This window comes from Arvicanthis niloticus, chromosome X, assembly GCF_011762505.2.
Source record: "Arvicanthis niloticus isolate mArvNil1 chromosome X, mArvNil1.pat.X, whole genome shotgun sequence".
Lineage (NCBI taxonomy): Eukaryota > Metazoa > Chordata > Mammalia > Rodentia > Muridae > Arvicanthis > Arvicanthis niloticus.
Window position 1 is genome coordinate 73,615,774 of NC_047679.1, and position 72,089 is coordinate 73,687,862.

Below are 72,089 nucleotides of genomic sequence, written 5' to 3' on the forward strand. Positions count from 1 at the left end.
TTTTGCATTATGAAATGGCCATATGCTTAAATGTGCCAGGGGAAAATTTATTTAGGTTTCATAACAGGCATATAAGTCCTAGGTAGAAAATTTTGCAAAATTATTTGTTGTTAATCACATTTTAATGTTGCCCATGATTATATTGTGATTTTGTACATCTGTTGTTTTGGTTCTCTTGCATATTACTTAAGAAACTTTTTACTGAGAAACCTACTCTTCAAGGCTCAATGTTTAGTGCCATTCAGTGGGGGAAAATAAATCTGTCAAACTTATGCTTCAAAGCTGGAGCTATATATGCCTTGGCTCCCCTTCCATATGTCAACATTTTTTTTCTTTATGTAATTGGGGTATTCTTTCAATAGTTTTGTGTATTTTTGAAGTTCTTTCATACTTTTTAAGTGTAGTCAATTTATTTTCCCTTTTCTGATATCATTCAACTGGCAAAAGGAATGAAACTTCAATTCTGCAATCATTCTCAGAAATCGTAACACTTGATTCATGCAAAGTTTTATGGATGTCTTTTAGTTTTGAAGGTATGAAAAACACCCCACATTATCATTACTTATAATACCCTCTTCTGAGTTCCTAGCTAAGATATAGATTTGGAACATATTCAAAACTGGAAATATTCTGAATGTATTTCTCTCTCTCTCTCTTTCTCTCTCTCTCTCTCTCTCTCTCTCTCTCTCTCTCTCTCTCTCTCTTTCTTTCTTTACACTGTTGGGAATTTCATAAATGATCCCACTCTTCCAATCTTGAGATTCTCTCACTTCTCAGGTCTCTGGTATATTCTACAGTCTCTCACCACCTCTCAATGATTACTGCCAAAAATTGTCTGTTCTCATTCATTCTGCTGCCCATGGGGCTTCATCCCTGGCCCCCTCAATGCATAATAATGATCGCCCTTTTCCCCTGCCACTCTCCCTGCCCGCACTATCCAGTTCACTACATCCCTCTGCCTTCTGGTTTCTTCTCCATTCCTAGTTGTATTGAAGTCCTATGGATTCTTAACCTTTTAGATTTTGGTGAAATGTATCCTAGATATTCTGTGCTCTTGGGGCTAATATTCACTTATTAGTGAGTATATGCCATGCATGCCCTTTTGTGTCTGAGATACGTCACTTAGGATGATACTTTCTAGTTCCTTCTATTTGCCTGCAAAACTCATGATGTTCTTGTAGCTGAATAATATTCCTTTGTATACATGAACCACATTTTCTGTATCCATTCTTCCCTTGTGGAACATCTGGGTTGTTTCTAGCTTTTGGCTATCACAAATAAGATCTCTATGAACATAGTGGAAGATGTGCCAGAGTGGCATGATGGGGTATCTTTTGGGTATATGCTCAAGTGTGGCATAGATGGGTTTTCAAGGAGATATATTTTCAATTTTCTGAGGAACTTCCAGGATAATTTCCAGAGTGGTTGTACCAGTTTGCAATCCCACAAGCAATGGAGGAGTGTTCTTTTTTCTCCACATCCTTGACAATATGTGCTGTCACCTGAGTTTTTGATCTTAGCCATTCTGATTAGATTAGGCAGAATCTCATTATTGTTTTGGTTTTCATTTCCCTGATCACTAAGAACTTTGAACATTTTTAAAGCACTTCTTGGCCATTTAAGATTCTCCTGTTGTGAATCCTGTATAGATCTATACCCCTTTTATTGGTTAGGTAGGTTGGTTTTTTGGAGGTTAGATTCTTGAGTTCTTTATATATTTTGGATATTAGCCATCTATCAGATGTAGGGTTAAGTGAAGTTTATTTCCCAGTCTGTAGGTTGCTGATTTGTTGTATTGACTATATCCTTTACCCATACAGAAGCTTTCAGTTTCATGAGGTCCCATTTATCAATTCTTGATCTTAGAGCCTGAATCATTGAAGTTATGTTGAGGAAATTCCACCTGCCCACCCCTTCCTTAACATGATTTGTTCTTTTGATTGTGATGTGGATTTTCTGGATGTTTTCTGTTAGGAGGTTTTTTGGGTTTGAATTTTTATTGACCATTGTTTCTATATCTTCTAAGGAATCTTCTATGCCTGATATTATCTCTTCCATCTCTTGTATTTTATTGGGTATGCTTACATCTGTATTTCCTGACCTGTTTCATAGATTTTCCATTTCCAAGGTTATTTCCATTTGTGTTTTTCTTTTTGTTTCTACCTTCAATTTTAGGTCTTGGACTGCGTTGTTTAATTCTTTCACCTGTTTAGTTGTGTTTTCCTATATTTCTTTAAGGGATTTGTTTCCTCTTTAAGGGCTTCTATCTTTTTACTTGTGATTTAATGTATTTATCTTAGTGAGTTATTTATATCCTCCTTAAAAGACTTTATTATTCTCATGAGATAGGACTTTAGGTCAGCCTTCTGGTTTTCTGGTATTTTTGTGTATCCAGAGCTTGCTGTGTTTGGAAAGCTGGTGCCAGAATATTATTTCTTCTGTTGCTTATGGTCCGTGCTTGCCTCTTGCCATCTGGTTATCTCTGGAGTTAACTGGCCTGAGTGTCTATGTCTGGAGCCTTCCTCCTTTGTCCTTTGAGTTGCTTCAGGTCTCCTGGAAGGCCTGTAGCCCTGGCTGTAGCAGACCTCCTGGGATGCTTTGAGACTGAGGAATCTGTGACCCTGTTTGTCATTGACTTCTTTGGAGGCTTTCAGACTGTGAGGTCTTCAGAAGAGCAAACATGCTAATGTCCTGCCTAAGTGAAACAGAAAGTGGGTAGAGTTCATGCAGGGAGTGGGGATGGGTCCTAACTCCATTGGGTTCCTTGGGGCTCCCAGCTGCTATGATTATTAAGGGGGATAACTTATTTGTGGCCCTGGTTGTAGCAGACCTCCTGGGAGCCTTCAGACTGTGGGGTCTTCAAAGAAGCAGACAAGCTGATAATCTGCCCAGGCAAAAGGCACAGACCCTCCCTTTCCTTTTTTTCCCCCAACAAAATAATTTTTATTAATTATTTATAAATTGTATACAATATATTCCAACCACATTCACTTCCCATTTCTTCCGGTCAGCCCTCCCACCTTTGAGCCCCCTCCAAACAAATCCCACAAGTCCAGTTTAGGTTGCATGTATGCTCATTTGAGCATGGTCAAACTCCCAGTGGCCAGTTCCATAAAGAAAATTGAGTCTGCTGAAATGTTTGTAGGTCTTCAAAGTTGATGGAAAGTTAATTGTTAACCAACAAGCTGTGAAGTGTAAATATCTGGTTTCTTTTGAGACTCCGTTGTGTCATGTGATGTTTTTACTGAAACTGTCTTATGAGAGTTTTTTCTTTTTTCTTTTTTTTTTTTCTGAAGAAGACATATGGGAGAACATTTTGTTGAGAACAGACATGTGATGTTTTTCTGGAAGCAGCCTGGTAAAAGTACATGTGATATTTTGCTAGAACAGCCACTTGAGATGTTTGGAAAGGGAATAAATATAACCCAACAGTCAGTGGACATGGCTAGATGGTATTGTTTCACCTTGCCATTCTTTGCTGGTCTGTATTGGGGTTTACTGACACTGCTCTTGGCTGAGGATGCTTAATGGTATGAGTTCATTCTTTGCTGGTGATGGCTTGCCATGAGTTCAAAGAAAGAAATTCAACCAAAATCATATGGTGGTGTTCTGGCAGCTTTTTCTCACTTCTCCAGACTTAGACTAATTGGCAGAGGTGCTTCATTTTTTCTAGATTAAACTGACATGCTAATGTGTGAATGAATGGTGTTTGTGAGTAAATCAAGTTGAAGCTGCTGATTTCTGTGAACTGAACTGCTGGTAACCTGACAAAGCAGACTGCATATTCTCTAACGAACTGTTTCTAAATAGGTCCAAAGGCCTTTTACCTTATTAACCTTTCATTCCACTACTCTGGTGGGTGGTGGAGGAAGTTAAAGCCTTTAAGCATCTCTATTAAAAGTATTTTTTTGAAGAATCAAATCCTACAAAACTGTTCCTCTTCAAATGTGCAGCTTGGTATGTAGACAAGTGAGAATGCACTGCTCACTAATGTGGATATAATTACAGAAGAAAATGACTAAGGAGGAATGATGAACACAATTCAAGGATTCCCTTTAATTGCACAGCAATATAGGTGGTTTTTGATCTTTGAATTAACCCTTGCTGTCAGGAGGATCCACTTTTCCCTATCCTTCTGTTTTTATTTATTTTGAAAATATTAATATCAGTTGACTGGTGATATCTTCTTACCTTTAATCAATGCTTCTCTACTATGAAAATCTTCCCTTCCCCCTCTCATTGCTTTAGCTTCTAACAATTTAATCTCTAACATTTCTTATACTACCACTACTACTACTACTACTACTACTACTACTACTACTACATACACAGGACAAGATTCAAATATATAAAATGGTTCCTCGATCCAAAACTACTGTCCACACTAGTGCACAGATTATTTAGTGCCATAAATGTGTTTGAGATTATAATATTATCACACTACTTCCCACATCCTGTTTCTCTCTTCAAACGTTCTCATGTATCTACCTTTCAACCTTGTTCTCTTTCAAATTCTGGTCCCATTTCTCTTTATGTTTTGATGCAAATATGTGTGAATATATGAAAGAGACAGTGAAGGACAATGAAGGTAAAGTAAAGGACAATGAAGTCAGGATTAAGAGTCATGGTATACATGGCTTGAATATATAGGTTGTGCTGCATACTTGTGCATCATGGCATAAATATATATCATGTGTATGTTTATTAACATGTTCTCAACTTAGTCATTTAACGATAAAAATCTCTTTTGTTTGTGAATATAAATAATATATAAATGTAATATATAAACAGGTGTATATAAAACATATTAAAGCTCATAGCCCAAACAGTATTAGACAGATTTTGATCTGATGTAAAAGTCAAGAAATTTATGGTTTGGAAATCTATCCTTGTCATTTATCTCTAGACAAAACAAGAGAAGATAAACAAATAGACTAGTTATAATCCTGTAATTCATAGGAGACAGCAAAAAATTATGGATCATGTCAATATAGTAGTATAGTGTTTACAAAATTTAGAGAATGTTCATTAGCCGAAGATATAGTTCTCATATTCAAACACTTAGAAATTTAACTCAGAAAACATACTCTCTCATAATGCTACCTTCACTAAAACAAAATGATTGCTTCCAATTTACACGTTGATAAAAATAATTCTTAGAAAATATACATATGTACTGATGCTAAGGACCATGCAAGAGGAATAGCAAACAGGTTTAGAGGACAGTGATGCTGTACGTCTGCCTGCAAGCACAACAGAGTACTATTAATAATGTCTGGGATTGGTGCTTGCCAATGGGATGTGACTCAGATTACGATGGTTTGTGCTTGACAATTTCCTCTGCCTCTGCTCTATCTTGTTCATGCATTTTTTGTAGACAGGATAAAATTGGGATCAAAAGTTTTGTTGGGGGGAATGTTGTCCCTAATGCTCCATGGAGGTTCCTGCCTGGCTATAGGATGTACCCTCTTCAGGATCCATATCCAAAATGCTGTGAGTCACATCTAATGTCAATTCCATTGGTTCTTGGCTGTCTTGCTTATCCCAGATCTCTGTCACATTCTGATAATGCCAACCATCTCTGCACCAGATTTTGCTGATTTTCATTCATTTTTCTGGCCATCTGGCCACAATTTCCTTTGCCTCCCCACGCCTGATACTAAAACCCCAATTTCTCTCCTCATCCCATCTTCTATCCAGATCCCTTCCTCAATCTTCTATTTTATTCCTCCTTTTAGTAAGATTAAAGTATTCTCACTTATGAATTCCTTCCTGTTTAGCTATTTTAAGTCTATGGAATGTCCTTTAATTTATGGCTAATATTCACTTATAAATGAGTAAAGACCATGTGGTATGAGCATATACTTTTGGGACTTGGTTACCACAGTCAGGATGATATTTTCAAATTTCATTCATTTGCCTACAAAACTGATGGTGTATTTGTTTGCCAGGTAGGAACCCCAGTGGAGCATTAGGGACACCATCCCACCCACAAAAATTTGACCCAAAATTTATCCTGTCTTCAAGAAATACAGTAACAGGGGAAAGAGCAGAGATTGAAGGAATACGAAACCAACAACTGTCCCATTTGAGATCCATCCCATGGGCAAACAATGGGCTGAAGAACATTCCATTATGAAGATGTGCAATGTTTTCTGTATCCATTCTTCAGTTGACGGTCATTTAGGTTGTTTCCAGTTTCTGGGTATTACAAATACAATTGCTATGAACAGAGTTGAGCCCTTATCTTTATGTGATGGTAGAGTATATTTCAGGCATATACCCAGAAGAGGTATAGCCGTGTCTTGAGATAAACTATTCCCTGTTTTCTATTAAACCACCAAATTGATTTCAATAGTGGTTGTACAAGTTTTACACTCCCATCAGCAATGGGGAAATGTTCCCTGTGCTCCATGTCCTCACCACTATGTGCTAGCTCTTGAGTTTTTGATCTTAGCCTTTCTGATGAATGTACGATAGACCCTCAGAGTTGTTTTAATTTCTATTTCCCTTATGACTAAGGACTTTCATCATTTCAGTAAGTGTTTCTCAAGTAATAGAGATTCCTCTGTTGAGAATTTTTTGTTTACCTCTGTAATCCATTGTATAAATGGGCTACTGGGGTTATTAGTGTCTAACTTCTCTAAGTTCTTTGCAAATCTTGGATATAATCCTTCTGTCAGATGTAGGGTTGCTAAAGATATTTTCTCAATGTGTAGGCTGTATTTTTTCCTATTGACAGTGTCCTTTCCCTTACAGAGGTTTTTCACTTTCATGAGGTTCTATTTATCAATTATTGATGTTAGAGCCTGAGCCATCAGTGTTCTGTTCATGAAATTGTCTCCTGTGCTATCATCTACAAGGCTAATTCTCAGTTTCTCTTCTATGAGATTTAATGAATTCAGTTTGATGTTGAGACCCTTTATATACATGGTTTTGAGTATTCTTCAGGGTGATAAATATGGTTCTATTTCTGTTCTCCTACATATAGATATCCAGTAAAACCAGTACCATTTGTTCAAGCTGTTTCATTTTTTCCACTACATTGTTTTGGCTTCTTTATCAAAACTCAAGTTTCCATGTGTGTCAATTTTTGTTTAGATTCTACTGCTGTGACAAAATATCATGATCAAGGCATCTGATAAATGAAGAGTTTAATTTGGGCTATATAGCAGCAGAGAGTTAAAGCCCATGACCATCATGATGGGGAGCATGGCAATATTCAGGCAGCCACGGTTCCTAAGCAATAGCTGAGAAATCACATCCTTACCTGCATATATAAAGCAGAGACAGATAGTCCGACAGACAGATAAACACACACACTCACACATGCATACAGAGTGGGGGGGGGAGGGAAGAAGGAAGGGAAAGAGAAATAGAAGGAGAAAGAGAGACAGAGACAGAAACAGAGATACAGAGAGAGACAGAGAGATAACTATTAGAAATGGCATGATCTTTGAGACCTCAAAGCATACCCCAGAAAAACACCTCTCCAAACACACCACACCTCCCTATCTTTGCCAAACATTTCCACTAACAGCCTACATAGGTTATTCTTATTTAAATCATTACAGATTCTCAGAATCAAATTTATTACAAAATGTGAGGATTTAGTATATGAAAAAATTCAATGGAACTAGAGCTGAATTTTCCCTAGCAATTTTTAAGTGAGGTGAGATATAAAGGATATCTGTAGTATTGGAAATGTCTTTTACTTCACATGTTGAGTCCATAAGACTCCTTGCTACTAGGTATTTGAGATCATTCTCTGTAGCCTGAGGTAGGTTAGATACACTGGTTTGTGTCTTCAATACTTTCAGTTTTTTCCACTCTTTGAACTAATTCTTGTGCCTTTTTTGGCAGTATGTCCAAAAATACTCAGATGAAAATCCCTGTTACTAGCTAGCATCTGTGATGTTTTCTTCTTTCATGTTGTTGAAATGTGTTCTCCATCCTAAGATTTGCTAAAATAAAGGCCCAAGTTATTAGCTTAAGATTTTCAATGGAAAGACTTGCCTATATGGATTGTTCTGGATTTTGTTTCATATTTCCATAAAGATTAAATATGTACATGATTTTTTCCTTTAGTCCATATGCCAAAGAAAATGTCTTATTATTTAGAAGACTAAGTGCATATACTCAATGATGGAAAAGTTGAGCATAGATGTCAGGATCCAGCCTCCACATTGGATCATAGTTCTCAACTGGAAGCAGGAATATCTGGAAGGTGCATAATAAATATACACAGACTATTCTTTTGAGTACAAGCTGACAGGCAATTTTTCAAGGCTTAAAGTTTCTCTTTCTTCTCTCTCCCTCTCTGCTTTAGGATGCACACACTCTGCATTTTCTTGTACATTCTGCTTTTCTCCTGTGTGCTTTTCATTTCTTGAACTCCCACACTCTCTCACACCTGTGTGCATTCCCCCTTTCACTCTCACACACATCTTGCATTCTCTTCACTCACTTTTCACATGTTCTCATGATCACTACATTCATCTCACATTCTCTCACTCACTCTTCACATGCTCACCACATGCTCTCTCATTTGCTTTCTTACTCAGTCTCTCACCTTTTCCTTTCCACAGTCTTTTATTGATACCCCCAAAGCATGTAGAATAAAATACATTGTATAATCATTGCCAAATCAAATTTAAGATATAACCATATACCACAAATAACTAAAAATACAATTGTTCCCAAAATTTTCAAGCTTTCCCTATTCCCAAGCCTATAGCCAAATTAATAATAATTGCAACCTTATTATTATTTAAACTTTAACTTTTGACTTATTATACTTCAGATCTCAGAGCTTCGAGGTCAGCTACTTGCATTTTACTCTAAAGCTCTAATAATAAATGACATGGGCAAAGCTGCCAGGCAGACAACGGAAAGAATCACATTAACCCTTAATTCAATTGTTCCACTAGCTTTCTCTTTCTGTACATTCCACACAATGACTCTCCTAAGAGTCCCAGTGTTTTGACTTAGTTTTACTAATATGTTATGCATTCTATACTTGTTTATCTAGGAACCACTCTTAAATATTGTGCAAAACATCTTTCATAACTTCAATCAATTTTTTCCTTTCTCAAGGTCCCAATCTTGGCTCTATTTCATTTTTTAATAATTTCTTTAAACTTTCTTTACAAGTCAAGCACTAATCTAGAACTACCATTGTGCAGTTATTGCATTGTTTCCAAGACAGGAACACACAGCATGCACCTGGGCCATTAGGACTATAATGTGCTGTGTCCTATGCCACAATTTTTAGTTTTTTAAAGAATCATTACATCAAAGAACATTTAGTTTCACAGAATTCACCAGAGCAGAAGGAGAAAGAAGTAAGAAAGTCAGATATAATAGAACATTTATGCAAAGCAAGGCCAAAAGAGAAATGAGAACAACTGTTTTTTACAAAGAGCTGCCACAAACTACTGAGATATCTCCATCCCGGCCTACTTCAGGCAGTCCCTTATTTCACTGATGTGAATGCTAGAAAGTGCTTGATGACTGGAGCCTCATATTGCTGTCTCCTTAGAGGTCTGCCAGAGCCTGACATACACAGAGGCAGATGCTTACAGCTAACCATTGAACTGATCATGGAGTTTCTAATGGAGAAGTAAGAGAGAAGCCTGAAGGAACTGAAACAATTTGCAGTTCCATGGGGAAAGCAACAATACCAACCAACCAGAGATCCCAGAGTCTAAACTAGCAGCCTGGGAGCACATAGGAGGGACCCATGAATCCAGCTGTATATGTAGGGGAGGATGGCCTTGTTGAGCATAGGTGAGAGAGGAGATCCTTGGTCCCTCGAAAGATGGATGCCCCAGTGGGGGTGAATTTGAGGGTGGGGACATAGGAATGGGTGTGTGGGTGGAGGCACATTCTCATAGAAACAGGGGAATGGGGATAGGATAAAGGTTTCTGGGTGGGAGCAGAAATGGGGAAAGGGAATAACATCTGAAATGTAAATAAAATATTCAATAAAAAGCCATAAGTTAACAGACTTGATATGTAAACAGTACCCATCATTTTGCTGCATAAATACACACACACACACACACACACACACACACACACACACACACACACACATCAATAACAAAGACTGTTACTACCTCAAAGTAAAAGGCTAGAAAAAAGTCTTCCAAGCAAATGAGCCCAAGAAACAAGCTGTAGTTGCCATGCTAATATCCAAAAATTAGACTTTCAGCCAAAAGTTATAAACTTAGATGGGAAAGGACACTTCATATCCATCAAATGAAAAAATACACGAAGAGAAAGTATCAATTCATAACATCCATGCCCCAAATTCAAGGGCAACTACATTCATATATAAAACTTTACTAATAGTGAAAACACACATTGAATCCCACACAGAAAATGTGAGAGACTTCAACACACCACTCTTACTAATGGACAGGTCATTGAAACAAACTAAACTGAGACCAGTGAGACTAATATAGGTTATGAACCAAAAGGATTTAACAAATATAAACAGAATATTTTACCATAAACAAAAGAATATACCTTCTTCTCAACACCCCGTGGTACCTTTTCTAAAATTGATTGCATTATTGGTCACAAAACAAGACTTCATAGATACATGAAGATTGAAATAATCCCATGCATCCTATCAAATCACCATGGAATAAGGCTAATTTTTGATAACAACAATAAGAACAGAAATCCCACATACACATGGAATCTGAACAACTCTTTACTCAATGATAATTTAATCAGGGAAGAAATAAAGAAAGAAATTAAAGATTTCCTGGAAATCAGTGAAAACGATCAGATAGCATGCTCAAACCTATCGAACACGAAGAAAGTAGTGCTAAAAGAAAAATTCATAACAATAAGTGCCCTGTAAAGAAATTGGAGAGATCTTGCACTAACAACTTAACAGCACACCTGAAAGCCATAGAAGAAAAGGAAGCAGACATGCCTGAGAAGAGTAGAAGACAGAAAATAGTCAAACTCAGGGCAGAAATGAAAACAAAAAAACAAAAAAAAAAAAAAACAAAGGAAGATACAAAGAATCAAGAAAACTTGAAGCTGATTCCATGAAAAAATCAACAAGATAGATAAACCCCTAGCCAAAAATACTGAAGGGCACAGGATTAGTATACAAATTAACAAAATCAGAAATGAAAAGGCAGACATAGCAACAAAAACTCAGGCAATTCAAAAATCATCTGATCTTACTACAAAAGTCTATACTCAACAAAGCTGGAAAATCTAGTTGAAATGGATAATTTACTAGACAAATACAACCTAACTAAGTTAAACTGAAATCAGACAAACTATCTAAATATGCCTATATCCCTAAAGAAGTAGAAAAAGTAATTTAAAATTTTCCAAACAAACAAACAAAAAAAGTACCAGGACCAGACAACTGAGGTGCAGAAATCTCCTAGACCTTCAAAGAATGTCTAATACCAACACCCCTCAAACTATTCCATAAAATAGATCAGAAAGAAACTACCTAATTTATTTTATGAAGTCACAATTACTCTAATACCTACCTAAACAACAAAAGCATCCCCCCTAAAAAGAGAATTTTAGAACAATTTCACTTATGATTTCAATACAAAAATACTCAATAAAATTCTAGTAAACTTAATCCAAGTACACATCATACCAAGCATTCACCATGATAAAGTAGGCTTCATCCCAGGGATGCAAGGTTGGTTCAAAATAAAAGAAAAATTCATTAATCTGTTATATAAACAAATTCAAAAAATCACATGATCATCACCATAGATGCTGGAAAAGCATTTGACAATGTAAAATACCACTTCATATTAGATGTATTTGAAAATATCAGGAATTAAAGGCCCATTCCTAAACATAATGAAATCAATATACTGCAAACCAACAGCCAATATCAATTTAAATGGAGATATACTTGAAGTGATCCCACTAAAATCAGGGACAAGACAAGGATGCTCTGTCTCCTCATATCTATTCACTATAGTACTTGAAGTTCTAGCAGAGAAGGAAGACAAAAAGGAGATCAAGGATATACAACTTGGGAAAAAACAATTTGCAGTATTATTATTTGCAGATGATATGATAGTATACTGAAGCAATCCCCAAAAGTCTACCAGAGAATTTCTACATATGATAAACAACTTCAGCAAAGTGGCTAGATACAAAATTAACAAATCAGTGACCTTCCTTTATACAAATGATAAATGTACTGAGAAAGAAATTAGGAAACAGTACCCTTCACAATAGTCACAAATAATATAAAATATCTTGGGGTAACCCTAGCAATTGAAAAATCTGTATGACAAGAAATTCAAGTCTCTCAAGAAAGAAATCAAAGACCTGAGAAAATGGAGAGGTCTCCCATACTCATGTGTTTGTACAATTAACATAGTAAAAATGGCAGTCCTACAAAAAGAAGTCTAAAGATTCAATGTTATCCCTATCAACATTCCAACACAATTATTTAAAGACATGGAAAGAGTGATTCTCAATTTCATATGGAAAAACAAAGAACCAAGAATAGTAAAAAATCTTAGCAATTAAAGAACTTCTGGGAAAATCACTATCTCTGTCCTCAAGCTACACTACAGAGTAATAGTGCTAAAAAACTGCATGGTATTACTACAGAGACAGACAAGTTGATCAAAGGAATAGAATAGAAGACCCAGAAATAAAACAACATACTTGTGGACACTTGATCTTTGAGAAAGAAGCAAAAATATACAATAAAAAAAGGAAAGCATCTTTAATAAATGGTGTTGATAGTTGGTATGTAGGAAAATGAAAAGAGATCCATATTTGTCACATTACACAAAGCTCAAGTTACAGTGGATCAAGGACTTCTTCATAAAACTGTATGCATTGGATTTAATAGAAAACACAGTGGGAAAGAGCCTGGAACTCATTGGCATGGGGGTTTGGGGAGCTCCTGAAAACAGAACTCGAATAGCTCAGGCTCTAAGATCAAGAATTCTTAAATAGGATCTCATGACACTGAAAGTGTCTCTAAGGTAAGGGACATAGCCAACAGAAAAAATTGTCATCCTACAGATTCAGAAAAAATATTTACTAACCCCACATATGATAGAGGGCTAATATCCAAAATATATAAAGAACTCAAGATGTTAAACTAGGGAAAACATCAAAAAATTTAAAAAAAAAATGGGTTATAGGACTAAACTGAATTCACAACACAGGAATCTCAAACATCTGAGCACTTAAAGAAATGTACAAAGTACTTAGTGATTAGGAAAATGCCAATCAAAATGACCCTGAGATTCCAACTTACAACAGTCAGAATGGCTAAGATCAAAAACTCAGGTGACAGCACATGTGTCAAGGATGTGGAGCAATAGGAACACTCCTACATTACTGGTAGGATTGCAAACTGGTACAAAAAATCTGGAAACCAATCCAGAGTTTTCTTGGGTAATTGTAACTAGATATACCTGAATACCCACCTATACCACTCTTGAGCATATACCCAGAAGATGCCCCACCATGCCACAGGGGCAACATGCTGCACTATGTTCATGGAGGCCTTATTGGTGATAGACAGAAGCTGGAAACAACCCAGATGTCCCACAATGAAAGAATTTATACAGAAAATATATTTCATTTACACAATAGAATATTATTCAGCTATTAAGAATGAGGATATCATGAGTTTTGAAGGCAAATGTTTGGAATTGAAAATAAATATCATGGTGAGTGAGATAACTCATTCCCAAAAAGACACGCATGTTATATACTCACTAATAAATGGATATTAGCCTAAAATTACAGAATACACAAGATAAAATTCATAGAACTCAAGAAGCTTAACAAGCTGATGGGCCCAAGTGAGGATGCCTCTATATGACTTGGGAAGGAGAAGAAAGCAATCAGTGGGGCAGAGGGATGGTGGTACCTGGGTAAGAAAGAGGACACCTAGGGAAAAGGGGAACATGATCAGGTACTGATGGAGATAAAGAGTGAAGTCTGAAAGTCAGCAGAAAAAAAAATGGAAACAGGGAACCTAGGGGGAGGTACAAGGTTGGTGAAACCCTTTAGAATGTAACAGAAACCTGGGAGTCAAGAGATGCTTGAGACTCATAAGCACAGACCTTAGATGAAATGTTCAACAGTGGGGAGAGGAAACTTGTAGAGTCCACCTCCAGTAGAAAGACAGAGCATCAAATGGAAGGATAGAGTTGCCTTCCCACAGTCAAAAACAGTGAGTCAGAATTGTTTCTGAAAGAAGTCCAAGGACAAAAATGGAGAAAAGCCTGATGGAAAAGAGGTTCAGTGACAGGCCCAAATTGGGATCCAGCTCCAGGGGAGGCCCGAAGACCTGACGGTATTAGTGATGCTATGGTTTGCTTACAAATGGGCCTATCAGGACTTCCTACCAAAAAGCCAAACAAGCAGCTGAAATAATCAGATGCAGATATTGACACCCAACCAATGGACAGAAGCTGGTGACCACTGTGGTTGAATTAGAGAAGAGTTTGAGTAGGAGGGCAACCTTTTAAGAAGACCAACAATTTCAACTAACCTGAACCCCCAAGATCCCTCAGGTAATGAACCAGCAACCAGGTAGCATATGCCAGCTGATATGAGGCTCATGACTCATATACAGCAGAGAACTGCCAGGTCTGGACTCAGTCAGAGAAGACGCACTTAACCCTCAAGAATCTTGAGGTACCAGTAAGTGTGGAGGTCTTGTGGTTGTTTGGGAAGGGTTGGGGCATTCTCTTGGATAAGGGGGAGGAAGAACAGGGTGAGAAACAGTCAGAGGGCAGACAGGGAGGTAGATAAAGACTGGGTTGTAAAAAGTAGATTAAAAATAATAATTAAAAAAAGAAAAAGAAAAGATAAGAATGCAGAGACCATCAATGTAATATTTGAAAAACACAGGGAAGTATAGAATAAGGTTACCTTGGAATGCTGAGAAGTCTGAGAATAAGTATTTTTTTGTCTTGACCCAAACCTCATGAGTTAAAATACCATGCCTGAGCATTTGGCTTTTAAAAAGTGCTCAGCATGGACCCTTGATTATATCAGGCTTCACCATTGCTAATGTCTTGGCTTCTAAAATGTGCTCGGCATGTACATTCCCATCACATCAGCCTGCACCAATACTAATGTCTCACTCTAAAGCCTCTTTTTCCACTGAGATGGGACACAAGATTTTTAACCCTGTCTCTGCCAGGGGTTGCCTGTGAAAGACAAATAGCATCCATAGAATGTAACATATGAAATAACAAGAACTGGTACCTCTTTATAACAGTCTTCATGTAAAACCACATCAACAAAGCTAGGCCTAGCCTAGCACCAAAGGGTTTTGAACTTTAGTCTCTTACCATGGTTCAAGGAAGTCATAGTTACAAACAACTACCCCATTTCCATCTTTTTCAAAACAGTCATTGTTATACTAATGCCTCCTCTCAAAGTAAGTCTTAGGCAAAGTAAAATGGAAAAAAGAAAGAACGCAATGAGAAATGAAAACAGGCAAGAAAATGGCCTATAATACAGTATAGTATACTTATTTGTTGATGCTCAGTACCCAGGTTCTGAGTGTGCTATGGAACTGTGTCTGCCATGTAGACATCACTTCTATAATTGGCATGACAATGACTACCCTGATATTTATGCTGCCATCTTGCTAAACTAGCTGTTGCAAGTTTTGGTCAGTTAAGCTACTCTATGACTATAATAGAGAGACACTGCAATGTCCTAAAATATTTTCCCAGTCTGTTGTGATATGCAATTATACATATTTCCAAGTACATTTATCACTGAGAAATTCTGTGGTGCAACTCCATGATTTCTCACTTTGGCCTATATCCTATATCCTATAGCTCTACACAAGCTTTACATAACAGTTATATGCACAGAGTTTGGCCCAGTGATGAATCCAGTCATCATCTGACACAATGAGGCAAGGGTTTATATACACCTTTATTATATTCTACTCTCAGTAACTATTGTGTACTATGGCAAGCTACTCGACTATTCAGAACAGATGAAGGCTTTACTCTCATTTCTAAGCACTCCATGGAAAGTGAAGGAGGTAGTTGGGAAAAAGAAGAACTACTTTTTTCGGGTGAGGTGGATGCTTTGTAAATGCAGGAAACAAACTAAGTGTTTCTACAATGAGTACACAGCATTTAATAAATTAGAGACATGACTCTTACTTAATGATTGGTGGAAGAAAATATATGGAAAAGTTTTCAGTGACATAGCAACTGTTAATCAACTTTATCAAGTCTTAGAATTTTCATTGAATTCTCATGTTCAATGTCATAGTATTTGTTACTACAAATGATGACAACATACTACATAAATCACAAAAAAGTCATTACATATATATATATGTGTGTGTGTATGCATATATACAAGAGTATATATATATGAGTGAGTGTACACACACATATATGTGTGTATATAATAGTTACTAGTATATGAATATATTACATGGTATTGCATAAATATATTAATAATTTTCATGACTTTAAAAATAAATATCAGACACGAATAACTTAAAAAAGTTACTTTTCATCAGAGCAATGACATGGTAACTCAGATGTCAACCTATTCTTATACAAAACTAACTATTGGCATCACTTTATAAGAAACGTGAATGTATTGGAGACCTCAGAATGTTTTTTTTTTCCTTTGTAACTATTTTTTAATTTAAAAATCAGTGTTTCTAGATGTTCATACTTGAGCTGAAGCATATGCCCTTTAGGTAAGTGTTTTTTGAACAAATTGTACATAAAGGTACATATCTGTTACTATAGCAGTCCTGAGGCCAAATCAGGAGGATTATTAAATTTATGAAAAGCTTGAGCTTCCTATCATTTTCCAGTCAATATCAGTCTTCAGCAGAGACTTATTTTTGTAGAACCAAGACGGGGCAGATTCTATTAGACATAATAAATAATGTCTTTTTCTTTTTATGATCAACATTCTGTTTAAGGATCATCAGATTAGACTGTTTCTGTATATGAATTTGTTCCACCTTGCAGGGGGCTAACAGAATGTTCTATTAATTAGAAATTTTAAATGAGAAGATAATGAAACTACAATACATCAGCTCCATCAAAACAGTCATGCTCTGTTGTGTCAGAGTCTTCCTTGGTTTACTCGAAATATCCATTAATAAATGGTCAGATAGTGTTCTTTAAATTATAGTTTAGGCTAACTTTGTAGTCTATGTTACATTATTCTGTAGTCATGATGAGAGAAAAGTAGACTTTTGATTTTTAAGGACATAAGATATTAGAGCAGCAATTGGAATTATTTATAAGATAACATATTTGTTCATAAGATTATAAATGTATAGATATATAAATATTCTATATTCTGAAGAAGTGATACATATATTTTATAGATATTTACAAAAGTTAGTAAAATAGTAGAAGTCCACATTTTAAAGCTAGGGATCTTGAAATAGCTTGCAGATTCAATGAAACATTTTTTCAGTCAAATGTGTGAAAAAAACCCTCATGAAATAAGGTGCAGTATGAATTCAGTTACTTAAGTCCTGAGCAAAACACACATGCCTGTTGCACTTACTGGAGCCCTATGTTGGACGCCAAACTGTTGCAGCCCGTACTGCCCGTTCCGGTCCGAGGGTCAGGGTCTAGAGAGAGAGAGAGAGAGAGAGAGAGAGAGAGAGAGAGAGAGAGAGAGAGAGAGGGGATAAAGGGGAAGAGACGCGAAGAATGGAGACAAGACAGAGATTCTGATCAAGTCTCGTTTATTGAAGGGAATTCTGAGCTATTTATAGGCTTTTGCCACGTGCCTTGTAGGCGCGTGGATACCACGTGCCTTGCAGGTGTTGATATGACGTAAGCCTTACAGGCGTCTATAGCGTGGACAGCACGTGTACCGCAATGCCTTGCAGGCTTGGATAGCACGTGTGCCTTATAAGCATGTATGGCATAGATAGCACATGGACAGCACGTGAACTGCATGCCTTGCAGGCGTGGCCACCAAGTGCACCTTGCAGCTGGGGGCAGTAAACAGCAACACAAAATATGTGGGATATCAGAGTGTGCTTCAGCTGTTGTAGGCTATTGAAAACCAAATCTTTCTTCAGGGTATATGGTTCCAGATGGCTGCAAAGTTGATCTAGCCGCTTTCTGCTAAAGTTGGCTCCCAACAGGTTCCCCTTTTTAAATTTTTTTCAAAAGGGAAGGCTGGGAAAACTTACGGAAACAGTGCCTGTCCTAGGTTGGAACAAAGGACCCCAGCCTCCCTTTCCCGTCCTTGGATACTCAACAGCCATTGGTTGAGCTCCTGTCTTAGGATGGTGAGGCCTCTCTTCTTTTAGGGGCAAGGGTCTCGGTATGCTCTCTTACCCATCACTGACTATCTGGCTTAGCACGTAAGTTAGGGGTTAATCCTCATCAGTCTTGATGACAGAGGTTTCAGAGTCCCCTACTTCCAGCCTGTAATAGTGGACCTGTATGGGTTTCATTTGAATAGTATCTCGTCCAAAAGCCATCAGTTTGTTGAACCTTATTAACCCAAGAGACAAGAGACTTAGCAATGCCTGAACAGTCAGTATAAAAGCAACACTCTTTTTTAAGGGTAACACATAACTCCCTCTATCAGAGGAGTAAAAAGTGTAAGCCTCTTCTATTCTGTTTATAAATGTCTTATATCAGAATTTAAATCTATATAAATACAAAACTGATCATAGCTTTGATCTAAAGAAAACTAAGGAAATCCCTGTTCCTGCTCTAGTTAATCTCAAACCCAAAAAACAACTATAGTAACTGTGGTAGTGGGTTTTCTCCTAATCTAAATTCCCACTAAATCTAAAACAATCAAGTTCCCCACTAAATCATAAGTCAGGGAATCAAGAGTCTAATAGAGCCACCCTGGAGATATGGGTGGTGTTGTCTCCTTCAGCACTGATAACTTCCCAAGTCAGGTTTACTCGTTGATCTGTTTCAATTTGAAGGCAATTGTGAAGCATCTTTATGTTTTCTGTGAAGAAAAAATACGCTTCTCAGGGGGTTTCTCCTCCCTGGATTTGTTATTGTTGTCTATTTGTTTAATCAGTCTCTCTGGCAGCCAACCTGCAGCATCTGCAGTTTGGGAATATATGCAAACAGAACCTCTTCTCCAGATAAGCACTGGGTCTGGCCCATTCCAGGTTCCAGTTAATGGGTCTTTTCAGTGGACTGTTGCAAATTTTTTTTTTTTTTTTTTTTTGTATCAGGATGCCAGAATCTATCTGCAGCAGATTTTTCTTCAGAATCCAAATTTAAAAAATTTAAAATGAAGAGTGCATGATGAAGGATATTTCTGGGGGATCCCTTGGTAGGGTACCATTCCCCCTTTTTAATTTTTTCAAATTGACATTTAATGGTTTGATGTGCCCTTTCTACTATACCTTGGCCCTGTGGATTATATGGAATACCCGTTTTATGTAGTATTTCCAATCTTTTACAAAATTGGTGGAAACTGGAGCTTGTATAACCTGGGCCATTGTCAGTTTTTACCTGTTTAGGCACACTCATTACAGTGATTGTAGCAAGCATGCTTGCTTGCTTCTCCAGTTTGTAATGTTGCATAGATGAAACCACTGTATGTGTCTACACACACATGTATATATTTTTGCTTGTCAAATTCATTATAATGAGTAACATCCATTTGCCAGATACTGTTTGGTATCAGTCCCTTTGGATTTACACCCAAATGAGGAACTGGTAAAAGTTTAACACATGATTGACATTGTTTGACAATTTGTCTAGCTTGTTTTCTGGTAATTTTAAACATAACTCTTAAGGTTTTAGAATTAAGGTGATGTAACTCATGAGCCTTTATGGCCTGATCTAAATTAGATTTTTGATTTGATAAAGTCACTGCAGCTATTTGAGTAGCTAGGTCTGCCTTGGTATTTTCTTCAGAGAGAGGACCTGGTAGCCCAGTGTGGGCTCTCAGGTGTCCTATAAAGAATTTACACTTTCTCTTTAAAATTAATTGTTGGCACTGTAAAAACAAATTAGCTGATTTTGATGAATGCTTTATTTGTGTAGCAGTTTTTAGCAGAGGGATAGACTGAGCTATGTATGAGCTATCTGTATAAATGTTAATGGATTGATTTGGAAATGCTTGAAACACAGTAATAACAGCATGTAATTTAACCAATTGAGCTGACACAGATGATGTAGCAAAGGAGATTACTTGATCTTTAAAGGCATAAACAGCTGTTTCTGATGAGGAACCATCAGTGAAAACTAGCAATGCTTCCTTGATAGGTTTATGTGCAGTATGAGATGGAAAAACAAATTTATGATGATTACAAAACTGAACCAATTTATCTGGTGGATAATGATTATCTATCTGACCAGCAAATGAGGCACATGCAATAGGCCAGACTTCAGAATTTTGCATAAGCCAATCAACCTGATGCCTTGTATAAGGTTGTACTATGACATCAGGATTTTTTCCAAAATATTTTTGACTGTTATTTCTGCCTAACATAATCATATCTGCTACAGCTGCATAGTATGGATTAAGAACCTTCTTGGGGGATGAGGGAAGATGAACCCATAATATGGGTGCAGTTTGCCAAAAAACTGCAGTAGGAGTCAGTTTAGTGTTAAAAATAAGAAAATATAAAGGCTTAGAATAATTAATATGAGTTACAAATTTGGATGAAATAGCATTCTCTACCTTCTGTAAGGCTTTTTTACCCTCTTCTGTTAGAGCCCTGCCAGATTTAGGGTCAGGATCTCCCTTGAGAATATCAAACAGAGGCTTTAATTTTCCTGTTGTAAGTTTCAAATATGGTCTTAGCCAATTAATGTCTCCCAGTAGTTTTTGAAAATCATTAAGTGTCTTAAGGGAATCAGTCCTCAGTGTGGCTTTACTATTAATAATACATGGACCATTAATCTGAAATCCTAAATAGGTATATGGGTCTTGTAATTGCACCTTTTCTGGTACTATTTGTAACCCTGCAGTCTGTAAAGCTGTTTTACGATTATTAAAGCACTGGAGTACCTGTTTTCCATCTTTTCCAGCTATCAAAATGTCATCCATGAAATAAATCATGTAAATTTGCTTCCACATAGTTTTAACACCCTCTATGGCAGAAGCCACAAACTTTTGGCACAAGGTAGGACTGTTAGCCATACCCTGAGGCAATACCTTCCATTGATATCTTTTCATAGGTTCTCTAAAGTTTATAGAGGGAATACTGAAAGCAAAACATTTTCTATCATTAGGATGTAAGGGGATAGTAAAAAAACAGTCTTTTAAATCTATAACTATTTTATAATAACCTAAAGGTATGGCCACTGGTGTGGGCAGCCCAGGTTGTAAGGCTCCCATTTTAATCATGGTTGCATTAACAGCCCTCAAGTCTTGCAACAATCTCCACTTTTCTGATTTTTTTTTTTAATGACAAATATTGGGGTGTTTCAGGGAGAGTTACTCTCTTCCAAATGCCCTGCCTGTAATTGCTCCTGCACTAGCAACTGGGCAGCTTGTAATTTTTCGGTGGTTAGGGACCACTGATTCACCCAGACGGGAGAGTCCCCTTTCCAGGTGATGGGATCCGCACAACGTCCTAGTGGTGCAGCTGAATCAGTAGCCCCCATCAAAAATAACCCAAGCCTCTTCTTTCATTGTTACTATAAACTTCAGTAGGATGAATAATTTCATCTTCACCTTTTCCTAATCCTTTGTCTGGGGACAGCTCAGAGTTTACCATTTGAGCCATGATTACTTTATTAGGGCTGCACATAATTAATCCCAACTGGGATAACAGATCTCTGCCCCAGAGATTAATGGGAAGGCCTGAGATGACATAGGGTTGTATATTTCCTGTATTTCCTTCTTTATCTTTTCACGTTAGCACCTTAGAGCTTTGTAGTGGATTTTGACTTTGGCCAATACCCCTTAAATTGGTTAAGGTTGGGGTCAGAGGCCAGGTAGCAGGCCAATCACTTTGTTTTAGGATAGTCACATCAGCTCTTGTGTCAACCAAGCCTTGGAATGCCTTTCCATCTAGCCAGATTGTCATCATAGGTTTTTGTTTAACTATAGGCTGTACCCAGTATGCATCAGAGGAACCAAAACCTTGATCCCCTCTTTTAGGATTCTTATATTTGTGATTAGTAGGGTACAATGGAAGTAACAATAGTTGAGCTATCCTCTTTCCTGTAGGAATGGTGACTATGTTCTGAATTGCCTGCGCCATTACCTTAATCTCACCCTGATAATCATTATCTATAACTCCAGGAAAAATTTGTAATCCCTGCATAGTAGTACTGCTTCTTCCCACTATCAGGCCAAACACATTTGGATAGAGTGGTCCAAACACTCCAGTGGGTAAAGCCTGAGGTCCCATTTCTGGGGTTAATACTGTGTGGGTGGCAGAACTGAGGTCCAGTCCTGCGCTTCCTGGTGTTGCTCGACTAAGTTTAGAAAGGGATTGGTATTTGCTGGTAGGACACTGACTGCTCCATAAGCCTGTTTTGGCTTGTGTTGGTTCGGGGCCTGGAGCTGGCCCCTGTTCCCGTTTCCCTGATCATAGGAAAGGGTGTTATCTTGTGCATCTCTTTTAGACATACAATGACTAGCCCAATGCCTTTCACGTTTGCAACGTGGGCAGAGCCCAGGCTGTTTTCTGGGCTGTCTGTGGATTAACTCATTTTCTACCCTGCAATCTCTTGCAAAGTGTCCAGGCTTACCATATTTAAAACATGCCTTTTTGTTTTTATTTGCCAAAAAATCTCTTACAGATTTTCCTTGCATAGCAGCTGCCATAGCTAAGCCCTGTTGATAAGAGGGACCTATGTCAGAACAGAGTCTGATATATCCCGAAAGGTCTGTCTTTTTCCTATAATGTCTAATGTCCGCTTGGCAGGCAGGATTAGCATTTTCATATGCAAGTTGTTTCACATAATCTACACCTGCCTCTGCATTGTCAAAAATCCTCCCTGCTGTTGTCATTAATCGATGAACAAAGTCAGAAAATTGTTCATCAGGCCCTTGCCTGACTGTTGTTAAAGATGCACCAGGGTCTCCCTTTACTGGGAGTTTACGCCAAGCCTTCATGGCTGCATTTTGAATTTAAGCATATAAACTTGGGTCATATTGCATCTGGTTATCACTAGAAGCAAATTGCCCTTTTCCTACTAAGGCATCAAAGGACCAACCATTGCCTGCCTGAATGTTTTTCCTAGCTGTCTCTTTACAATTTTCATGATACTCTGATTTCCAAATAAGATAGTCTCCACCACTAAGAACTGCGCTCACTAACATATTTCAATCACTAGGAGTTAGCCACTCCTCTGCAACAGATTCTAAAATTGCAAGAGTAAAGGGAGCAGTGGCACCATATTGAGATACTGCAGTTTTTAATTCTTTAATAATTTGAAAATTAAACCCTGTGTGATGTCTCCAAGCAACCCCTTGAGCATCTCTGGTCTCTGATACAGGGAAAGCCTTAGCGTCTCCCTCCTCTGGCTGATCTGTAGCTGAACTAAAGCTAGAGGATAGGTACTGCCTTTGGACACCAGGTTGAGGAACATGAAAATCCGGGGGATTTTCGCAGTTAGTCTCTTGAGACCTCTTCCCTGTCCTTAATTTTTGTAACTGGTTACTTAAGCCCTGATACTCTTTTTTTTTTTTTTAACTCTATCAGTTGTTTAAGGGTAGTAATTTTGTCCTGTAACTCCTTTTTAGGATCTACAACCATTGTCTCTATTGGAGGAGCACTTGGAGGTAGAGGCACATAGGGAAAGGGCATTTCAGCGTCATAAAATTTAACTTCCTCTTCCTCTTGGTCAGCACAATTTGGCTCTGACAAATTGTCATCAACCTTTGGCTGTATTTTGGATTTTAACTTATGCTTCTTTTTATTTTGAACAAAAAAGACAGCATTCAAGAACAAAAACAGAAAATTAACACATGTGAGCAGCAAACAAAACCAAAACAGAGAGTTGAATTCAAGCTGACAAATTTCTTGTCCCATTTTCATTACCTTTCTCGAAACAAACCAAAACAGAGAGTTGGATTCAGGTTGACTAATTTCTTGTCCCATTTTTCTTACCTTTCTCAATGCGGCAGATTCCTGCGGCAACCAACAGATCCTTCTTCCGTAAAGTCCCTCACTGGGTCTCTCGTTTCCGCTGCCCCACGTTGGGCTCCAAACTGTTGCACTTACTGGAGCCTGATGTTGGACGCCAAACTGTTGCAGCCCGTACTGCCCGTTCCGGTCCGAGGGTCAGGGTCTAGCGAGAGAGAGAGTGGGGATAAAGGGGAAGAGACGCGAAGAATGGAGACAAGACAGAGATTCTGATCAAGTCTCGTTTATTGAAGGGAATTCTGAGCTATTTATAGGCTTTTGCCACGTACCTTGTAGGCGCGTGGATACCACGTGCCTTGCAGGTGTTGATATGACGTAAGCCTTACAGGCGTCTATAGCGTGGACAGCACGTGTACCGCAATGCCTTGCAGGCTTGGATAGTACGTGCGCCTTATAAGCATGTATGGCATAGATAGCACATGGACAGCACGTGAACTGCATGCCTTGCAGGCATGGCCACCAAGTGCACCTTGCAGCTGGGGACAGTAAACAGCAACACAAAATATGTGGGATATCAGAGTGTGCTTCAGCTGTTGTAGGCTATTGAAAACCAAATCTTTCTTCAGGGTATATGGTTCCAGATGGCTGCAAAGTTGATCTAGCTGCTTTCTGCTAAAGTCGGCTCCCAACACATGCCCATATATATCCATATATAATATATTTTATTTTATTGTAATAGGACTCCCCCCAAAACGTGTGTGCACTTCATTGAATCCATAAAATTTTCCTGGAGAGTCTATTTGTAATTGTTTTTGAATGTATGCCAGATGCCTCACTGCTGCCTGCTGTGTGACTGCTACAGTGCTATGTGGTAATCATTACAGGAAATGCTAAGGGACCAGTTAGCTGAATAGCAGTATCAGAGAAATCATGTCTTTGTGAATAAACATGTACCCAAAGTACAAATTAAGTGATACCACTTTTGCAACTTCTGTGTTAAGTCCTGTGTTATAAAGTCACAAAACCAAATGTCAGAAATACATAGTCATTTTAGTGTTCATAAATATTGATTTTTATGTTCTTTTTGGTAGGATAGTGTAATCAATGGGAATGATGTCTTCTGACATTTTTGCTGCCTTTTCTTGGTCGAATGTGAAGATAATGAATGCCTAAGAATTAAAAACTAAACAGATAAATGAAAATAAGTCAGTGGTAAAGCTAAAACTGTTTCAGAATACTTTTTCCCTTGAATATTTCAAGGAAATATTCTTTCTGGAGAAAACACAAAACCACAACTGCCTAATGTGTTTGGTAGACTATTGAGTTACTTTCATGAATATATTCATTTTTCTTTATATAATGAGTAGTATTTTGGATATCATTTCAATGAAATATAAAGAAAGCATTTTGAGTGTGAGGAAATATTAAAATGGCTTACACTTTTGCCTGGAGCCTCTCAATATAATTCTAGGTTTTCTAAATTTTAGGTGTGTATTTTAAAACTCTCAACCTCATACTCAAAATCTATATCTCTTTTGGTTATTCTTATTTTGTTTTATAGAGAAGAATGCAAGTATATAGAAAATATTGTCAATTGATTTCATATGTCTTTGATTAAAACCAGATCAACAATAGCTATTTTCTTATTTTGCAACACAATATACATTTTTGAAGAATATTTAGATAGAAGTATTCTGTATGCAGGATGAAAAATTAAATGAAATTATGGGAAAATAATGCTCATTATTTTTTACCCAAAGCATTGACTCTAAGGTAGTTAAGAAAACCCTATAAATTAAAAAAAATAAATTTTATTCTATGTAAATTATTAGTTAAGGGAAAAGTGATAACAAATAAATATGACATTTGTACAAACTATCTAACATTTACAAGCACTATCTGAAAAATGAAACTCAGTGAAAATGTAAGAAGGGGGTAATGATTCTAAACTTGTAATATGAATGGCACAGCCTAAAAATGTATTTTATATAAAAAATACCTGAAACATAAGAAAAAGTAAATCTCAGAATATTAATTAATATGTAAGTACATGTTGAAGTAATTTCAAGTGTGTGGCCATTCAATTGTATAACAAATAAAAATGATATAAGATATCCCAATCCTAAAGGTTACATGACTGAAAGCTCAGAATATAAAATACTGAGTTTGTCTTGCATAGGCTACAATCTCAAAAGTTTATATGGATCTTCAGGTAGCTATTTTTCTTTATTTAAATATATGAGTCAGTATTAAAAGAAGAAAATACAGGGGATAAGTAATTGTCTAGGTAGTTGAGAGTATGCACTATTGTAGATGACCCACATTAACTTCTAACTATTTAGGTCAGATGCACCACTACTATAAGTCTGTAACTCTATCATTAGTCAGTAATCTTCAAGATACTGTAAGCACCTGCTTTCATATACAATGACATACAATAAAATATAAAATTAAAAAGAAAGAAAACAAAGCTAAATAAAGCTTTCTCCTCCCTAGGTTTGTTGTTGTTGTCTATTTGTTTTGGTGTAAGCCCAGCCTTTAATGCCTGACAGGTATGAGAGGATACCTAGGGGCCCCACTCTCTCAGACATGAGTGGAGGGGGAATGGGGCAGGGAAATTGTGACTGGGGCAATCTTGAAGGAGAGCAGCATTTGTGATGATAATATGAGAAAAATAGATTAATTCTTGTATAGGACTGGTAAAACTTGGGTAAATTTCCAAATTAATGGGCTTTTTTCAGTTCTTTTAACCTGAGATTTGAACAAGATTTAAATGATTCAAAAGGCAGAGAGTGTCTCAGAAAGATAATAACATCATTGAACCACTATGAGTCCTTTCTAAAAAGAGCAAGTGCTATTGATCTACTGATGTCTAAAACTAACTGTAAAACCATTATGAGCTTGTGATTATTTATATTTTAAAGATTTATTTTGTTTTGTTTTTTTTATGTGTGTGTGCATGATGCTTTTGTTTTTTTATTGGATATTTTATTTGTTTACATTTCAGATGTCATCCCTTTTCCTCATATCTCCTCCCTAGAAACTCCCATCCCATTGCATGTAATTAAAACAGTATAAAACCTCAAAATATTAATAACAAAATGTTGAATTAATTTTCTACTGTATGGTCAAATTTTTTCATCCTTGTGATGTATGTTTTATTTTTAATTAATCATTTTATTTATTTACATCTCAAATATTGCTTTTCTCCCTATCTTTCCTCCCAGAGTTCTTCACCCCATCCTCCATTCCCTTGATATATGAGAGTGTGATTCAACCTCTGGCTTCCCCCTTCTATGGGGCATCGAGTCTCTACAGAATTAGGCACATCTTTTCCCACTAGGGCCAAAAACAGCAGTCAGTTTTCTGTTACACATGTGGCAACTGTCTCAGAACAACCAGTGTATGTTCTTTGACTGTTGGCTTAATCTCTGGGAGCTCTTCCAGGTTCCAGTTTATTTGACACTGTTGGTCTTCCTAAGGGGTTGCCATCCCCTTCAGTTACTTTAATCCATCTGGTAACTCTTCCATAGGTCCCTGACCTCAGTCCAATGGTTGGCTGTAAGTATCTGTATCTGTCTCAGTCAGCTGCTGGTAGAACTTCTCAGAAGACCGCCATGTTAGGCTTCTGTTTGCAAGTACATTACTAATTGTGTCAGTGTTTGGTGCCTCCTCATGTGATGGATCCCAAGTTGAGCTGGGCACTGGTGGACAATCCTGCAGTCTCTGCTCCATTTTTGTCCCTGTATTTCTTATAGATAGGGACAATTCTGAATAAAATATTCTGAATGTAGGTTGGAAACCCTCATTGCTCCACTCTGGGCCCTGTATAACTACTAGATGTGGCCTCTTCAGGTTCCATTTTCTCACTGTTGTAGGTTTTAGTGGTTTTTGTTAACATGCTTTAACTTCTGGATAATATTACAAGTGGAATAAACAAAATTTCTGGATCTTTTCTTGAAGACAGTAGAAAATAAATTCATGAACATAGCTTTATTGTATTCTTCCACTGATCTTTATCAGTGACATGTGCTGACACTTCCCCTCCAAAATGCTAATAAGTTTAATCTTTTAAAAACATGTTAAATATGAATTATCTGATGACAATGGTATTTATTAAGAAGTTAAAATTAGAAAGTATCTTGGAAGGTATTCAATAATTAAACAGTAATAATAAACTTCTAAATAATCTAGAAAGACCAATGTCAAACACAAACTCATATTAAGACTGAAAAAAGTGAACACTATCAAAATATGGTAGTGCTACCAAAAGTTATTTATAAAGATACCATTGCATAAATTTAAATAGTACAAGAAGATGGTCAAATAAACCCTTTCAACTTTCATATTAAGGAACTATAGAAAAATAAAAATTGAACTAGATAGTAAATAAAGATTAGAGAAATAAACAGACATAGTAAAATAGGTTAAGCATAACATATAGCTACAATTGCAATTTTAGAATACAGAGAGAGATGAGTCATAAATCCAAGACAGACTGATCTATATAGCAACACTCTGTCTATTTGGCATTACCCAGTGAGATATTGTATTAGAAAAACAAACAAAATCAAGCAAACAAACAAGAAAGAAGCAGAAAAATTCAAAGTTAATTTGTAATTCACTTGTATTTACTGTAAATCTCCATAGTCCCTTGAGTTAGAATCTCTTGAACAAGTTAACAGAAAAAATATTCTATACAAAGTGAATTGAATCAATTCCAAATATATAAATAATATGTTATAAATATGGCAGCAATATGCATAGATATGCTGGTTTATTGTACATACAGTCTTTTGGGTATATACACAGGAATGTTCATAAGACAAGTTTATCTAAGGCATTTCCTATTCTCTCCTTTCTTTTTCCTCTCATATCATCCTCACTGAAATTCCTTTCCAGAATATGTATGAGCATGGGTAGCATATTAGGGATGGAATCCTTGAAGAAAACTGACTTTTTCTCTTCTAGCAGCCATAAATGGCCAATAGTTCCTAAGTGAAGCTTTTGTATAAATGAACTCACAGTGACTGTCACTGTGTGAACATGATCTTCATAAGATGAAGCCAGACAAATTCCAAGCATCAAATGAATGTTTTCATTAAAGCATTTAAAGTATGTGTAATGAAATATGAACTACAAAAGTAAAAGTTCAATATAACAAATTCAGTGAAGCATCCTATATTCAACGATACAGTTTTAACACTATGTAAAGTTATGCCATTTTATATGATCATTAAATTATTCAGTAAATAAACATATTCTTTTGAACTAAATTGTGATATTGCTACTAAAGATAAAGTTCATTAAGTAGAATCAAATTTTAATATTAAAATAAGGAAAAAATCAAAACTAATAGGAAAAATATTGAAAAAAGAACACCATGTTAGTTGTAAATATTGTACATGATATAAAAAGAATGAGAAGTATGTCCTTATTATTTTTTATATTTCCTTAATGTCTGATGTGATGTCTTCTTTTTCATCTCAAGTTTTATTAATTTGATCTTCTCTCTCATCTTTTAGTTCATTTAGATAAGGGTTTATCAATTTCATTGATTTTTTTTCAAAGAAGCATCTCTTTGTTTCTTTGTTTCTTTATACTGTATATTTGTTTGTTTGTTTGTTTATGTTTCTTCAATTTCAGCCCTGAGTTTTATTATTTCTTTCTATCTATTCTTTTGAATATTATTTTATCTCTTGGTTCTAGAGATTTCAAGTGTGTTCCTAAATTTTAAATATGATGTCTTTTCATGTTTTTTATTATGTATTTTAAATATTTTATTCAGAATTTAGTTTCTCCTTCCTTCCCTCTCCCCACTCTCTTGCCAAAGCTCATCTCTATCAGTTCTACAAGACCCTCTGTCTTTCCATAGAAAAGAGCAGGACTTCCAGAGACATCAACCAAACAAAACAAAATAAGCTAAAATAAGACCAGGAACATACCGTCATATCAAGGCTGGATGAGGCAACTCAGTTAAAAATAAAAGGGTCCCATAAGTAAGCAAAAGAGTCAGGGACAGCACTCACTCCCAGTCTTAGACACCCACAAAAACACCAATCTACTTAATTGGAACATATATGCAAAGGACCCACCTACTATAGACTCCTTGATTTCTGCAAGACCCTATGAATCCTGATCTGTTGATTGTATGGGCCCAGTTCTCTTGGTGTATAATTGATGACTTGTTTCCTCTAAGTCTTCCTGCTCCTCCTCCTTCTCTTCCTCTTACTCCTCCACAAGACTCTCCTAGCTCAGTCTCATGTTTGTTTGTGGGATTCTACATGTGCTCCCATCAGTTTCTGAAGTTTCTGTGATCTCTCTGATGATGATTATGCTAGACTTTGGTCTAAGAACTGTCTGCAGGCAGATCAAAGGTTTTGTAGCTTGGTTAATGTCCCAATATTACCCCCCCCCTTAATGCCTGGCCTGTCCAGGCTTCATGTCCACCATCACTAGGAATTTTTGCAAGTATTATTAACTTGTATTACATGGAGGTTCCTTTTCACTTAGATTCCACCTCAATTCCTAAATGCCACCAATACCTCAAATTATATTTGTTGAAAGTGTTTTTTTTTCCCATAGTATTTTTTTCGCTTTTTAATCAAAAATCAGTATCTTTTTTCCCATTCTTAGAAGAGACTTTGTCCAATTCCAAATCTTCAATTTGTTGCTTTTATTTCCATCCATGTGTTGTTCCATCAATATTATTTCTCATTATATCTGTGTCATGTTCCAGTTACTAAAATATTATAATATAGTCTTCAAATAAAATAAAACCAGAACAAAAAAAAAGTGACAGAAATACAAGATACTATGTGAAATAGAAGATGGAATTAAAATCAGCAATACTCAACTCAATAGCTACATAGATGAGATGTACATAAGCAATTTGAAGAAAAGACTGATTTTAACAATGGGAAAATGCAGGTAAGTACATATAATCTTCATCTACATATTAACAGCAAATAATAAAATGTTTAATCATATTAAGTGTTAACAAGCATAATTTCTATTCTTAACTCTCAGATGTATGTTGTTGCTGATATTTATCAAGTTGGAAGCAACACTGGTTATTATATGGCTTATAAAATGAACTCTTCAGCATAGTGTTCAGGGTTTTTTTTTCATTTGAACTATGTGTAACAAATGCAATTTCTTCTCTGGTAGACAAATATTCTATAACTATCAAAACCTTGGGTTCTATAGTTAAATTTCTAAGAAGAAAATCACATGTCTATTTTATCAACAAATGTTAATCAAATACCCATGCCAAATCTATTTTATGGTCAAAAAGAACTTAGAGCACATACCAAATCATTAGTAGATATTTGTATATCTATGCCATATTTATCTTCCACAATAGAATGTTGAATGCTGTTGAATAAAATATTTTAATATATATACACATATTCTAAACATATTATATCATATATAATATATTATATATGTACATATATGTATATGTACGTATATAAATAATCCAAGCCAAAACCTGAGTGAAAAATAATAATTTTATAACATCAAGCCATTCTTATTTACAATTAAAAATGCATTTAAGTACTAATAGATGTTTTTCATTATTAATATTATTAATATTGGTTGGAAGGATTTTTGAAAATATATAGAAAAACTTTAGAATATATATATAAAATAACAACTTAAAAACTATATCAGAAATAGGACTCTACTTTTAAAGATTCAAGTCAATATTGTGCATTATTCATTTCAAGCATCTATTTGCAAAAAGAAACAGAAAAAATTTATGTTTATAACTTTAAAGAACTACAAACATTGAATGGTACTCATATGCTTTAGTCATGAAATCACTTACACTACATATATTAGTGAAAATGAATTATTATAAATGGGACTTTCTGTGATGATTTGTATATGCCTAGCCCAAGGAGTGGCATGATTAAAAGGTGTAGGCCTGTTGGAGTAGGTGTGTCACTGTGGGTGTAGGTTATAAGACCCTAATTCTAGCTGCCTGGAAATCAGTGTTCTGCTAGAAGCCTTCAGATGAAGATGTAGAACTCTCAGCTCTTCCTGCACCATGCCTGCCTGGTTGCTACCATGCTCCTGCCATAATGATAATGGACTGAACTTCTGAACCTGTAAGCCAATCTCAGTTAAATGTTGTTTTTATAAGAGTTGCTTTGGCCATGATGTCTGTTCACAGCAGTAAAATGCTAACTAAGACACTTTCAAAGATTTATAACATTTCTCATTAAGGGTTTCAGATTCAGCTGGGCAATGGTATCATATGCCTTTAATTACAGCACTGGAGAGCTAGAGGATGGCATATCTCTATGAGTTTGAGGCCAGTTGTCTACAGAGTAAATTCTAGGATATCCAGGGCTACAAAGAGAAACCATGTCTCAAAAACAACAAGGAAAAGTAGAGTTTTGAACATATAAGTTACAAATGGACAGTTTTTGAAACTGCATATTAAATAATAGCAAGTAAAGAAACATTCCTCATACTCATGAACAAAAAAATTAATTTTATAAGTTCAAGTTCTTCATAAGCAATGTTTTACAAAACTTTTCTTAATTTTTGTACTCTGTAAAAAGCTTTCCAGAAACTAGGAATTATAAGCACCCTTCCACTGTCCCTGTAGTAAACATAAAGGACCACATGTTCCACTAAGTTTCTATAAAGAGGGAATATTTACATGCTAACTTAGTTTAACACAGTGTGTTAAAATTCATGATTTACAATCATCAATTATTATTATGCAGTGAATAATATTGACTAAACTGTGAGTTTTATTTCTAGAAGAGTCAGGTCATAATAAATCAACTTATTTTACACCATACTTGGTAAACACTGACAAACATTTAAAATGGTAATTATAAAATTTAAGTGTTTGTTAATATTTTATAGTGAATACACACATACACATCTATATCTATATCATCTATATCTATAGATAGATAGATGGATAGATAGATAGATAGATAGATAGATAGATAGATTCAATCACATTCTGAACCCTGAGATTATATTATGTGCTGAAAAAATATTTCTATTTGTGGTATGGTTCAGCCCTAATTCAACATATTTCTGTTTATTGTAAACAAGAATAAATAGTCACAAAAGGTCAAGAGGTGAAGAAAGCAACCAGATGATAGGCAGTGAACATAAAACATAGTCAGGAGGATGGCTAGAAAGAAGCACAGAAAATAGAAAGGAGGGACATATAGTTTGAAACTTTTTTGAATGATACAAAAAATGAGAGCTTCCTTTGGGAATTTACCTGAGCTGAAAGGTCAACTGGGTGGTTTCTCTGCCTCTGTGTTCTAGTAGGCTATCACCCCAGCATCTGTCCTCCTGAGTACTGTTAAAATTGAATAGTTGACATTTTGTTAAAAACAAACTTTGGTGCTAAATATGTAGTACAAACCATGTGGACAGAAGAATCGTAGCAGCTGAGGACAAACTGAGAAGCCATTAGATTTGGTAATCTACCTGAGAATTAATCAAGGAGAGAGTTAAGAAAAGAAAGTAACATAATACAAGGTGTTAGAACCCCATATAGTGCTCAGAACAGAATAATCCCCAGAAACTGGAAAGATTTGGCAACAGAAATATTGGAAGCAGATCCTCAGTTAAAATGGTGAACATGGTAGAACAACAAAATAGTGTTAGTGATACTAATATTTTTCAAAACAAGTTGCTAGATGAAGGTCAATATGCTGAGTTACAAAGGCAGCTAGAATTTTGTCATCATACCTTGGCACTATGTCATTTAGCAGCTTTAAATGCTTTGGACAAGTGTGAATGAGGAAAGAGGTCTGAGTCATTTAATTAAACTATACAAGTCCCAAAATAAGACTTCACTGAATGTTTCTGAAATTGCTTTTAGCTGTGAATAGAATAATATCAGATTCAGAAGTAAGAGAAATATTAATCAAATCATTGACTTTTGAAAATTCTGATTCAGAATACAAAACGTGTGACTAGACCTTTAAATGTAAGCTCAGCACCAATAGATGAATTGATTACAAATATAGGTGATATGGAATTGCATGTTTATGATGCTACTCTCATAGAAGAAGTTATTTGTAAAAGTTTCAAGAAAAAACAAAATGTCAGATGCTTTCATATTGGTAAGAAAGATCATTTTACAGGGGATTCCAAGAAATAATAGTTTTATTTGTTTATTTGTTTGTTTTTCTAGAAATAATACAAAAAGAAGACTACAGGTGCTTGGACTATGCATAAGGTATGACAAAGGTTGGTAATGCAGTATTGAATATACATCAACAAGAGACAGGCAATATAACCACTTTCCATCTGGAAAAGTTTTAGGGGGCCTCCCACAGGACCCAATATAAATTTGACTGAATTAATCCTGTCAACATCTGAGAGAAACAGCCACAGAGCCATTAAAACATTAATGTTTATTGTTGAAAACAACACTGTCATACATATCATAAGTTTCAGAACCACTTCAATAGATAAAACAAAACCTTAGGAGAGAATGGAAAACAAGTATTTTGGGAAACTTCTATAAATGATTAGACACCAAAGTGAAAAGTACAAATAAATGCATCAGAATTGAAGGTTTTGTAGACACAGGAGTAGATCTAATGATAATTTCACCAAGATCTTGGCATCCAAATTTGCCTCTTCAAGAGGTATATATTCACCTTCTAGGGATTGGAAGTTTATCTTAAGTAAAACAATGTACAGGACTGGTTAAATGTATAGAACCAGAAGGACAAATAGGAAAATTAAAGCCATATGTGACTGATATAGCCATGAATTTATGGGAACATTATTTGTTTAAGCAAAGAAAACAGAGATTATCACTCTTCTAATCTCAGGAAAAAAAATATAAAATTTAGGATGCTTCTGATAAAATGTTAAAAGATATAAAAAAATTCATAGAAGGTCCAGGTTATCCATAAGCAGTGTACAACAGTGTTGATCTTTCAAAGATACTAATCACCCTACCTTTAAAATGAATAACTGACAGATATGTATAAGTATAACAATGGCCTGTGGCAAAAGAAAAAAAAAAACTACAGATACTAGAACAGATGGTACAGGAGTAGGTAACTGCTCAATACATTGAGGAGTCTACTGGCTCATGGAATTCCCCTGTGTTTGTTATAAAAACAAAATCAGAAAAATAGAGGATATTGTCAGATTTAAGATATATAAATATGATTATTCACCCAATGGGCTCTTTAAAGCCTAGAATCCTTTTGCCTTTCTTATTACCTAAGCCATGGCCTTAAATAGTAATTAATTTAAATGATTTTTTTTATAATCTGTTTGCATGATAGGGAAAGGTTTGTTTTCTTAGTATCTACTTATAATAACAATGGCCCAATAAAGAAATGTCTTGGAAAATCTTGCCAAAAGGAATGTTAAACCTTGTGCCAATGTTTTGTATTACAGATGTTAGAAATAATTTGTAAAAAGTTTCCTCAATTTAAAATTTATCAGTTTATGGATAAGATCTCATTGACTTATTTAGATACAAATACCTTAAAAAAACATTTGATGAAGTAAAGATAATTTTGCCTATCTGCAGAATCTATTTATAGATGTTTGCAAAATGTTTGCTCCTGAAAAAATACAAAAAAGAGATTGTGTTAGCTATATAGAATATAAGATAGGTTTACAGAAAATTCAACCACAGAAAGTACAAGTCAGGAGAGATCAACTACAAAGGCTTAATTATTTTCAAAGCTTGTTGGAAAATATTTACTAGTTTAATCACACAATTATATTAACTACTTAAGAGCAAAGTTATTTATTTCAAACTTTACAAGGTGATATAAACTTAAATAGTGCAAGAAATTTATCAGTTGGAGGCCTGGACCAGACCTCTGCCTGGTCTGCTGTTGTGTGGACCACGGATTCCGCCTGAAGTATTCTGGAGGCTCCACGGATCCCACAACCAGTGTTAGGTAGGAAGACCCACATACTGCCCTGAGCCCATATCTGAGTGCTGTGAGCTCTCAGATTCCAGCAGATAACCCTGCTCCCCACCCCTGCGGATGAGCACACCCCTTCTGCCCCTCTCCCGGATCTGAGGCCTGGACCAGACCTCTGCTTGGTCTGCTGTTGTGTGGACCCCGGATTCTGCCTGAGACATACTGGAAGATCCACACAACACAGAGCCACAGAGGAACAACTGAACTCAGAGCATCAGACAACATATCCTGAGATATCCTAGAGGAGACACTGCACCCAGAACAGCATACACCTAGCTGGACTGATACCTTGGAGGCACCATATCCTGAGGCATACTAGAGGTACCAATGTAATCAGTGCAGCTGGAAAAGATTACAGAGACATCTGGACCCCTAGGAGAGCAGACACAAACAAGATAACTGGAAAGGAAGGCTTCAGTCAGAGACAGCAAGTACAGGCAGCACTAGAGTTAACCAGATGGTGAAAGGCAAGAGCAAGAACGTAAGCAACAGAAACCAAAGTTACATGGCATCATCAGAACCCAGTTCCCCCATCATAGCAAGCCCTGAACACCCATTCACACCAGAAAAGCAGGATTCAGAATTAAAATCACTTCTCATGATGATGATCGAGGACTTCAAGAAAGACATAAATAAAACTCTCAAAGAACTTAACGAGAACACTGGTAGACAGAAACACTTAAAGAGGAAACATAAAAATCCCTTAAGGAATTTCAAGAAAATGCAACAAAATGGGAGAAGGAATTAAACAAACAATGCAAGATCTAAAAATGGAAGTAGAAAAAATAAAGAAATCACAAAGGGAGACCACCCTGGAGATAGAAAACCTAAAAAAATGATCAGGAGTAATAGACACAAATATCACCAACAGAATACAAGAGATGGAAGAGAGAATCTCATGTGCAGAAGATACAATGGAAAACATTTACACAATTGTCAAAGAAAATGCAAAATACAAAAAGCTACTAACCCAAAATATACAAGAAATCCAAGACACAATGAGAAGGCCAAACCTAAGGATAATAGGTATAGATGAGGGGGAAGACTCCCAACTTAAATGACCAGTAAATATCCTCAACAAAATTATAGAGGAAAACTTCCCTAACCTAAAGAAAAAGATGTCCATAAATGTTCCGCGCACCCCCCAAATCCCTTTTTGCCCGCGAATAAGGACAGGAGGCAATAATCGGGTATACTGCAAACGAGGATTTACTTCTTTGTCACTGTAAAGCGGAAAGACGGAAGAAGCCAGAAGTGGCCTAGCTTAAATACACCCTAGAGTGACGTATTCACTTCTGATTGGCTGTTCGCTCACCACCCAATATTACGCCTCGGGATAGGCCAGTGACTTGGCGGTCTTTCTGCCTAGCAGCTGCGCAGATAATTGTTTACTTCTGGAGAAGACACATGGCCAGCGCCATCTTGAAATGGAATATACTGACTGCAGCTCCCTACATCTCTCCCTGTTTAAATTATTAATATGAAACAGCCTTTCGCCCATTAAGTGCAGCACCAACTCAGTGAGCGAAAGCAGAGGCCTGATCCCCTGTGCAATATGAGATATTGTAATGGGTTTAATTCCCATACCCAATCTCGATGCCTTTTGACGGGAAAAGGGAGCCTCTACCCTGGGGCGCCACCAGGGGAGGTTTTTGGCATCAAACCTTTGTGCAATCAGGCATAGTTTCGGGAAATCTATCCACACTCGTGGAACATTCCCTGTCAAGTACCCACTCGCAAACACCTCTAACTGTTCAGGCACCAGTTATACAGGCAAGGGCTGGCTGGACTTAGACCTCTCATCGTCCCAGTGCAATGGGCAGAACCCTTGGGGTGCATCGACTGAGGGTCTCAGTCAATCGGCTACTTTCTCAGCCTAGATAGTCAAATTTCAGGGAGGGATGCTTGCTCCAAGGCTGCGAGTGCTTGGGCTTTAGCGACCTTGTTACGTTTTTGCTGGGCTCTGAGCTTACAGACCAACCCTCCATGAACACGAATCCACATCATAGGGCTGTATCAAAACAGGCCTACCTTCCTTTTTAGAAAGAAAGAAAGAAAAGGCAGAAGAAATTCAAGAAGTAAAATCTCCACGGGAAACAGGTTCCACTCGTGTTCCAACAAGGGTCGAAATCCAGATCTGCAATTGATGTCGCACCTGGTCCAACTTCCCATTCCATTTTCCTTTTAAATAAGCAGAAAGATTATGGCTTTGAGTAAATGTATCATTCACAAATCTCAGAGGTGTAATATCTGGATATGGGGTCGCTGACACACAGCTCATTTGAACCACATCCGTGAGCTGCTTCACATGGGCTTGGAGCGAATCAACTCTCTGGTTGACCAACAGGATGCCTGCAACGCATCCACTTTCTGTGGGAGGATCAAAGCCTCAGAGGTCTTTTCTGAAATTTGATTAACAACAGTAGCTGCTGTAACTTGATTGACCATGTCTGAGTCAGCTGTCACAGCTGTAGTTGTAGAGATGGTAATAGCAGTGATAAGTGCTGCAGTTATATCAAAATCTCTCTTCTGTCGGAATAAAATCAAGGTCCCAGACGTCTGAATGGGGATAGGGATCAGAGTGGTATACTGGCTATTAAGCCTGCTTATAGAAAAAGCAGACCAGCACTGGGACTAAAAGCGAGTTACATTGGTACAAGTTAGCAGAAGCAACGCCTTTTAAGAAGGCAAGGGCATAGGATTTAGAGAAGCAGATAGGACAGCCATCTAAATTTACTATATATACTAGGAACCCGATTTAGGAGAGTCCAAATGGGAGCTGAGAGCGTCTGCAGATGAATCCTTCGGGGGGTCATTTTCAGGAACCTCGAGTCGCCGCGTCAATTACTCTGGCAGCCAAAATGGATTGTCTTCTTCCTGTGGAAACACACAAACTGCTCCCCGGGATCTTATTAAAATAGAATCTGGGCCTTTCCATTGACCAGTCAAAACATCTTTCCATTTTATCATTTCTTTTGGCCTAGTTGGTTCCAGGCAATGACAATCAGCCGCTGTATTGCCCTGACTGTCCAAATTCAGAAAGTTGAGGGTAAAAAGTGCCAGAGAAACAGTAGCTCGTGGCACCGTTGGCAGAACTTCCTCAACTTCTCCTTTTTGTTTTATCAAATAAGTTTTAAGGGTACGATGAGCACGCTCAATGATGCCCTGTCCCTGAGGGTTATAAGGAAGACCCGTCAGGTGTGTCACCTCCATATGACGACAAAATTGTTGAAATTTTTGAGAAGTGTAGGCTGGCCCATTGTCAGTTTTAAGGATTTTAGGTTTTCCCCAGGCACTCCAGGCCTCGAGGAAATGTTGACTAACATGGGCCGCCTTTTCTCCGGTCAATGGAGAGGCGAACATACTCCAGAACAGGTATCAATAGAGACATGCAAATATTGTAATTTACCAAAGGATGGGATGTGAGTAACTTCCATTTGCCAGATTTGTAATGGCCTGATTCCCTGAGGGTTAATCCCGGTATGGGGAACAGGTAGGAATTGACAACAGTTTTGGCATTGAGTCATGATATCTCTGGCCTCCCTTCTAGAGATGTTAAATCGACATCTTAGTGTCTCAGCTGTCACATGAAACCTTTTGTGAAAGGCTTTAGCCAAATCTAATTTTGGCGAAAGGGCAATTGCAATCAACCTCGTGGCTCGATCTGCCAGGTCATTTCCACGGGACATAGGTCCCGGTAAGCCTGAGTGAGCCCTAATATGAGTTATAAAGACAGGGAATCTACGCTTAGCCAGGGTAAGCTGAATCTTTTGAAAAACTTCTACAAGTCTGCTAGATGTCTTAATTAACCCAGCAACTTCTAATGCTTTTACTGCATTAACCACATAGAAGGAATCTGAAACAATATTTAAGGGACCTGGAAAGATTTCCAGAACCTCTGACACCACTAAGCATTCCACAATTTGAGGTGAGGTTTCATAATATTGTTTGGATATAACCTTATCATTAACCACATAGGCACCCACTCCTGTTTTTAACCCATCCGCATAAACTACCATTCCATCTGGGAGCGGCTCCTGAGACACAATATGTGGAAATATGATAGCTTGAGTTAAGGCAAATTGTAAGATGGGATGCTTAGGATAATGATTATCTACTTGACCATTGAAGGGAGTAACCAGCACTGCCCAAACATCAGAGGTCGCTGTTAATATTTGGACTTGATGGGCAGTATAATGCACTATCAAAACCTTAGGCTCTCTTCCAAAATGAGTAACGGCTGCTTTTAGTCCATGAAGGGAAAGTTGAGCAACTGCATCTGGGTACCTTTAAATGATCTTTGTGGGAGAAGCATTGGGATGAACCCATAACAAGTGCCCCTCCTGCCATAATACAGCAGTTGGTAAGTGTCTAGTTTTAAAAACACATAAGTCAAAGGTTTTGGTTTCATCTATGCGTTTCAACTGGGCATCTTGTAAAGCGTTTTCTACTACTTGCAGAGCACGGCTCGCAGCTGGTGTTAAGGCCCTCAGTGAGGAAATATGAGCATCCCCTTCTAAAATATCAAAATAAAGGTTTCAGCTCGGCCGAGGGAATTTTTAAAAACGGTCTTAACCAATTTATATCACCTAATAATTTCTGAAAATCATTCAAAGTATGTAAATGGTCTCTAAGAATCTCCAATTTCTGAGGAATTATCTTTTCTTGATAGATAACTGTCCCTAAAAAGGAGCCAATCTCTGAAAATTGAACTTTCTCAGTAGCAACATGTAGACCCCACTGTTCTAAGGTTTTTAATAATAAAGGGTATGAGGTCTGTAAAATACTTAAATCCTTATGACACATAATAATGTCATCTGTGTAATGGGCCAGCAACAGCGAAGGAAATTGTTTCTTAATTGGCTCGAGGGCCATTTGTACATACAGCTGACATATAGTAGGGCTGTTGGCCATGCCCTGAGGCAGAACTTTCCACTGATATCTCTTATCAGGTTCAAAACGATTAATAGTAGGTAGCGTAAACGCAAATCTTGGTCTATCTTGTGGACATAAGGGAATAGAGAAAAAACAATCTTTAATATCTATAATTATAATTCTTCACTGCTTAGGCAAGGCAGAGAGTAAAGGCAAGCCTCATTGCACAGAGCCAAATAGTCGCATCTGTGCATTGATGGCTCTTAAATCATGTAAAAGTCTCCACTTCCCAGATTTCTTTTTAATAACAAATATAGGTGTATTCCAGGGGGAGGTAGAAGGTTCTAAATGACCGAGCTGCACTTGTTCTTTAATTAGTTTTGTAGCAGCTTCCAATTTTTCAGAAGATAGGGGCCACTGAGGAACCCACACAGCCTCCTCTGTGAGCCAGGGTATGGGCATAGAACCCTCAGTGGCAACTAGGAAAAACCCAAGCCTTGCCTTCCTGCGTTTGATTCTTGTGAGACAGGATCTAACCTTCCTTGTTCATTCCTGCTGAGACCCTTCCCTTCTTTAAATCCCATGCTCTTCATCATGTTTACAGCTTGTGGGGAGTATTCACTAGTCAGAACTAGCCCTAGGCCCTGTAAAATGTCCCTTCCCCAGAGATTGATGGGTATAAAACTTCCTGTCTGACCCTCTGGTGCCTGCCACGTCAACGAGCAAGAACTGACTGCAGGACTGGCCTCATATCCCAATCCTTGTAGGGAGTGGGACGATCTCTTTACAGGCCATGCCTTAGGCCACCAATTAGCGGAAATAATACTTTTATCCGCTCCTGAGTCCAGAATTCCAGTAAATTTCTTCCCTTCTATTGCTAACTGTAAGGTGGGTCTAGTTTTAAAATCAACCACCAGATGAGCGAAGTCAGTTCCTGAGGAACCAAGCCCTTGAGAACCTCTAAGCTTCTCAGTGGATGGAAAACTATCATGCAAGCTTGGAAGAACAACCAATTGAGCAATCCTGTCCCCAGGGGAGACGGAGAATACACCTTGTGGGCTAGAACAGAGAACTTGAAGTTCTCCGGTATAATCCTGATCTATTACACTGGGGTGTACCACGAGCCCTTTTAAGGTAAGAGAGGAACAGAATGGCCTAATATAAGGTCAACACTTCTCTCTGGCAGGGGGCCTCTATAATCAACCGGGATCGGCTGCACCCCCATGTGTGGCATTAATAAGACTCGGGAGGTGGAGCGGAGGTCCACTCCTGCGGAACCCCTTGTGGCTCTGCAGCGAAAAGAGTCCCCTGAGTGTTCCGCAGTGTCCCATATCTTTTGGTGCCCTGGGATCTTGGGCCTGCATATCCGTTTTTTGAAAAATTTTCCTCCTTAATGGCTGAGAGATTTGCAGGGAGGATCTGGCCTTTTATATCCCTAACAGAGCCACAATCCCAAGCCAAATGATAACCCTTTCCGCACCTAGTGCATAGCTTTGATGGTATTTGATTATTTGGGCACTCTTTTTTCATATGTCCCACCTTCCCACAGGCATAGCATCGGGCCATATGTTTTAAAGGGAATTTTCCACGTTTCTTAAGCAGCACTGCCGCCATTTCTAAGTTCGCTGCTGCGAGTCCTGAATTAGTGAGGGGACCCCCCAAGCCATGGCAGACTCTTAACCAATCTTGTAGCCCCTTAGCTCTCCGAGGAGCAATGGCTGCATGGCATTCGGGTGTGGCATTTTCAAAGATCATCTGTTCTATCAATGGCATCGCCTGCTCTGGTTCCCCAAAGATCCTACCAGCTGCCTCGGTCATTCGAGCCGAGCCACAAAGTCAGAGAAAGACTCATTAGCTGTCTGAATTATCTTGGACAAATAAAGGTTACTGCCTTCCTTCCTAGGGAGGGACTTCCACGCCTTTACCGCAGCTGATGCTATCTGTGCATAGACCTGCCAAGAATGAGCGGTCTGATCATTCACGTGTATGCCAACTCCCGCCAGCATGTCAAAAGTCCATAATTGTTGTCCCTCAGTATTTGCATTAATCCTAGCTTGTGCTTGCAATGCCTCATGCCACAATGCCTTCCACTCTAGGTATTGGCCCATATTGTTAAGTACTGCCCTCACTGTGTCCTGCCAGTCTCCTGGCGTCATAGCAGCTGTACCTAACCTCTCCACTTGGGCTACAGTAAAAGTAGCTCCAATTCCATATGCACGCACTACTTCCACTAATTCTTTGACCTGTCTATAGTCTACGGGAGCATGAACGCAGGCGCCTTCTGCCGCTTCAAAGACTGGAAATGCAAGCTGTAGCTGTCTCTGATCTCCTGGGCTGAGAAATGAATTAGGGGAGCCACCCGAGGCATAAGTTGGAGGCAAGGGTGGGGCTGAGGAATTCAAAGTCTTTCTTAGCCTTGTCTCAGAACCGCTAGCCTTTGTATAGGCAGCTGGTTCCTGCCCCAGGCTCTCTTCCTCTCCTAGCGTTAGGTCTTCCTTGGAGCTGCTAAGGTTTATGGAAGCAGGCTCCTTAATTTGGTGTGAGGGCTCCCCCCGAACTCCGGTTTCTCTTCACCAGCTGGTGAAGGTTTATCTTTAATAGGCCCTGCAGTGACCTCTATTCCTCCTGAATTTTCTTTCCTATAACCAAGCTCTCTGGCCTGTCTCTCTTTTCCAAACTTCCTTGTCTGTTTCTCTTTTCCAAACCCTATGGCTGGATGCCGGCTGCCACATCCTGGTTCTGATAGCTTGGAGCAGACCTTCTTTGAAACCTCTGGGCTTGCCCTACTAGCTGTGCTTCGGGCTGGATCCTCACAACAAAATTAGACTAAAAGCAAAAACCACGCGAGCAAGAGGCCAGCTGCTGCAGCAGCAGCAGTGAATGAAAATTCGGTCACAATAAAGGTTTCCACCCCAAGCATACCTTCCAGTGATGTACCTCGATTCCGCAGTTTTTAACCCGTCCCAAAATTTGGGTGGTCTCCACAGTGCCTTGAAATTCCCAGGTTTTGGCACCAGATGTTCCGCGCACCCCCCAAATCCCTTTTTGCCCGCGAATAAGGACAGGAGGCAATAGTCGGGTATACTGCAAACGAGGATTTACTTCTTTGTCATGGTAAAGTGGAAAGACAGAAGAAGCCGGAAGTGGCCTAGCTTAAATACACCCTAGAGTGACGTATTCACTTCTGATTGGCTGTTCGCTCACCACCCAATATTACGCCTCGGGATAGGCCAGTGACTTGGCGATCTTTCTGCCTAGCAGATGCGCAGATAATTGTTTACTTCTGGAGAAGACAGGTGGCCAGCGCCATCTTGAAATGGAATATACTGACTGCGGCTCCCTACACATAAATATACAAGAAGCCTACAGAACTCCAAATAGTTTAGACCAGAAAAGAAATACTTCCTGCCACATAATAGTCAAAACATCAAATGTACAAAACAAAGAAAAAATACTAAAAGCAGTAAGGGAGAAAGGTCAAGTAACATATAAAGGCAGATCTATAAGAATTACATCAGACTTCTCACCAGAGACCATAAAAGCCAGAAGATCCTGGACCGATATCATACAGACCCTAAGAGAACACAAAAGCCAGCCCAGACTACTATACCCAGCAAAACTGTCAATCATTATTGATGGAGAAACCAAAATATTCCATGACAAATCCAAATTTACACAGTATCTCAACATAAATCCAGCACTTCAAAGGATAATTGGTGGAAAACTCCAACACAAGGAGGGAAACTACAACCTAGAAACAGCAAGAAAGTAATCTTCCAAAAACCGTAAAAGAAGGTAGCTACACAAACATATATCCACTGCCAATAAAAAAATAACAGGAAACAACATTCATTTCTCCTTAATATCTCTTAATATCAATGGACTCAATTCTCCAATAAAAAGACATAGACTATCAGACAGGATACATAAACAGGACCCAACATTTTGCTGCATTTACGAAATGCACCTTTATGAAAAAGACAGACACTACCTCAGAGTAAAAGGTTGGAAAACAATCTTCCAAGCAAATGGTCCCAAGAAACAAGCTGGAGTAGCAATTCTAATATCAAATAAAATCATTTTTCAACCAGAAGTAATCAAAAAAGATAAGGTAGGACACTTCATATTCATCAAAGGAAAAATGTACCAAGAGGAACTCGCAATTCTCAACATCTATCCCCCAAATGCAGGGGCACCCACATACATAAAACTTTATTAAAGCTTAAAGCATACATTACACCCTACACAATAATAGTGGGAGATTTCAACACCCCACCCTCAGCTATGGACAAATCATGGAAACGGAAACTAAATCGAGACACAATGAAACTAACAGAAGTTATGAACCAATTGGACTTCACTGACATTTATAGAACATTTCATCCTAAAAAAAAAAAAAAAAAGAATATACCTTCTTTTCAGCACCTCATGGTACCTTCTCCAAAATAGACCATATAATTGGTCACAAAAAAAGGCCTCAACAGATACAAGAAGATTGAAATAATCCCTAGTACCTTATCAGAACACCATGGACTAAGACTCGTCATTGACATGGACAAAAACAACAGAAAGCTCATATACACTTGGAAACTGAACAATGCTCTACTCAATGATAACTTGGTCAAGGAAGAAATTAAAGACTTATTAGATTTAAATGAAAATGAGGACACATCATATAAAACTTTTGGGACTCACTGAAAGCAGTACTAAGAGGAAAAATCATAGCTCTAAGTGCTCACAAAAAGAAATTGGAAAGAGCATACATTAACAACTTGAGAGCAAACCTGAAAGCGTTAGAACAAAAAGAAGCTAATATATCCAAGAGGAGTAGATGGCAGGAAATAATCAAACTCAGGGCTGAAATCAACCAAGCTGAAACAAAAAGAACTATACAAAATATCAACAAAACCAGGAGCTGGTTCTTTGAGAAAATCAACAAGATAGACAAACCCTTAGCCAGACTAACCAAAGGGCGCAGAGACAGTATTCAAATTAATAAAATCAGGACTGAAAAGAGTGACATAACAACCGAAACAGAGAAAATTAAAAAAATCATCAGATCCTACTACAAAGGCCTATACTCAAAAAAATTGGAAAATATGGAGGAAATAGACAATTTTCTAGATAGATACCAGGTATCAAAGTTAGAGGAGGAGCAGATAAACCATCTAAACAGTCACATAACCCCCCAAAAAATAGAAACAGTCATTAAATGTCTTCCCACCAAAAAATGTCCAGGGCCAGATGGTTTCAGGGCAGAAAGCTTTCAGACCTTCAAGGAAGACCTAATGCCAATCCTCTTCAAGCTATTCCATCGAATAGAAACAGAAGGAACACTACCCTATTTGTTCTATGAAGCTACCATTAAGCTCATACCTAAACCACAGAAAGACCCAACAAAGAAAGAGAACTATAGACCAATCTCTCTTATGAATATTGATGCAAAAATACTCAATAAAATTCTCGCAAACCGAATCCAACAACAAATCAAAACAATAATCCATCAAGATCAAGTAGGCTTTATCCCAGGAATGCAGGGATGGTTCAATATTGGGAAATTCATCAATGTAATCCACTACATAAATAAACTCAAAGAAAAAAACCACATGGTCATCTCACTAGATGCTGAGAAAGCATTTGACAAGATTCAACATCCCTTTATGTTAAAAGTCTTGGAAAGATAAGGAATTCAAAGCCCATACATAGTAAAAGCAATATACAGCAAGCCAGTAGCCAACATCAAACTAAATGGAGAGAAACTGGAAGCAATCCCACTAAGATTAGAGACTAGGCAAGGCTGCCCACTCTCACCTTACCTATTCAATATAGTACTGGAAGACCTAGCTAGAGCAATTAGAAAACAAAAAGAAGTCAAAGGGATACAGATAGGAAAGGAAGAAGTCAAAATTTCACTATTTGCAGATGATATGATAGTATACTTAAGTGACCCTAAAACTTCCACCAGAGAACTCCTAAACCTGATAAACAACTTTAGCAACGTGGCTGGATATAAAATCAACTCAAACAAATCAGTAGCCTTCCTCTATTCAAGGGATAAACAGGATGAGAAAGAAATTAGGGAAATGACACCCTTCACAATAGCCACAAATAAAATAAAATATCTTGGAGTGAATCTAACAAAGCAAGTGAAAGATCTGTATGACAAGAACTTCAAATCTCTGAAAAAAGAAATTGAAGAAGATCTCAGAAGATGGAAAGATCTCCCATGCTACTGGATTGGCAGGATTAACTTAGTAAAAATGGCTATACTGCCAAATGCAATCTACAGATTCAATGCAATAACCATCAAAATTCCAAATCAATTCTTCATAGAGATAGAAAGAGCACTTTACAAATTCATTTGGAAAAAAAAAAAAAAAAAAAAAAAACCTAGGATAGCCAGAACTATTTTCAACAATAAAAGAACTACTGGGGGAATCACCATCAAGGACCTCAAACTGTACTACAGAGCAGTAGTGATAAAAACTGCATGGTATTGGTACATAGACAGACAGGATGATCAATGGAATAGAATTGAAGACCCAGAAATGAACACGCACACCTATGGTCACTTGATCTTTGACAAGGGAGCTAAAACCATCCAGTGGAAAAAGGACAGCATTTTCAACAAGTGGTGCTGTATCAATTGGAGGTCAACATGTAGAAGAATGCAAATTAATCCATTCTTATCCCCTTGTACAAATCTCAATTCCAAGTGGAGAAAGGACCTTCACATAAAGCCAGACACACTGAAACTAGTAGAAGAGAAGTTGGGGAAGACCCTCGAATACCTAGGCACAGGGGAATAGTTCCTGAACTGAACACCAATGGCTTATGCTCTAAGATCAAGAATAGACAAATGGGATCTCATCAAATTGCAAAGCTTCTGTAAGAGAAAGGACACTGTCAACAAGACAAAACATCAACCAACAGATTGCGAAAAGATCATTACCAATCTACATCCAATAGAGTGCTAATATCGAATATATACAAAGAACTCAAGAAATTAGACGCCAAACAACAAAATAACCCCATTAAAAACGGGGTACAGAGCTAAACAAAAAATTCTCAACTGAGGAAACTCGAATGGCCGAGAAGCACCTTAAGAAATGCTCAACATCCTTAGTCACCAGGGAATTTCAAATCAAAACAACACTGAGATACCACCTGACACCAGTCAGAATGGTTAAGATGAAAAATTCAGGTGATAGTAGATGCTGGAGAGGATGTGAAGAAAGAGGAACACTCCTTCATTGTTGGTGGGGTTGCAAGCTGGTACAACCACTCTGGAAGTCAGTCTGGCGGTTTCTCTGAAAATTGGACATAGCACTACCTGAGGACCCAGCTATACCACTCCTGGGCATATATGCAGAAAATGCCCCAACATATAACAAAGACATATGCTCCACTATGTTCATAGCAGCCTTATTTATAATAGCCAAAAGCTGGAAAGAACCCCGATGCCCTTCAACAGAGGAATGGATACAAAAATGTGGTATATTTACACAATGGAATATAACTCAGCTATTAAAAATAATGAATTTGAGAAATTCTTAGGTAAATGAATGGAACTAGAAAATATCATCCTGAGTGAGGTAATCCAATCACAAAAGAACACACATGGTATTTACTCACTGATAAGCAGAGATTAGCCCAAAAGTTAGAAACAACGAAGATTCAACTACCAGACGACATGAAACTCATGAAGAAGAAAGAACAAGTGAGGATGCCTAGGTCTTTCTTAGAAGGAGTAACTAAATACCCAAGGGAGCAAATATGGAGACAAAGTGTGGGACAGAATCTGAAGGAGAGGTTGTATGGAGCCCACTCCACCTGGGTATTCATTCCATGCTCAGTCACCAAAAATAGATGCTGATATGGATGTCAGGAAGGGAAAACTGACAGCAGCATGATAAGGCTGTCTCCTTAGCAGTCCCCCAGATTCTGACATACCCAGAGGCAGATAGTTGCAGCTAACCATTAATCTGATCAAAGGTTCCCAACTGAGAAGTTAGAGAGTAAACTGAAGGAGCCTAAAGGGTTGGTGGCCCCAAGAGGAGAGCAACAATACCAACCAACCAGAGCTCCCCTGGGTCTAAACCAGCAGCCTAGGAGCACATATGGAGAGACACATGACTCCAGCTGTATATGTAGGGGAGGATGGCCTTTTTGGGCATAGGTGGGAGATGAGTTCATTGGTACCTTGAAGGCTGAGCACTGAGTGGGGGGTGGAGAAGAATCTGAGGGTGGAGAGGGGGATTGGGGGTAGCTGGGTAAACACCCTCATAGAAGCAGGAGGAGGGGTGATGAGATAAGGTGTTCCTGGGTGGTGGGGTGAATGCAGTAAGGTGATAAAATTTTTAAATGTAAATATAATATCCAATAAAAGAGGGGGAAAAAAGAAAAGCGGTTAGAACCAACATCCTTAATAAAATGTCAGCCCTCTTTTAAAAAAAAAATCTATCTTGATACTAAAATTTGTTTTGAGAATTGTATATTGCAGAATGATCAGCCTTGGTGTATCTACTCAACAAGCAAGCTGGGCAGACCTGCTCATACCTATGAGGTCCGGGAATTCCATCTGGAGGCAGTGAAGACACAGCATCAGAGGCTTGCCAATTTGCCCTTCCCCCCAACTCCTCTTCTAATATCTCAATGCCCATAATCATCTTGAAGAAGCTAATGAAGTGTCAGCGCCCCTATTCCCTGGGCTTGGGGACTAAGGTGGTAAATGTTGGGCTGTCTTTCCAGGGAAAAGTAGTGGTTTTGTGGGAATAGAGAGGATTAGCTAGGATTTATTGCATAGCCATAACCTATTAGTAGAAATCTGTACAATTATTACCAAGATGAAGATGTAAATTCTTAAATGGCACCAATTTACTTTGATTACAAATTTTAAGGTTTTCATTGGTACGAGCTTCTTATTGATATAAAAGTGAGATGAATATTGTTACTCTCATAGGCATTGTACCAGTATAACACATTTAGGAATACAAGGCTTAGACCCAGTCCTTCTTTAACTTTTTTAAACTGATTTGAGATGGACAGCCTGTGAGTTAAGGGACTATAGCAAATTCATGGGTTGGAGTTTATTGTTAGGGTGTTTCCTATGTTTTATTTAGAGATAGCTGAGTGGAGTTAACAGGCAATAGTCCAGATTACCTTACATGGATAGTTGGTTTTCAAAACATCAGAAATCCACAGAATTGACGTGACATTTCTGTATTAATGTTCATTTTGATTACAGACCTGTCTGCTCCTGACAGCTTCCTATATTGAATTCTAAGAAGAAATTGAGCATCTTTGGAGTTACTCCAGTTGTGGTGAGACAGCCACTAGACAAGAATTGCCTCTTTCCATCTACAGATAAATTACTGTCCAGAAAAGGACACACTTGCAGGATAGTCGACTGATTATATCTGCCTAGACAGAGTAATCAGCCCTTAATAATTCTGCACCACTAAGGTCTGTCAGATGATCCTGGGCCAGAAGGTGGAAGAACACATGCTCCAACGTTTTGAAGTAGAGGGAGTATCCAGGTGTTCAGAGGTCTCTATAAATTGGCTAGGTTTTAGAAGCTATGCTTTGTGCTTCCCACAATTATAGTTAACTCAGTCATTCTGGATTTCTGACGGGGTTGAAAACTTATAGCCTCATAGCCAATCCTGGCTATTTACCTTGAAAGAAAATATTTGAGTGGATGGTCGTCAGCTGACATCATCTTAAACCAGGTTCAGAACTAAATGTTTTAGTTAGGATAGATGACAGAGGTGCTGGTTAGTCAACAAAAGGATGGACTGGGTATTAGGATCATCTTGTACCTCACTGGTACAAATCAGCATATTTATGCTCTGATTGTATTTTGAGAGAAAAGTTTCATTTTAACAGAAAGGGTGATATGTAAGAAGAGCTAAGGTGGGAAGAGTAAGGAGAAGAGGAGGAGTAAGAAGAGGAGGAGAACAAGGAGAGGAGAAGCTAGGTGATGAAAGAGTGAAAGAGGGGGGAGACAGGGAGGCAGATGTTCGTGTATCTCCACCAATCAAAGATAGTTGATATATCTAGGTTGAGTAGTGGGTTACACCTCTGATTGAACAATACCAAACTTATAATGCCTATGATTAAAAAAACTAGTAACAATTTCTTCAACACCTACATTCTGTACTGATACAAATAAATCAGAAAAGTCATGTTTTAAGTTAGGAAAAGTAAGTAAAGCAGCTCTGAGCCCTTATGATTCAGTTCAAAAATTATACATGTGTGCTATTCTTATGTTATTTCATGGTTTTCATGAATCTCTTAATAGAGTTACTGACTCTCAATATTCAGAAAGTATTGTTTACATATTGAAACTATTGAATTTATTCCAGATCATTCAGATTTAGCTTCAATATTTATCCAAATATAACCGGTAATTTAGAAATAGAAATTATCCACTGTATATAACATGTATCAGAAAATAAAAAGAAGTCTACCAAGTTTTATTTCAGAAAGTAATAATGAAAATATTTAGCTATTAGTAGGAAATATTCCAGATACTTTAGAATTTCAAAAACAAAAAAATCACTATGATAAGAAAGAGCAAATTTTCATAGAAAGAATTTTTGTTTGTTTTGTCTTCTTTTTTGATTTGTTGTTTTGGTTTTGTTATTGTTGTTATTTTGTTATTTAGTTTTCTTTTATCATTAAATAACAAGCCAAGGAAACTATAAAGAAATGTCATACTTGTTCTTTGTATAACCAAGCTCTATGACCTACTTGAAGTAACTCAAAATATAATCCAAGAAATAAATTTTGGCAAATGAATGCTTCTTTTTGTTGAGTTTTGTAGATTCATATTCAGCATGTAAATTGGTAAAAGGTTTAATTTTTGAAAAAGATGATTGTACAATTACATATTCATTAGAATTTATGATAATTTGATAATTATGAGAATACTTTTACAAATTGAGACTGCAAATTGAATCAGCCTACATGTTCATTAACTAATAAGTAAATAATGAAAATGTGGTGCTATATATAATAAAATTTTGTTCAACTGTAAATGAAATTATGTAATCAGAATGAAAATTAATGATATCAGAAAATATTATACAAAAGGATGTAACCTAGTCTTCAAATCACAAATATTGTCTTTCATATGCACAACTTATTTTTCAGTACTTGCATATATGGTTTTCATTTTGATTGTTACTGTAAAGCAAACCTAGAACAGTTTAATGGGAAAGGTAGAAGAGGTCTTGAGGCTAGCAGAAGACAGAACACATATGAAATTGAAAGAGAAAAACGGGCTGTGGAATTGTATAAGTATTTTTGAAGACAATGGGTATGGGAAAAGATGGAACGTAGTAAAGATTAATAAAAACTAAGAATTTTTATGAAAAAGCCCCAGAAAACTTACATCATTGCAAGCTACTTAAAAATATTTAAAAATAAGAGCAAATCTTCCAGTCCACACCTCTACAAGCAATCCCAGATGTGTAATCCATTCCCCAACCACAGATCTACATGCCTTTTTGGAGGCCTAATGTCAGCTAGAACAACCAGATAAGAAAAGCATGCTCTAATCCCATGCCTACGGGAACCACAGCAAGCCCAGGAGCCATGAGTTCTGCCCTATTTTTTTCTGTGCTCCATCTTCTACTCCAGAGTTCTATTCACAATCTCAGACTTTCACTTTACTCTACAGGTCATAGGTATGACTGTGAAAGTCTGCTGATGATCCTTGAAAACCAGTCCCAGAGGTCTGCTACTACCAGAAACTACTAAACCAGGCAACAGCAGAGACGATCAGAGATCTAAAGACAAGCACAGGTAAACAATCAATAGCCAGTGCAATATAGCATCATCAAAATGCATCTCTCCAGTTACAGCAAGCCCCAGGTATCTAAACATATGTGAAGAACAAGACAAGAACTTTAAATCTCATCTTATGAAGATGATAGAGGCCACTAAAAACGAAATAAATGAAATCCTTAAATACATGAAAATAAAAAAATATAAAGAAATATAGGAAAGTGTAAATGAATAGGTGAAGAAAATCTATAAGACTGTTCAAGACATAAAAATTGAAATGGAAGCAATACAGAAAACACAAATGGAAGCAACACTGAAGATGGAAAAGCTAGGGAAAAGAAAAGAGAACTACAGATGTATGTGTCACCAACAGAATACCAGATATAGAAGAAAGTCTCTTAGGTATAGAAGACACAAGAGATGAGATTGATACATTGGCCAAAGAAAATGCCAAATCTAAAAAGTTCCTAACACAAAATATCTAGGAAATGTGGGACATTATAAAAAGACCAATCCTGAGAATAATAGAAATTGAAGGAGATGATTACTAGACCAAAGGGATGGAAAATATCTTCAATAAAATCATAGAAGAAAACATCCTTATCCTAAAGAAAAAGATACCTATAAATGTACAAGAAACTTACAGAGCATAAAATATATTTGACTAAAAAACCAAAGTTTTCTTCCATACAAAAATTAAAACACAAGATGTACAGAACAAAGAAAGAATACTAAAAGTTTCAAGTGAAAAAGATCAAGTAACATACTAAGGCAAACATATTAGAATTAGACATGACTTCTCAACACAGACTGTAAAAAGATATCTTACAGACCCTAATAAAACAGATATTCAGCCCAAATACTATATTCATCAAAACTTTGAATCACTGTAGATGAAGAAACCAAGATATTACATGACAAAACCAAATGCAAACAGTATCTTACCACTAATCCAAAGTTATAAAGGATACCAGTAGGAAAAATCTAACTAGGTATTACTTCAGAATCCTATACGCCACAAAATTGGAAAATCTAAATAAAATGGATGATTTTCTAGACAGATATCTCTTATCACTGTTAATATTCTAAACAGTCATATAACACCTAAAGAAACAGAAGCAGCCCTTAAAAGTCTCCCGACCAGAAAAAAAAAAATGGTTTTAGGGAAGAATTCTACCAGACTTCCAAAGGAAAGTTTTTAACAGCACTCTCCTAACTCTTTCAAACAAACAAACAAAATAGAAGAACACTGAATCCTCACACTATGAGTCCTCAGTCACTTTGATACCTAAATCATACAAAGACAGCCAAGAAAGAAAATTTCAGATCAATTTCTTTTTTGAACATTGATGCAAAAATAGTCAATAAAATGCCAAATCCAAGAACACATCAAAAACATCACCCAACATGATTAAGGGAGCTTCAACTCATGGATGAAAATACATCAAACTAATCTACCTTATAAATAAACTGAAATTAAGTCACATGTTTTTCTCATGAGATGCTGAAACAGTCTTTGACAAAATCTAAAACCCTTCCATGTTAAAAATCTTGGAGAAATCAGGGATATAAGATACTTAACTAAAAACTATAAAGGTAATATACAGCAAACCAATAGCTAACATCAAAGTAAATGGGCAGAAACTTAAAGCAACTAAAATCAGGTGCAAGACAAGGCTGACCATGCTATATCTATTCTATGTAGTACTTGAATTGCTAACTAAGTTGATAAAATAACAAATTGAGATCAAGGGGATACCAATTGGAAAGGAAGATTTCAAAGCATAACTGTTTGAGGATGACATGATAACATATGTAAGCAACCACCAAAATTCTACCAGATTACCCGTACAGCTGATAAACACCTTCAGCAAAGTAGCTGGAAACAAAATTAATTTTAAAAAATTGGTAGCCTTCCTTTATACAAACAATAAATTGTCTGAGAAAAAAACTTAGGGAAACAGTACCTTTCATGATAGTCACAAATAACATAAAATATGCTGGTATAACTTTAACCAAGCAAGAGAACTACCTGTATGACAAGAACTTCAAGTCTCTGAAAAAAAAAATGAATAAGATATCTGAAGTTGGAAGAATCTCGAATGCTCATGGATCAATAGGATAAACATAGTTAAAATGGCCATTTTACCAAAAGCAATCTACTGATTCAGTACAATTTCCATAAAAATTACAACTTAATTTTTTATAGACCTTGAAAGAGCAATTTTCAATTTCATATAGGCAAAAAAAAATGTCAGGATTGGTTATTCAGGCTACTAGGTGTGAAAATTCATCAATGGCCTGATCTGGAAATGGCCCCAATATGCTATTTATCTCTTATCTAAAATATGCCTACTACCTGAGTGACACAACTATTCTGGAGAGAAAACCAACCACTATCTTATTGGATGTCATGATTCATAATGTAATGTTAATTAACAATTTACAGCTAATGTGGTCATAGGTCCCAAGGTAGAATCTGCTATTGTTATTTTTGCTCAAAAGCCTTGTTATCAAATTGCTTGTTACAAATGTTTGTGTGTATACCCATAAACCTCAGGGCTCTCAACCTTGGTCCAACATGTTAGGTTTGCAATAAGCCATGACTAATAGAGATGATTACTCAAAGTACTGAAATCAAGATTAATAAATGTTCAGCCCTAAATTAGACATTTTTATCAAATCCACCAACCAAACATCACCAAGGCAGAAAATAATGGAAGAGTGAATATTCTCAAAATACATTATATACACAGGTAAAAATGTCAAAGAAAGAAATAAATGCCCTCTTGTTAGTATTACTAAGGATTTATCTATCTTTTTGATTTTTTTTTCAAAGAACCAGTTCTCACTTTTGTTGATTCATTGTATAGTTCTTTTTGTTTTTAGTAGGTTAAATTCTGCCCTGAGTTTGATTATTTCCTGCTGTCTACTCTTGGGTGTATTTGCTTCTTTTTATTCTACAGCTTTCAGATGTGCTGTCAAGCTGCTAGTATATGCTATCTCCAGTTTCGTTTCTTTTTCTTTTCTTTTCTTTTCTTTTCTTTTCTTTTCTTTTCTTTTATTTTGGCACTTATAGCTTTGAGTTTTCCTCTTAGCACTGCTTTCATTGTGTCTCAAAAGGTTTGGTATGATGTGTCTTCAAGTTCATTAAATTTTAAAAAGTCTTTAATTTCTTTCTCTATTTCTTCCCTGTCCAAGTTATCATAGAGTAGACAGTAGTTCAGTTCCCACATGCATGTGGGTTTTCCATTGATTTTTCATTATTGAAGACCAGCCTTAGTCTGTGGTGATCTGATAAAATGCTTGGGATTATTTCAACCTTCTTGTATCTGTTGAGACCTGTTTTTTGACTAATTATATTGTCAGTTTTTGAGAAGGTACCATAAGGTGCTGAGAAGAAGGTATTTTCTTTGTATTAAGATGGAATGTTCTATAAATATCTATTAAATCAATTTGTTTTATAACTTCTGTTAGTTTCACCTTGTCTCTGTTTAGTTTCTGTTTCCATGATATACCAATTGCTGAAAGTAAGGTGTTGAAGTCGCCCACTATTATTGTGTGAAGTTCATTATGTTTCTTTTATGAATGTGGGTGTCCTTGCATATGGAGCATAGATGTTCAGAATTGAGATTTCATCTAGGGTGATTCTTACTTTGATGAGTATGAAGAGTACATCCTTATCTTTCTTGATAACTTTTAGTTGAAAGTTGATTTTATTTGATATTACAATGGCTACTCCAGCTTGTTTCTTGGGACCATTTGCTTGGAAAATTGTTTTCCAACCTTTTATTCTGAGGTAGTGTCTGTCTTTGTCACTTAGATGAGTTTCCTGTATGCACAAAATGCTGTATCCTGTTTACATATCCAGACCATTAGTCTATGTCTTTTTTAAGGGGGAATTGAGTCCACTGATGTTAAGAAATAAGGAAAAAATGATTGTTGCTTCCTGTTATTTTTGTTATTAAAGGTGGAGTTATGTTTGTGTGGCTATCTTCATTAGAATTTGTTGGAAGATTACTTTCCTGCTTTTGCTAGGTTGTAGTTTCCCTCCTCGTGTTGGAGGTTTCCCTCTATTTTTCTTTGTAGGGCTGTATTTGTGGAAAGATATTATATAAATTTGGTTTTATCATGGAATATCTTGGTTTTGTCATCTATGATAATTGAGAGTTTTGCTAGTTATAGTAACCTGGGCTGGCATTTGTGTCCTCTTAGGGACTGTAAGACATCTTCCTGGGATCTTCTGGCTTTTATAGTTTCTGGTGAGAAATCTGGTGTAATTCTGATAGGTCTGCCTTTATAAGTTACTTGACCTTTTTCTTTCCTTGTTTTGTGCATTTGGTGTTTTGATTATTATGTGATGGGAGGAAATTCTTTTTTGATCTAGTGTATTTGAAGTTCTATAGGCTTCTTATATGTTCATGGGCATCTCTTTCTTTAGGTTAGGGAAATTTTCCTCTATAATTTTGTTTAAGATATTTATTAGCCTTTTAAGTTGGGAATCTTTGCTGCCTTTTATACCTATTATCCTTAGCTTTGGTCTTCTCATTGTGTCCTGGATTTCCTGGATGTTTTGGGTTAGGAGTTTTTTTGCGTTTTGTATTTTCTTTGACAGTTGTGTTATCTATGGTATCTTCTGCACCCTCGATTCTCTCTTCTATCACTTGAATTCTATAGGTGACTCCTGACTTTTTTTTCTAGGTTTTCTATCACCGGGGTAGTCTCCCTTTGTCATTTCTTTATTGTTTCTACATCCATTTTTATGTCCTTGATGGTTTTGATCAATTCCTTCACCTGTTTGTGTTTTCTTTTAGTTCTTTAAGGGATTTTTGTGTTTCCTTGTGGGACCACGAAAGGATAGCTTGGTTACTGTTGGAGCACTGGCTAGAGATGCCCGGAGACCCTGCAAGGGATGGCATACATTTTGCCACACCCAAACTCCAGGCTCCTGACACTCTGCCAAAGACTGCCATTTCCATTTATCAGCACCATTCAGTCATGTAGTGCGATGCCACTACCAGCCCCTCCACAAATTGAGTCTGACTACAAGCCTCAGTGCCTCGAGAGAACTCCATATTAATGAGATACCTAAGGGTCAGAGGGTGTATCCAATTAAGCAATCTTTCCCAGACCCTCCTCCTTCCCTATTTAACTCAGGTCTGCCCTGAAAAATGGGGGGGGGGGACAGCTCATCCACTTCCCTCTATGACAATGAAAGTTTTAAAACCTGTTAAAACCACGAGCAGGTTAATAAACCTCCTCATGTCTTTGGGGCCCAGCCATGGAGAACCTTGGAGAGAGCCTTTGACTATCGAGCTGCTGCTTAATCTCCCACAAAAGACTTCTCTATGTTCCTGCCATGGAGGCCTGCCAACTCAAGCAAGCTAGCCAACCCAGCCAAGCAAATGCTGTTAACCAAGAATCTCTCACCCCACAGGGCACCACCTGAGCTCGCTCTAGCATCCCTCTTGGCTGCCCATATGCTATCACATCTCAATTCTTCTATGGTTCCCTGCAGCATCTGGGAGCCTATAGATAGAGACCACCAGTCTCTCCATCTAGCCACTTCAGCCTGGAGACCCCCCACTCAGGAGTTCTGCCCCCACGGAGATTTCAGACTGAGATCTCCTCATGCCTGGGCAGAGTCTGGCAGTTTCTCACAGCCCAGTGTCTGACCGGGGCTGTGTAGAGGTAACTCAGTCAAATTCCCATGCTTTTTCCTTGCTGAGCCACGGCAGACATGTGGGAACCACAACACAGCCCAACAGGACCCATGCCCACATTCAAGCTACAACCCTGCATTTCCTCTTCAAGGGCTTCTACCTTTTTTTTCTCCTGTATTTCTTTGAGGGAGTTATTTATGTCCTTCTTAAAGTACTCTATCATCAACATGAGAAGTAATTTTAAATCCAAATCTTGCTTTTCCAGTGTCATGGGAATTTCAGAACTTGCTATGGTAGAAGAACTAGGTTCTGATGATGCCAAGCAACCATGGTTTCTCTTGCTTATGTTGCTATGCTTGTCTTTTGCCATTTGGTTATCTCTAGTACTACCTTCAGTCACTGTCTCTGACTGGAGCATGTCTCTCCTGTTACCTTGATTGTGTCAGAACTCCTCAGAGTTCAGCTTGTGATCCTGTGATCCTGAGGTCCTTGGTGTAAGAGCTCCAAAAAATCAGACTTCTTGGATTCTGAAATCCTCCTGTGACCAAGCTCCTGAGATCCTGTCAGCCTATTTTTCTATGTTCCTGGGCATGTTAGAGCTCCTGGGCTTCTAGCTTACTCTAAGTTTGGGGGGATTTGGTGAAAAGCTGGCACCATAGGGCTGCTCAGGACACTGTCACAGATTGAGAGGATCCCAAGCCACTGGCCGTGAGGGAGTTACTTGGTTCCTGTGAGTCCCAATTACTCCCTGTTTTGGGGAGAATGGCATCATGGCCTCCTTACCTATGATTCTGGGCATGTTAGAGCTCCTCAGATTTCAGCCTCCTCTGGGTTTTGGCTTTTGATAACTTTTGGTTGAAAGTGTAGAGCAGATACTGAAGACAAGGCCATTCAGAGTCTGCCCCACCTGGAGATCCATCTCATATACAGTCACCAAACCCAGACACTATTGTGGATCCCAAGAAGTGCGTGCTGCCAGAAGCCTGATATAGCTGTCTTATGAGTGTCTCTGAGGGAACATAGAGTTATAGGTGAATTCAAGTGTGGGGAGGCAGGACTGGATGGGTGGTTTGGGAGAACACCCTCATAGAAGCAGGGGGAGGGGGAATGGAACGGGGGTATCTGGGGGATCAGAAAAGGAGATAACTTTTGAAATGTAAATTTAAAAATATCCAATGAAAAGTTAAAAAATAAAAAAGAAATATGTGATCAATAGGTTTGAATAGGTTTGAATAGGTTTGAATAGATTTTTTTTTTCCAAAAAAATGTAATAATGACTATGACACATGTTAAGACATTCAGTAATACCAATCCAGCACCTTACTTTCTTCAGCAAGGATCTATATCTTATAACGTTTAATAACCTTACCAAACAGTATCAACAACTGAGGACCACATGTTCAAATACATGAGCTTTTTAAATCACATGTTTCATTCAAATTACTATATCTATTAAAATAGATATGTGTCTGTGCACACAATTGAATATATATATATATATATATATATATATATATATATATATAATGCTGATAGTAGGAATTTGAAAAACTGAAACTTGTGTGAAGTCATGATTCAAATGTAAAATCATGTACTTCAGAAGAGTACAAAAACTTAAACATAAAATTATGAAATATAGTTTAGCATTTCTACTTCTGGTTATATAGATTCAAGAAATAGATGGGACTCAAATAGACATTGAATTGCACTGTTCATAGAAGCACTATCCTTAATACTCAAAAAGGATATAAACTGTGTCCTGATAAATGAATTTGAAAAGAAACATAATATTTATATGATATAATTTTATTGAGCCTTAAAAAGGAAGTAAATTTGGGAGATGATAAAATATGAATGAAGCCTCTGATATGTTTAGTGAATCATGTCAAAAATTCAAGGAATGTGTGTAATTATTTCTGCAGAAAGCATTATAATAGTCAAACTAATAGTGAATGCTGAGGGTGAGGGAAATACTCAATTGTAAAATGACTACAGTGATTTTCTATTGCCACTGATGAAGGCTTGAAATCCAACACTCAGGATCAAAGGCAAGATAACCTCCAGTTTGGATAACTAAAACAATCCTGAATAGTAAAAAGAGAGCTCAGTGTATTACCATACATCATCTCACATCACAGAACTACAGTAATAAAAATTGCATTATTTTGGCATAAAAAAGACAGATTGATTGATGGGATAAAACTAAAGATCTAGAAAAAATTTCCAACATCTATGAACATCTGATTGTTGATTTTTTAAAAAGCCATAAATATACACTAGAGTAAAGAACGCATCTTCAACAAACAGTAGTGGTAAGTTGTATGGATTCATGTAGAATAATGTGAATAGATACATATTTATCATTCAGTACAAAATTCAAGCCCAAAATGAACAAGGAACTTAACTTTTATAGGATTTAGATACACTGAATCCTATAAAAGGGAACATAGGAAATACTTTTCAATTCATTGGCAATGGAAAAGACTTAATCAACAAAACACCAATAGTACAGGTACTAAGAACAATTAATAAATGGGTTTTCATGCAACTGAAAAGCTTTTGTGTGACAAGGGACACTATCATTTTGGAAAACTGTCAAATTACAGAGTGGGGAATCATTTTGCAAATTATATACCAAATATAAGGTTAATATCTAATATATTTAAAGATATAAAAATATAGAGAATTCATTAAAAAATAATCCAGTTAAAATAAGATAAAATATAAAGAATTCTCATAATATGAAACAAAGATTGTTGAGAAAGGCTTAAAGAACTCAATGTCCAACATCTTCACGCAACAAGAAAATTCAAACCAAAACCACTTTGATGTTTCATCTTCCATAAGCCACTTCAAGCTGGAAAGAATATGGAGTAAGAATATCACTCATCTATTGCTGGTATAACTAAAAACTTGTACAGGCACTGTCTTAGTTATGGTTTCCATTGTAGGAAGAGACACCATGACCAAGGCAACTCTTACAAATGGAAATAATTAACTGGGGCTGGGGGACAGTTTCAGAAGTTTAGTCCATTGTTATCATAGTGGGAAGCATGGCAGCAAGGCAGGAAGACATTGTTCTGGAGGAACTAGAAGTTCTACATCTTGAACTGAAAGTAGGCAGATGGAGACTCTCTTTAAAGGGTAACCCTGATGGGATTCTCTTCTGCAGTGGACAGAACTTGAGCACAGGACCTCACAAAACTCCCCCACAGTGATGTACTTCTTCCAAAAAGGACACACCTATTCCAATAAGTCAATATACAATAACAGTGTCACTTCTCATGCTGCAAACATGTTCAAACCACCATAGCCACTATGGAAATTTGTAATGCAGTTCCTCAGAAAGTTGGAAAAGATCTACAGCTAACCTCACTGAGCAAGAGTTAAAACTATTACCCAAACTTTTTGGCCAAATTATGCAAGCTTTATTTTCTGTCATGCTATGCTATGTCCCTTAAGCACTCATAGAAAAACAATCAGTGAAAATAGGATACAGTTCTTGCAGAAGCCCGCAAATTGTAGGACTAGGGTTTTTAAGAGTTACTGGACTTACAGAAGAATTTTGTTTTTATAGAAAATTTATTAAAAATTTTAAAATTACTTTGTAGAAAATCATAACTTATCAGTGTGGCTATTAGGGTATAGGGTGTGAAAATGTCAAATTCCAAAAAAATAGGTCAATACCTGGTAAATATGAGTTGTACAGAAAACAGAAATGAACTAATATGAAATGGTAATATTACAGCTATTAATCTTATACTATAGTTTGGCTGGTCCATCACTATCTCAATATCTAGCTATACAACTCTTGACCATATACCCAAAGTATTATACATTTTTTACAGAGACACTTGATCATCCAAGTTCATGGCTGCATTATTCATAGAAATATAGAATTGAAAACAGATAAATGAATAAATAGAATGTGGTAGAATTATATAATAGAATATCTCTCATTGTTCAAAAACACCATGAAAGTCATGAAATCTATAGGAAAATGGATATAGGTAGAAAAGAATTATCCTGAGTGAGGTAAAAGAAGCCGCAAAAAATATTGTACATATTTGATTTCACATTGATATTAGCTTTTAAGCCTTTTATAAGCACACTACAATCCACATAACCACAGCAGTTAGGGATAGAGTAAGGTATCAGTAGAAATGGAGAGATTTCCAGAAAGAGAAGAAGAATACATACTAACAGAGATATGGGGTGAGAATAGGGAAACTAAAACAGCAGGGTTAAAGGGGGAGGGATAACAGGGGAAATAGGAACTACACTGAGAGATAATTAATATTAGGGGCAATTTGAGTGGCCATATGAAAATCCACTACAGTATGTATGCATTAAAACATATATAATATGAACATTATACACACACACACACACACATACACACACACACACACACACACACACACACACACACACACACACATTATATATATATATATATATATATATATATATATATATATATATATGAAATCTAAATAGGTTCACCAAATAATGGAGAGAAAAAGCCCCAACTAGACATCTCTTACCACCAAATGAAACATCCAGTGCCAGGAATGTATTACATATAATAAAGTTATTGGTCAAAGAGTCACCCTGAAAACACTGAAACAACTCAGGATATATAAAGGTTATTAATTGCTCTCCACAAATGGTAAAGCCCTATTGAGAAAGACAACATCTGCAAATTCAGTGAACATGGAGTAACTGAGCTGGTGATTAACTAGAGATTTAAACCCTACTGGATACTTTTTAGAGTACTGGAAGACATTCTATATACTACCAAAGGAGAAATGTAAACATGAACCTAGCTATAAGCTCTTAAGTCAACAGTGATGATCTGCCTATGGGATCCATTGATACAATACTAGTAGAAATGTTGTGAGAGTAGCCAATAGCTACAGAAATTATGACCCATTCTCTCATATGAACCCCATGCCTGATGCTGCTTTGTTTGACATGAACCTGGAGCTAGAAGGCCATTGACCTATTGAAAACCAAATACTATTGTTCTCCTAAATATTTGCAATATAAAGACTTCTAACAACATTCTACAATAACCATAGATCTGTCTTACTCAGCCAAAATCAAAAAAGCTTCTACCTTTAATAGACAGGAACAGAGATCCAACTGGAAAATGTGCAGAGAGTGAGTGACCATGGAACATCCAGTCCTAAATAAAATGTGTCCATCTCTTCATTAAACTTCATGGTTCACAGAACTTTGTGAAAGTGCAGACAGAAAAATTATAAGAGCTAGGGAAATGGAACACATAAATGAAACGACTTACAGACACTATAGTACAGAACTATATATCAACTTATAAAGACAATAGCAGCATGTATTCCAAGCCATTGGTGTCCCAACATTGATAGAGAGAATTAGAGATTGTCTCCTATCTCTAATCAAGAAGCTATCTCCAATTTAGAACAACATACAAAGAAAAAAATAGATGTTTTCAATGGAGTATCTCTGAATATACAAACCACATTTCAGGGCAGGCCCCAATATCTACCAGTATACACACACACACACACACACACACACACATTATATATGTGTGTGTGTATACATATATATGTGTGTATATACATATATATACACACACACACATATATATATACATTTATATATACACATATATGTGTGCGTATTATATATATATATATATATATATATATATATATATATATATATCTTACAGAAGGATTTTTGGTGGTGGTGGTGGTGGTGGTGATGGTGGTAGTGGTGTTGTCATTGTAGTTTCACAATGTCTTGTCAAGACATTTTGTACCTTACTGGTCTTTTGTTCATATATTACTGTTTCTGATTTTGTGGTTTTATGAATTTTTTTGTGTGTGCATGTATCTGCATATATATGTGTTTCTCATACTTTTTTACCCCTTGGTTTGCTTGTTTTGTTCTTTTTTGTTTTTCTTTTCTGTTTGTTTTCTAAATATAGAAAAGAAAGGAATGGCCTTTAATGGATTAAGAAGTGGGGAGGCTCTAGAAGGAGATGAGGGGTGGGAACAATGATTTTTACATATTATATAAAAGAAATCAATTTTCAATAAAAAAAGGAGATAGCAATTGACAGGTCAGCCACACTTACAAACCAAGAAAACAAATAAACAAGTGAAAAATTTACATGTATTCTACATATATAATATACAGTGTACACAATGTCATTAGTATACTTTTTAATACTTACTGCCTTATTTCTAGAAAGAGTGGTGGAAAAATCTCCCAGGATATTGTAAACAGATGTGGGGTTGATTAGAGGCCTGCACTAAGGATCAGCACCAGTATAAAAAGCACAGTGTAATGTAAGTTTCTATTTGTTTTTTGCTTTTATTCTACCCCAACACTTCCTCAACTCTGTGTTATGATCTGTGCTTGTCCTCTTGCTTCAAGACTTTCTTAACCAGATTCCATGGTCAAGTAGTGGCTCTATCTTCTTCCCAGGATAGCTATGCCCTAGTAGATGCTTCTCTCAGATTAAAGCTGTACTAAGAAGCAGATTTTCAGTTTGCTCTAGCAAATGTCATGTGAGTACAATGTGTTTCTGCTAGCCATCAACTTTAAAAATCTAAAGTAATCTGGAAGATGGGCCTCACATCACTGTTTTTTTATTGTAGCTGTTATGTGATCAACTGCTTTAAGTTTTTTTTTTTTTACTTTTACTTTCCTACCATAATGTAATGTGCCTTGAACTCTGAACTAATATAAACTCATTCTCCATTAAGTTGCTTTTGTCAGAGTACTTTATCAGAGCAATGCAGTAGTGAATACAAGAAAAAAGAGAGCTATGTTCTACATTTGACTCCTAATGGCATTTCAGTGTTTCTGTTGGCAGCATGTATTGACATAGATGGCATCCAGAGCACCACACTGGCTTCTGTACAGAAAAAAAAAAATTCCATGCTACAGTATAGTTTGAGTCATCAGAGGGGATCATGAGTTCAATAAAAGGAATTAATGGAGATGTGAGCAATGAAATCGGACAAAAGAGCAGAAGGATAAATAGAGAGAAAAGAGAAGAGCATCTGAGAGGAGATGCTACAGACATGGAAAGAGCAAAAATCAGAAATCCCACAAATAATACAAATTCAGGGCATATGCATGCGATTTTAAGCAGGTCCATGTATCTGCCTACTACTATTCTTTTGTATAGGTGGTTTGGATACAACAGGTTTATGTAGTTATATATTGAACATTGGTAATTTAAAGAGAATCAGATTTAGAATAGGGTGTAGGAGTGAGAATGTAGATAAAGACAGTAACATCATTCCTTTCTAGTGTAATGTAGAACAATGTATAAAATGAATAATGAAAGGCATTGGAGATACCTTAATCAATGTCATGTCAAGGTAATGGAGGTCATTTGGGAGGTGATGCCTTACATTGTATAAAATATTTTCAGTTTTTAAGTAAGAAACAGCTGTGTACTATTATAGTATAAAGTAAAGAAAAATCATCCAGTTGTGGTACACACCTGTTATTCCAACAGTGTAGGAGACATGGGACAGCAGTTCTCAAATTTGAAACCAACTTTAACTTAATAGTAAAAATAATCATACAAAAAATTCCACACAAAGACAAAACCCCTAAACTAAACTAAACTAAACTAAACAACTAAACAAAAGGTCTGCTAAGCCTGAGCATTTGAGTTCAATCTCTGGACCCCACATGGTGGAAAGTGAGAACAACCTTGAACAAATCTATGACCTCCACATGTACACAGTAGCACACCCTCCACTCCATAAATTACTGTGGAACATATGTTTTTTTAAATGAATGAATGAATGAATAAACAACTATAGTAAATAAGAACCCATAAGCCCTTTTTGATGTTGAGGATTAATTATATTGTTGAAAAGATATATTTTTTCTGTGAAAACTTTTCTTCCCCATGGAATAGACTATGCATATATTACCTCCATACATTGAAATTTAAGTGAGAATATTAACATGTATTCTTCAGGATTATCAGGAAGATAATAAGAATATGGGGGTTCCTAGATATAGAGAATGCCTACCACTCCAGTACTAGGGAGCTTTTTCTGTTCAGCATTGTGTCCACCAGAGGGCAGAAAGACAAAGGCATTGGATTCTTGTAACAGCAGCTGGAACACTGAGCTTGTTCATTTTCCAAACATTGTAAAAAGGTCAGTTCCAGTCCTTTCATAATTTTAAAAGCTAAATGTTTTAACTTACTTTCTTGATGTTGTTTCCTTCCTTTAAATCAATTTTATTCTATCATGACTTACCAATTCCACTCCTGTAAATTTCTTGTACAGCAAATAGTCTCATTTTCTGTGGTAAGGAAACTATTTTTTTTCTCAAATACTCCTACTTTATTGTTTACAGAACTTATTAAATTTTGGTTAAACATAAATATCTAAGTTGAAACTTAATAAATAATAAGTGTTGCCTATTTTCCTATGACAAATTGCTTAACATTTATAACCTCAACACTGAAAAAAAATGAACAACAACAGAAAGAAAATATCCTAGTAGTGAAGTGGCCATGTGAGGAAAGTCCAGTTGCTTTTCAACATTGTTTTAAGGGAAAGTTATTTTAAATATGAAAGACTGAGAATGTTTTTCCACAGTAGCAAATAGCAATAACATTAAAATTATTCATGTATCAAATGTTTATACTTGCCACCCTTCTTTCTATGCTGACCTATAAACTTATTTGCTCCATAACATCTTGTTCCAGACCAATTTCAGAGATGTCATATTGTTAATTAGTCTGAGTGGAACATTGTAAATATATAAAGTCATATATTTCAGGTTGTATATTCAGTTCCCTGATAGGCAAAGAAGAGCTGGGCCTGGAACCTAGAATGAATTATTTCCAAAACATCACAGCTTATTTTAGCAAAGAAATAGCAGACTTGTAAGCTGGTTGAGAAATAATTCTTTAATATCTCATATTAATGTTAGCAGACAAGCAACAAAGGTAAAAATAAAATGAAAGGATGCTTTTATGGAACACATAACTTTCCTTGAGAAGTGAAGAAAGAAAGACAGAGACAAATAAAAATAGAAAAAAATAAAGATAGAGAAAAGGAAGGGATGGAGAGAGACATCTAGAGAATAGTTTTATTACTCTTTCTTCAATCATCACCAGGGAAAGTATTTTCTAGAATTAGAGCTTTAACTCATTCATATCAACTGCCTAATATGTGTAAGGTGATGGGCTTCCTGACCAGAAGCACAAAATAAATTGAAATAGAAGAAAGAAAAAGTGGTAAGAAGGAAGAAACTTTTTGAAGAAAATGTTTTGCCTTACAGATAATCTTGTCCACATTGACATTACATTTGGTTCACTTAAGAATGAAATAATTTTAATTCTGGTGTTAGCAAAAGTATTTCAGAACAGGAATGTCATTACTTAATGAACTCAGTTGCCAAAAAGACAAGCTTCCCAGGTGACCCAAACCCTTCTTAATAAGGAGCTGAATGGGGTTTACAACCCAGAGGAAGAACAACAATATCAACTAACCAGAACCCCCAGAGCTCCCATAGACTAAACCACCAACCAAAAACTGCACATGGAGGGACCCATGGCTCCAGCCACATATATAGCAGAGGATGATGGACTTGTAGGACATCAATGGAAGAAGATGCCCTTGGTCCTGTGATGGCTCAATGCCCCAGTGTAAGGGAATGCCAGCGTGGGAAGATGGACGTGTGTGGGCAGGGGACACCCTCATAGAATCAGGGGAAGGGGGGATAGAATAGAGAGTTTCCAGGGGGGAAACTGGGAAAGGGGATAACACTTGAAATGTAAATAAAGAAAATATCCAGTAAAAACATTTAAAAAATGAATTTCTATTTGCTCAACAGTAAAAAAAAAAATATTTTCTAGGAGTACACATTTTTTTTCCACTCCTCTAGCTCATATGCATCTTTCTTTCTTTTCATCTTTACTCTTGCCTTGTAGCAAAATGATTACCTCAATTGTATCCATCAAGGCCACAGATGTCATGCAGAACTGGTGGAAGTGACAACTACATTGCTATAGGACTAACCACCATCCAGCATGATACAAGGATTGATCTGGGAAGAGAATGACATGAACAAAGCATGTGTGGTGACTGCAGTAGCATTAGTGAGGTTAAAACAGGTGAAACTAGAGAATGATGCATGAATGAATGAAACATGGCTACTGCCATCCCTTGTTCTCAAGGTATAGAACACAAACCAGCAACTTGACATCGCACAGAGCTTTTTAGAAGTGAAGATTTGAAGACCTGGTCCTACACACTTTGCTTCTTAGTAATCTAAGTTGTCCAATTGCAGGATTCCATAAATATTTTGAGACATCTTCTTTGGACTAAATCACAGCTACATGTAAATACAGAGGATGCCAGTATTTCTAGAGAAATAAAACAGTTTTCTTAATGAATGGGAAAAATTGGTCAGAGAAATTTGACACTTAAAGTATTCCAAGTTTCCCTCTAAAAATCTCAATAAGACAGAAGCAGTTATATAGCTTACTCCTATAACCCCAGCAGTCAGGAGGCTGAGAATGAGCAATCCTCATAAGTTTAATGCCAAGCTAGGCATCATAATTAAATTCAATCTCCAAAAGTACACAACATGACCTTCTATGAAAAATATGTTTGTGAGCAACATCCTTCTATAAGTCAAGAATAAATGTCACCCATCACTTCAGTATTTTCCTTAGAAAAGGTCTATGGAACAACATTTTTTGTCTTTAAGTGGAACACTTGTGCAAAGGAGTTTAAAAAAATCTAAACTGCTATTTAACCCAAATTCATCAATAGGCAGGCCAATTTTATTGTTGCACCTGTGAATAAAGAAGTGGGTTGATATTACCTAACACATATGTATGCACTTATGCAGAGAGCCTAGGATCCAGTAGAGAAAGGATAAGGTGTGAGTGGAGAGTGTCTTTACAGAACATCATATTCTTCAGGAGGTCAGCTTAGAGGGCTGGGGGCTGAAGAATGTTAGGAAAGATGCACATATGCTGAGCAGCATATGTGAAGAGTAGCTTTTATTTGCCAAAGTGCTGGATAAACCTCTGCCTTCTGTCCATCTGCTCAGCTCTAGCAAATGTGGACAGGCTAGTGTGATTCTCTGCTTCTCCTGCTATGAAAGAAACAGGTAGAAATTGGAATGAAGAAAAAAATCAATAATTCATGGAAATTTTCCATCACCTTATATATTAATACATTCAAACTGCAAACATAGGAACATATTCTTTTTCCTAGCTACCCATGTTCTTAAAGTTGCTTGAGATTGCTGACATGTGTAACTTTCTGTCATAGTTGAAGGCTTCTCAACTTGGAATTTCCAGCTCAGTCAGGCTTCTGTGCTGCAGCCTTTCATGTATGCAGAGATAATTGCTTAACAGAATCTTCAAGTGGAAACTGCTCTATCTGAGCTCTGAGTTCCCTTCCTCTGAAATTATGTGTCTGTTTTAGTAAATATAAAGCCATCTTTATGTCATTGTGCATATACCCCAAAGCCTTAATTGAGATACCACATATACTGTCATCCTTATTCCATGTCGCTTTCACACTCCTTTTCGTCTCACCCCTGACACCAGCTTGCCTCTAGTTGCATCCCTATGCCATCTAAGCCTTGCCTGTTTTCCAGGCTTCAGCACATATCCCTCTGTGGCTTTTTTCCGAGGAAGCCATCTGGCATCTTCCAAAGAGATAATTTAAGGGACAACAAAAGCTTTCACTGTTTTGCCCCTGCAGCCAAAGTAACACTTAAACTCCTTTCATGGCTGCCAAGCAAGGTAATCTAGAATCTCTGAATTATTTCTTTCATTCTGTTCCTTTTTTGACAATGTTTTCCCACACTGTCTTCATCTTGTTTCTTGAACATATTACACTCTTTAGCACTGCCACTTCTTTGCACTCATTCTTACTTATGTTTGAAAATTCATTCCCCCCAAATTATGCGAACTTATATCTGTTCATTCTTCATGCAGTCAACCTAACTTTGTCTCTTTTCATGATATGTGGATTAAATGGATGTTCTTTCATCAACAAGTTTCATTAAAGCACCTGTTACCATAGGAATTGTTCATTTGCTTCTTCTCCATTATCACCTTCCATGCCTGGGTGGCTTTAGAGCAGTACTTTCAGACTTATTCTCCTATTTAAAGATGATTTCACTATCTTCTGCTTTGATTGAAGAGAACTTTAGATTGTTGTTCTTATAGAGCAGAGCAGCATTTGAGTTTTCTGCATTTGGCAACTCAGGTCATAGAATTTCATTTTCAATGAAGTGGACTTTATACCTTTCTCTTTTTTAGGAAATTGTCCTCAGACTTTTATCTTATTTAAAGGACCTATTGTTTTTATACACAACAAAGTTGGGCCTTAATACACTCTCTGCAAAAGGAATTTATCAGTGTCTGGGACAAGGACTCCTCAGTAACTGAGGGTCTCTCTCTTACTCTCAGTGTCCTTGCTGGGATGGGTGGTCCAGGGTTTCTTACGCCTTGGAGGCCCTGTAGACCATTAGGTCTATGACCCTGTTCCTGTAGACATATTCATTGTCATACCAGGAAATGAGCTTTACAAAGTTGTCATTGAGAGCAATGCCAGCCGCAGAATAAAAGGTAGAAGAGTGAGAGTTGCTGTTAAAGTCACAGGAGACAACCTGGTACTCAGTGTAGCCAAGGATGCCCTTCAGTAAGCCCTCAGATGCCTGCTTCACCACCTTCTTGGTAATACTGAGCATCTCCCTCACAATTTCCAACCCAGATGCCCATAATAACAGGAGGTACTTAGACAGCCCTCCTTACTCTCTTAAATACCATTAAATAACATTCCCTGCACCCACCTACCCACCCAAAAAAGAATTTCTCAGAAAATCAAGCTCTATGAAGACAGGGCTTAGAGGATAACTAATTTGAATGAGTGCTGCAGTACATCTCCTTTCTTCCAAATCTCCTGGCCTGAACAAGATAGGACTCATAATTTCATCCTTTGAACGTGAGCACATTAAAACAACTTTCTTAGGCCTAGTGGACCTCAGAGCTCCTCAGATATTTGTCTTTAGCACACATAAACTGAGATATCTCTTCAATTTCCATCAGCCTATTAGAAGAATCCTAGAATGGTTGTCATACTTGTCATGACATTTGGGAGATGTGTGTATTCTAATCTTTGATACTGTGTTGGAACCTGGTAGCATGAATTAATATTCTTCTACTTCACAAGGTACACTTATAAATTTGTTTTCTGCTTCGTCCAAATCTTGTGTTGGTATTCCTTTATGATGTATATGGATTTCTATCATCCTATTTAGTCCAAGAATTTCTCAGATATTCTGGAAATCAAGAAGGCCTCAGACCTGTAACTCTACACATAGAAAACTAAAAACTTCTTCTTCTGCACAATAGGTTAACCAACATCTCACCAAGATGGTGGAAGCATTTCCAAATCAGCCCATGAACAGATCGCACCATCTCCTTCCACATATGGGGGTTCTGAATATGTCAAAAAGTCCAAAAGCTATGATAAATCTCCATTTTGTACACAATATCCTTGAATATAGACATTCTGCCAAAGAGAATACAAAAAGATATCTTCCTGTCCTTATGATACATCCAACTATCTTCCCATCAAAGACAACTTAATCATTGCCCTTTTTCTGAAGTTGACCTCAGGTCTGTCATATTATATAAGAACTCAGCAATTCCTCTCCAATGTACAGAATATTCTCATATATTCTATG